At 48.6% G+C, this 70,825-nt stretch overlaps 2 protein-coding genes across 5 annotated transcripts; both read right to left on the reverse strand.

Annotated features, from left to right (window-relative positions):
* Positions 1–34,309: 34,309 nt before the first annotated feature.
* Positions 34,310–38,316, reverse strand: LOC100284052 (uncharacterized). 4 transcript variants are annotated; one of them, XM_035968070.1, is made up of 14 exons: positions 38,190–38,316; positions 37,779–37,982; positions 37,235–37,532; positions 37,019–37,130; positions 36,866–36,939; positions 36,646–36,714; positions 36,485–36,568; positions 36,328–36,397; positions 35,806–35,861; positions 35,601–35,722; positions 35,446–35,517; positions 35,276–35,357; positions 35,112–35,189; positions 34,310–34,736 (listed from the first exon to the last, which is right to left on the reverse strand). In XM_035968070.1, exons 3-14 carry the CDS (start codon positions 37,523–37,525, stop codon positions 34,566–34,568), a joined length of 1,281 nt encoding a protein of 426 aa, XP_035823963.1. In that variant the 5' UTR covers positions 37,526–37,532; positions 37,779–37,982; positions 38,190–38,316; the 3' UTR covers positions 34,310–34,565. The 4 variants fall into 4 exon arrangements, with proteins under 4 accessions (XP_035823963.1, XP_035823962.1, XP_035823961.1 ...); XM_035968069.1 differs by having other exon boundaries at positions 38,160–38,316; XM_035968068.1 differs by having other exon boundaries at positions 37,779–38,016; positions 38,160–38,291.
* A 195-nt stretch (positions 38,317–38,511) lies between these two features.
* On the reverse strand, positions 38,512–43,684 carry LOC100501691 (uncharacterized). Its single transcript, NM_001196366.2, has 13 exons — positions 42,959–43,684; positions 41,456–41,668; positions 41,139–41,343; positions 40,920–40,995; positions 40,669–40,804; positions 40,448–40,552; positions 40,267–40,344; positions 40,100–40,189; positions 39,958–40,023; positions 39,233–39,289; positions 39,057–39,134; positions 38,904–38,951; positions 38,512–38,786 (listed from the first exon to the last, which is right to left on the reverse strand). The coding sequence occupies exons 1-13, from the start codon at positions 43,634–43,636 to the stop codon at positions 38,715–38,717; spliced, it is 1,902 nt and encodes a 633-aa protein (NP_001183295.2). The 5' UTR covers positions 43,637–43,684; the 3' UTR covers positions 38,512–38,714.
* Between the last annotated feature and the right edge of the window lie 27,141 nt (positions 43,685–70,825).

Below are 70,825 nucleotides of genomic sequence, written 5' to 3' on the forward strand. Positions count from 1 at the left end.
CGCTTTTAGCCGCCTTTGCTTTCCGTGCCCTAGTTCTTGCATTTCCGCATCTGAGTCTTCTCTGCCACTCGCCTCCTACTCTGTTTCGCCAGCGAGAAGCAAGATGGCGCCCAAGAGGAAGACTGCGAACTCGTCTGCCGCAGTGATCCCCGCTATCGACCCCAACAGTCAGTTACCCTTCGCAGGTAACCATATGTCTGTAATTTCTGAAGTTGAGCTTCTCCGCCTTGTCTCCATCGGGGTTCTCCCTCCACGGGAACTCTGTTCTTGGCGGGCTTGCCACGGGACTACTGTCCCAACCGAAGATACCCACGAGTCAGTGGTTTACACTCCTTTCCTTCTTCGCGGCCTCGGCCTTCCCATATCTCCTTTTTTCCGTGGCATCCTTGATTTTTATCACATCAACCTGACTCACTTGAACCCTAACTCCATTCTCCAAATCTCTATTTTCGTTCACCTTTGTGAAGCTTATCTCGGCGTGCTGCCGCATTTTGGTTTATGGAAATATCTGTATCACTGTCGTCCTGGGATGGCCGGGGGGCAACATCAGTTGGTCGGAGGTGCAAGTTTAGAGATGCGCCGTGGGCGGAAGACCGAGTATCTTGAGATACCCCTCAAAGACAGCATTAAAGGTTGGCGTCTGGAGTGGTTTATAATGGATAATTATGGAAATTCTCTCCCTTCCCGCTCAGGAAGACAGCCAGACGTTCGTACTCCAAGTTGGACTGAGTCTCCCACGGACCAAGAAGTGGCCGAGGCAGGCGTGTTGCTTACTGGAGTTGGATTACTGAAAGAGAGAGGTCTGACTGCCGAAGCTGTGGTCACAGATTTTGTTTTCAAAAACATTCAGCCGCTGAAAGACAGGGCCTATCCGGCATATCTTTACCGAGGGCTGGCCGACTCAACCCGAGTTACCAATAGGAGAATTCCTTCTGCTGATTTGGTAAGCCGACTCGAAATGATCCTCAGGGGTAAAGTTTCAAACGTTGGTGCTCCAGTGGCATACTCGGCTTGGAACCTGCCTTCTCCCAAAGCTTTCACTCTTTTTGTGTCCAATCCGCCCGTGACAGATAGCAATTTGGGTCTTAGAGTGCGACCCTCTGCTGAAGAGGTCCGTTCCTTAGTTGCTTCGCTCGGGGAGATACCTGATGATGAACGGCAGATTTATTTTGAAGTGCCCCTGAACCCTAGTGATGCAGACATAAATGACATGCTGGATCTGCTGGCTGAGGATTCATCTGATACTGCTCCTGATGGTACATTGGCAGTGGTGCCCCTTCCAGAGGTTGATGCGACCTTGGATGTCTCGAAACCTGTCAATACTCGCCCGAGGCGTCCTAGCCGAACCAGTCAGCCCGAGCCTTCTGCTGATGAGCAGAAGAAGAAAAGAAGACGCCTCCGGCGAGTGTCCAGCTTTGACGAGGATGCCAGCACCTTAGCTCCTGCTGCCGAAGAAATGACTGCAACTGGCCTTGCTGACATTGATCCCAATGGGTGTGCTCCGCCTGCTGCTGACCCCAATGAGGATGCTGTTTGTGCTGTTGCTGTGGAAGATGAGGAGGAAGAGAATGAAACTCCATTAACTCGGAAAAACAGTCGACAGTTCGTCGCTAGCGGTGGTAGTAGTGGGGTTCCTTCTCCTGCCTTGTCTGCTCTTATTGGTCTGCAAGAACTGTCCATGGCCAATTTTGATCAAGCTCTAGAGGATATGGTCCCTGAGAACTTGTTGTTGGAGCCTGCAGACGTTGATGCAACAGAAACTTGTGCAGTCGTGCCAGATGCTGGGTTGAGGTCGTCCCGTGCCTCGTCGACCTTAGAGCACGATCTCGAGGGTCGGGATGATGACTTGGATCGTCCTGATCCTATGGAAGTAGCCGAAGGCCCGTCAACCTTAGAGGTGGTCACGGCAGAGAGCTTGGGTCCCTTGAATAGCGCTGACATATGCCCAGCCCCCGAGGGTGTCGCCGGGGAGGACTCAGCTCAGGTGAGGAGTGTAGGCCACTACCCAGCCCCCGAGGGTGTTGCCGGGGGTGACCCGGCTCGAGTGGGCAGTGCCAACCCTGACCCAGCCCCCGAGGGTGTCCGAGCGAGGTCTCCCTCCTGCACTTCCATGGATGTTCATGTGGGTTCACCTCCACACTCTGGCGGCATGATGGTGGTTCAAACTCCGGATCAGGGGGTCGCTTTGGAGGGCAGCATCCCCACTGGTCTGGCGTTAAGCTCTGCTGAATGTACTGAGCTCGTTCCTGCTGGTCTGCTGCAAGCTGCTTCAAGTGGTGGTCTGGCACCTGGTCATCAGCTGATTTCTCCTGACTTGGGGATCCCTTCGCTTTTTTCCAACCTCCAGGTGCTGTGCTGTGCTTTAGTTTGATCTTTATGTTGCATGAATTGTTGCCATTATGTTCATCCGCTCTTCTTATCAGGCTTTGGTGGATGGAATGGTCGGCCAGCTGAAGTCGCAGGGTGCTTCCATCCTGGAGGTGGCTTCATCTCTTGAGCGTTGGAATCCGGTGTTGCTTCGGGGTCGTGTATCTGAGTTGGAGGCCACCAATGCTGGTTAGTGTCCTTTCTTCTTCTTCTTTGTTCTTGCCCGTGGGTTGTTCTACCTTCTGACCTCATTTTGTTTGAATACCTCTTGATAGGGATGACTCGGCAGATCACAGTTCTTGAAGAAAAACATTCCCAAGATCAAGCTGAAATGGCTCGACGATGCGCTGACTTCGAGGAGAAGTATTCTCAAAGTCAGATCGAGTTGAGTCAGGTCTCTGCGGCTTTGGATGATGCCAACGCTCTGAGTTCTTCTCTTCATGCTCAGCTTGACTCTGAGAAGGTAGCTTACGAACCTGTGCTTCACCTTATCATGCTCTTAGATTCTGAATGAGTTGATTTTTGCTTGTAGGAAGAAAAACGCATCCTTGCTGCTTCTCGCGACAATTTGGACAGATTGTACCGAGATTCCAGCAACTCGCTGACCATCTTGGAGAGGAGCCACCGTTTTACGATGGAGGAGCTTGACAATCAGCGCCGTCAGCTGCAAGAATCCTCGGACGAAGTGGCCCGCCTTACACAGCTGCTATCGGCAAAGGATGCCACCATCAAGGGACTCCGAGCTTCTAAGAAATCTATTGCTCAGGAGTTAGAAACTGTCCAGCAGGCTGTTAAAGTTGCCGAAGAAGCTGCTGTCACTTTCAAAGCTCAGCACGATAAGGCCCTGGACAAGGCCATTCGGGCGGGACGAATCTTGATGAGAAGGCCCGGCGTGGTTGTCCCTAAAGATATAAGAGCCGATGTGAATGCTGCCCCTGATTCCTCGAATCGCCCTTCTTCGTCAGTCGTTCCTGAGAAAGACATTGGAAAATAAAGAAACAGTTCGCGTGCTCTGAGCGCGCAGTTAGCATGATCAAGTACTTGTTAGAGGTTATCGGCTTATCATTCGAATGACGTGATTACTCCCTTATTGTATCAGAATTTATTAGTTTGCAAGTTTGTGGTAACGCTGCACGATGATTATGAGGTTTGTTTGTGGGATATGGAGATCATCCCTTGAACTGCATAAGCGCGAGTATGCTATACTGGTTTAAGCCGTCAATGACTTTTAGCCGGTGACTTCCGTTAGTAGGGCATAGTGGTCACCCTAGGTAAAGTAAGCGTGAGCATGTTGCACCGCCTTAAGTCGTTGCCGACTTAAGTCGATTGCTCCGTTTGTAGGGCATAGTGGTCACCCCGAGTAAAGTAAGCGTGAGCATGTGGCACCGCCTTAAGTCGTTGCCGACTTAAGTCGATTGCTCCGTTTGTAGGGCATAGTGGCCACCCCGAGTTAAGTAAGCGTGAGCATGTTGCACCGCCTTAAGTCGTTGCCGACTTAAGTCGATTGCTCTATTTGTAGGGCATAGTGGTCACCCCGAGTTAAGTAAGCGTGAGCATGTTGCACCGCCTTAAGTCGTTGCCGACTTAAGTCGATTGCTCCGTTTGTAGGGCATAGTGGCCACCCCGAGTTAAGTAAGCGTGAGCATGTTGCACCGCCTTAAGTCGTTGCCGACTTAAGCCGATTGCTCCGTTTGTAGGGCATAGTGGTCACCCCGAGTTAAGTAAGCGTGAGCATGTTGCACCGCCTTAAGTCGTTGCCGACTTAAGTCGATTGCTCCGTTTGTAGGGCATAGTGGCCACCCCGAGTTAAGTAAGCGTGAGCATGTTGCACCGCCTTAAGTCGTTGCCGACTTAAGCCGATTGCTCCGTTTGTAGGGCATAGTGGTCACCCCGAGTTAAGTAAGAATGCAAGTCAATCATAAATGAGCCAAGTATCTTTGAAATCTCTCTTTATTGATGACGTATTTCCATTATACAGAATACATGGTCGCTCCGGCTGTTTTGAAATACAGCTAGGGGTAGAACTTTCGGAGGTGCTCTATGTTCCAGGAGTTCCCAACTTCCGTGCCATCCATTTGGGTGAGGCGATATGATCCGGGACGAGTGACTTCTGCTACTATGAAAGGTCCTTCCCATAAGGGTGATAACTTGTGCCGTCCCTCCCCCGTTAGAATTCGGCGGAGGACGAGGTCTCCCATCGAAAAGAAACGTTGCCGCACAGCTTTGTCATGGTAGCGCCTTAGAGTCTGCTGGTATCGTGCTGATTGAATCACTGCATTCAGTCGTTCTTCCTCAAGTACGTCAATATCCTCCAGCCTAGTGGCTTCGGCTTCTGCTATGCTTTCGAAGATCAATCTTGGCGCCCCGAACTTGAGATCAGCAGGTAGCACTGCCTCCGACCCATAGACCATGAAGAAAGGAGTGTTTCCATGCAGGGCCCGGCTAGGTTGGGTTCTCAAGCTCCAAACAACATAAGGCAATTCTCTTATCCATTTTCCTGCGAATTTTTCATTTTTATCAAAGACCCTTTTTCTAAGTGCCTCCAATATCATTCCGTTGGCTCGCTCAACCTGCCCGTTGGCTCTCGGATGAGCTACAGATGCATACTTGATCTGAATGCTTTTTTGCTCGCAGAAGTCAAAGAATTCTGAACTGGTGAAGTTGGATCCCAAGTCAGTGATGATACTGTTTGGTATCCCAAATCTGAATATTATGCTTTGTATGTAGGGCTGACAATGGGCTGTAAATTTTGCACTATAAGATTTAAGGATCAAGTCGGATTAGGATCGGGCTTTATTTCTAGTTATTTTTGAACTATAATTTATTTAGGGCCTTGACATTTTGTGAAGAACCATATGGATCACAATCCATTACCACCCTTATTTGTATGAATTCCACGGCTTTAGCAGAGGTTAAAGAGGCAATGGGCTGGAACTCTATCCATTTAGTGAATTTGTCAATTGCCACCAATACATGTGTGTATCCTCCTTGAGCTTTCTTGAAAGGTCCAATCATATCCAATCCCCAGCATGCGAAAGGCCAAGTTACTGGTATGGTTTGTAGCTGCTGTGCTGGCATGTGCTGTTGCTTCGACAGGTATTGGCAAGCTTCGCATCTCTGAACTAACTCGGCTGCATCATTCTTCGCCGTCGGCCAATAGAATCCTGACCTGAAAACCTTCCCGACTAATGTTCTGGATGCTGTGTGTACTCCACACTGCCCTGCATGGACTTCCTCCAGAAGTTGCTTCCCGGTGGATGGGGGAACGCACTTCATGAGGACGCCTGACGCGCCCCTCCTGTATAATACCTCCCCAATGAGTGTATAGTGAGCTGATTGTCTGGCAATGCGTTCTGCCGAGTTCTTGTCATCTGGTTCTTCTTCATTCTTTATATATTTAATAATCGGTTGCCTCCAGTCATCAGAGTCTGACTCGGGTTGATCTATGATAATGCACTCTTCTATTTGATCCGTCGAGATGCTCGGCTGGAGAATTTCTTGCACGAAGACCCCGGGCGGGACTTGAGTCCGACCGGATCCAAGCTTGGACAGTACATCAACCGCCGTGTTCCGATCTCTTTCTATATGATGAAACTCCAGACCTTCGAATTTATCTTCTAGCTTTCGGACGGCGGCGCAGTATCTTCCCATTGAATCACTTGAACAATCCCATTCCTTGTTTATCTGACTGATGACTACCAGAGAATCTCCGTACACCATCAGTCTCTTGACACCCAGTGATATAGCGATGTTTAGTCCGTGTATCAAAGCTTCATACTCGGCTGCGTTGTTAGAGGCCGGGAATAGCAATTGGAGAGCATACTTGAGGTGCTCGCCTCCAGGTGCAGTGAAGAGAATTCCTGCTCCTGCTCCCTGCAGCTTCAGCGAGCCATCAAAATACATTCGCCATACTTCTGCGGTTTCTGGATTATCCGGCACTTGCTGTTATGTCCACTCTGATACGAAATCGACCAGTGCTTGAGTTTTGATGGCAGTGCGAGGTCGGAACTCGATATCATGGGATCCCAACTCGCAAGCCCACTTGGCTATTCGGCCAATGGCTTCCTTGTTGTGAAGAATGTCCCCTATTGGAAAACCAGTAACTACTATGACTTTGTGGTCGTCAAAGTAGTGGTGCAGCTTGCGGGCAGTCAGAAGTACTGCATATAATAGCTTCTGAACTTGAGGATACTTTTTCTTCGATGGGCCTAGAACCTCACTGATGAAGTAGACAGGATGTTGTACCGGGTAGGCATGCCCTTCTTCCACTCGCTCGACTACCAACGCAGTGCTTACCACGTGAGTCGTGCAAGAGATATATAGCAGCAGATCTTCAGCCGGCTGAGTCGGTGTAGCTCGCCGGGGCGGTTTCAATACTGGCGGTGTTGTCAGGAATTTCTTCAGTGCGTCTAGAGCTTCTTGTGCCTCTGTAGTCCATTGAAACTTATCCACCTTCTTCAGCAGTTTATAGAATGGCAGACCTTTTTCTCCCAGCCTGGATATGAATCTGCTCAGGGCTGCCATACATCCAGTGAGTCGCTGAACCTTCTTTTGCGATCGAGGAGCTTCCATCTTCATGATAGCTTCAATCTTATCTGGATTAGCTTCAATTCCCCGGTGGCTGACAATAAATCCGAGTAACTTTCCTGCTGGTACCCCGAAGACGCATTTCTCAGGATTGAGCTTCCATCTATATCTTCTCAAGCTGTTGAAAACCAGTTGTAAGTCTTCGATGAAGTTTTCCGGATTCTCCGTTTTAATCACCACGTCGTCTACATAAGCCTCCACACGCTTGCCCCAGTGATCGGCTAAGCATGTTTGAATAGCTCTCTGATAAGTCGCTCCAGCGTTTTTGAGGCCGAACGGCATGGAGGTATAACAGAAAGCACCAAACGGGGTGATGAACGCCGTTTTTTTCCTCGTCTTCTTTTGCCAAACTAATCTGATGATACCCGGAATAGCAATCCAAGAAAGACAGCATCGAACATCCAGCGGTGGAATCCACCACCTGATCTATCCTCGGGAGCCCGAAGGGATCCTTCGGACAGTGTTTGTTGAGATCAGTATAGTCGACGCACATGCGCCAATCCACTTTATTCTTTTTGAGTACAAGAACAGGGTTGGCTAACCACTCGGGGTGTAATACTTCTCTAATAAATCCGGCCGCGACCAAGCGGGCTAACTCGGCACGAATGGCCTCTCTCTTGTCGGGCGTGAAACGACGCAGCTTTTGCCGGATCGGCCTCGCCTGAGGATAGACTTTCAATTTGTGCTCGGCCAACTCCCTCGGGACTCCCGGCATATCCGCAGGTTGCCATGCGAATACATCTCGGTTATCTTGCAGGAACTGGACGAGCGCGCTTTCCTATTTGTCATTTAAACTGGAGCTGATGATGGTCGCCTTGCGCTCATCAGCAAATCCCAAGTTGATCCGCTTGGTGTCCTCAGTCGGCCGCATAGAGGTCGCGGCCTGAGCTTCGTTTGCCGGCACGGCGAGGTCTTCTTCAGGCTTAGAGTTCGCCGGTGTAGAAGGAACCGCTGACGGCTTGGTGGTGAGGGCTGCTTGGATGGCCACTCGGAAACATTCTGCGGCGCCTTGGAAGTCGGCGCGTACAGTTATGATTCCTTGCGGCCCTGGCATCTTCAGTATCATGTACGTATAGTGTGGGATGGCCATGAATTTGGCCAGCCCCGGCCTCCCGATGATGGCGTTGTACCCGCAGTCGAAGTTCGCCACCTCGAACCTCAGGAACTCGGTTCTGTAGTTATCCGGAGTCCCGAAGGTGACCGGCATGTAGATGTGGCCCAGCGGGTATTCCCCTTCCGTCGGCACGATGCCGAAGAAAGGAGTGTCTGACTCGTGGAGCTCTTTGAGGTGAACTCCCAAGCCTTGGAGCGTACGGGGGAAGGTGACGTTGATGCTGCTCCCCCCGTCCACTAGCACCTTCTTCACCCGGCTCTCTCGGATCACCGGATCGACGAGGAGCGGGTATTTGCCCGGGTGGTCGAAGTTGAGCCATTGATCCTCCCGAGTGAACGTGATTGGGTGCTCCGACCACCGGTACGGGGCGGGAGGGCCGGTGGTCGCCACCAGTATCTGGCGGTCGTTGAGCTTTTGTTGTCTCTTGTTCTCCTGTGACCCATGTCCGCCGAAGATGACGTTGACCTCCCTGTCAACGCGCGGGAAAGCTCCTCCTCCCCCCTCCTCTGGCTGATGGGGCTGTCGTGGTTCATCTGGTCCTCCCCTCGGCGGAGGAGGCGGTAGAGGTTGAAAGGGTCGGCCATGCCCGACGGAGTGCTTGAAATCCCGGCAGTTGCGGAGAGTGTGTCGCATGTCCTTGTGGTACGGGCACTGGGCGTCGAGGATGTCGTCCAGCGTGCGTTCGCCTCCACGAGGTCCTCCTCGGGCGCGAGAGGCGGGTGGTCCGGCGGCGTGTACCTCTTCGCGAGGCCTCTTCTCCCAGCGCTTGTCGGGCGGCTGGTTCGCGTCGCGTCGTGGTGCTGCCGGTGCGGGCTTTGCTCCTCCGATGAGGTCCTGGGCCCGCTCGTCAGCGGTGATGTAGAGGTCGGCTTCCCGGAACAGCTCCTCGGAGGTAGTCGGCGCCTTTTGCAGTATGGCTCGGACGAAAGCCGAGTCGTTAGATCCTCTGTAGAAGTCCTCGATCACGGCCGCCTCCGTGACCTCGGGGATGCGGTTTCTCATGGTCTGGAACCTTTTAAGGTATGACCGGAGAGTCTCATCCCCCCGGCGCTTGATGGATTTGAGGTCCCATGGTTGCGCTGGCTTGTCGGAGAGAGATTGGAAGTTGGCGGTGAAACGTCGACTGAAGTCTCCCCAGTCGTCGATGCAGTGTCGGGGTAGATGCCGTAGCCACTGCAGCGCGTCTTGCCCGAGGACGATGGGCAGATACGCAGTCATGACGTCTTCGGATGCCCCGACAGCCCGAGCAGCGGTGGTGTAGACGGCTAACCAGCCCCCTGGATCCTGCTTAGGTTCATATTTGTCGACATTGGATACCTTGAAGTTGGGAGGCCATTGGATGGCCCTAAGGCGCGGAGTAAGGGCGGATACTCCGCACGTGTCCTCCTGTCGTCGAGGATGTCGTCTGTCCCGGGGAGGGGAGTGGCGGTGGTGGTTCCTCGACCGTCCCCAGGTGGTTCCACCAGTTGAAGCTGTTGCCGACTCAGTTCGAGTGGCCTGGCTTTGAGTCGGGAAGCCATGATCTCGGTCATACTCCTCTCGACGGCGAATTTCGTTCTCGTGCCGCCGTTCGCGCGAAGCATTGATAGAGCTTCGCGCGTCTCGGCGACTGTTGATGGCGTGTCGCAAATCGTTCGGCGGGTGAGCGAGCGGTAGAAGATGGTTGGCTGCCTGGGTGAACAGGCGCCGGTATCCCTCGGCGTCGGGGGTCCGAGGAAGTCCGTCAGCTATCCGGGCTAGAACGCCTCCGACTTCGCTCGGCGTGTTCATAGCTCGGGCGAAGTCGGGGTTCAAGTTGCGCCCGAAGAGCGGATTCTCGCGTCGTTGCCTTGCATCTTGCTCGGCTTGCTCCTGAGTCCGACGGCGATCACGTCGTCGGGAGTTCCTTCGTTCCCTGAAGACGCGTTCTTCCGGAGTTTCTCCTATCTCTGAGACCTCGTCTCGCGAGATAGGCTGCTCCGGATCCCGTTCTCCAGCTGCGTGATGTCGTCGAACGTTCCTGCGTCGGTTCCTTCGTCGGCGGGATTCTCGCTGAGGCGGTTCTTCTCCGGGCGCGGTCGGTTCATCGTCGGAGACGGCGGGCGACTCTGCCCTCCCGATGAAGAGGACGTCGGGGTAGAACGGTATTGCTGCCGCGGCGACTTTCTTTCCGTTCTCCTTTGAGGTCGGAGGAACGGGAAGGACGACTTGCCTCTCCCTGGTCTCCTTCTTTCTTACGACCCGTGTCCATTCTCTCGTCGGGGAAGTAGACAGCGGAGTCTTCCGGGTCAGCGAGCTTCTAGCTCCAGCCTCCCCGGAGACGATCTCTTTCCGAAGAGCCGGAGGTAGCGTCTTTCCAGCATTTTCGGAGTTTGTTGGAGGAGACTTCCGTTCCGGCAGATCCGCGAGGCGGTGTAGAATTCCCTCTTCGTCCGCCACGGATGAGATTGTCCCGAAGCAGAATATGGATCCGGGACGCACGGTAATCTTGCTGTGGAAGGTGACGGCCATTGAGCTAGCTTGGATCGTCGACACACCCCCTACCTGGCGCGCCAGCTGTCGGTGTTTTGGGTCCGACCGCACACCCGGGGTTGCCCCTCACGGTGTTTTTAGGAGTAGGACGGTGTCAACGACTGTAGCAAAATGGTTCGTGCCGATCGCACGAGGGACAATGGACAAGATTTGCAGGTTCGGGCCGCTTAGAAGTGCGTAACACCCTACGTCCTGGTGAATATATGAGCGTGGTTACAAGAGGATTCTCTGCAGAGAGTTTTTGTGGGTGGCTAAGTAGAACAGGGTCTCTCTATCTGAAGGGGTGCCCCCTAGGCCTTATATACTCGGCCGTGGAGCAGTGCATGTGATACGATAACAACAAGTAGCTAAAAGATAGTGAACCTCTTGAGTTTATCCCTACGTAACCTTCGCCGACTTATCCTCGCATGGCTCTGTTGCATGGGGGCTTCAACGCGGGAAAGTCGGGTCTCTGTTGTGATTCATTCGTTCGACGTTGTGGGCCGCCTGTGTTTGCACTAATCAGTCTCACGTCTTCTTTGTTGGTTGTCTTTCCCTAGGCCCACGAAAGAAAGTCCTTACGAATTATTGGGCCCTTGGGCCTTTCGTGAGGCCTTTTACTTCTTTAGTGGACCCAGGGGATATCTATCCCCCACAACAGCGCCTCCCATCGCCTGACACCAACTTGTGGCCTCACAATGGTGTCACCTGCATAACCACTTGTTGCTCCTTGCCCGATTGTTTCTTGTCACTAGTATTTGAACAATTTTACTTTATGATCAATTATATGCTCAACTAAACTTGATTTTGTTTGATACCTATCACATAAATGTTATAAAATTATTGTTATGTAATATATTACGGTATTATATATCATATAGTTACTTCATATGATTGATTGTTTACCTCTTAGTAATTTTGAATACCATGTTTCAAATCCTGGCCTGCCACTGAGCGGACCTGGGTTCCAGACGTAGCCAACTGTGGCGGGCGTGGGGTTGGCGGCGTCGAGCTTGCGTCGCCCGTCGCCTCCCGTGCCTAGTACCTGTACTAGGTCGTCTTCTCTGTCGCCACCTCCGTCTCTCTCGCGCGCTAGCCGGAGACTCGAGGTGGCGGAAGAGATCGTCTTGCTCCTTGGGTTAGGTTACAGGTGCAGTGTAGTTGGATCACGGTTGGGTGGGGTCGGCGTGTTCATTATACGGCCACGAAACAATTAAATCGAAGAGAGCACTAAGGCCAGTTTGAAAAATTAAATCCCTCCGCGATTTCTAGAGATTAAGAGCTAGTTTTGGAACCCTATTTTCTCCAAGGATTTCCATTTTCCCCAAAAAATAGTTCATTTACTATTGGAAAAAATAAAAACCCCTCAGAAAAATGAAGTTCTCAAACTAGCCATACGTGAGAAAATGAGCTATTTTCCCACTCAATCTTCGGGAATCCCGGAGGGAATTTATGTTTCCAAACTAGCTCTAATAGATTTTTTAGGGTAAAATCATATTAGCAACGATTTATATCTTGTGTAAGGTTTATACCGATTTTTTTGCAAATTAACATTTTCCTCGTAAAAATTTAACTTTTGGGCACTTGGACGACTTATTGTTGTTTTTGGATACTTTGCTCGGCGCCATAGGCCTATGGTGCCGCGATAATATGGCTCAGCGTCGTGACTTATGGTGTTGAGCTATCAGATGTGCTAGACTCCCATGTTGCACTGGCGCCAACATGGCCTTGCTTAGCGCCACACATCACGACGCCAAGCTAGGCAAAAATGGCATGCATGCCTTTCCTCTTCCCCACGCTATCTCCTTTCGTTGCCGCGGTGTCTCTTCGTCGCGCCACCGTTTCTCCGCCGCACCGCCATTTCTCCTAGCCACCATGCCCCTGTTCCTGGAGCTCGCCACCGCTGTCGGTGATTTGGGTCCGACCGCACACCCGGGGGTTGCCCCTCGAGGTGTTTTTAGGAGTAGGATGGTGTAGCTGACTATAGCTCGATGATTCGTGCCAGAGGCACGAGAGACGGTGGGCAATCTTGTACAGGTTCGGGCCACTTTGAGATGCATAATACCCTACGTCCTGGAGTGGATCTTATGTGTGGTGGATTACAAGAGAATTCTCTAGTACAGGAGATATTAGAGAATTGGGTGGATGGCTAATGAGTAAGATGAAGATGATCTTAAAGGGGTGCCCCCTAGGCCTTATATATTCGACTATGGGACGTTACATGTGGATATGATAACCACATGTTCCTAAGTAATAGTGAACCGACTGAGTTTATCTTCCTATAATCTCGCCGACTTATAATCCTTCGGCTCCGACGTCTGAGGGCGCTGCGCGGGAAAGTCGGATCAATGCTGCGGATAGCGTTTGAGTTCAGCGAACCGCATGGGCTCGAGTTGATCCGTCCTCGTGTTGATTCGTTCTGTTGAAAGTTCCTCCCCTGGCCCACGAAGGGATGACCTTGCGAAGTAATGGGCCTGGGGCCTTCCGCGAGGTCTTCTTGCCTTCTAGTGGACCCGGGGGATATCTGTCCCCCACAACCGCGCCCCTGTTCTTGGAGCTCGTTGTTGTCACGCCCCTGTTCACCTACCGCACGTGCCCCCAAAGCTCGTTGTTGCTCGTTCGCCGCTCCCAACTCTGATTTCTTCGCAACGCGTTAGCCGCCATTGTGCCGAGAGACATCGCGCCACCGCCGAGGTATGTAGCTTAGTTGTTAATATATAGTTTAGTTAATATATAGTTTAGTTTAGTATAGTTAGTTAGTTTAGTTTAGCAAAATTGTTAGTTACTTTGTAATTTAATTAGAAAACGTGTTAGTTAGGTTACATCTTTACTTAGAAATTTAGTTAGAAAACTTGTTAGTTAGTTTACAAACTTGTTTGTTACTTTGTAATTTTGTTATTTAGTTTAGTTATTGAAAGGGAAATTGGGTTAACCATTTCCTATAAATAGTTTTGGTGGTTGATGATCAACACAAAAATATGGACTAACTAGTTTATCTAGAATTCATCTATTACAGGTGCATAAGGTTCAATACAAACCAAGAAAGAAATCAAGTTAGGGACACAATTTTATTGGAGCAAAAGGACTTGAGTGTGCTGAGAGTTGGCGCACTGGACTGTCCGGTGTGCCACCGGACAGTGTCCGGTGCACCAGGCCGTACAATTCCAAACCAGCCACTCTCGGGAATTCCAGGGCGCGCTCCACTATAATCCGCCGGACTGTCCGGTGAGCCAACGGAGCAATAGCTCCCTACGCGCCAACGGTCGACTAACAGGATGAACAGTGCAGCACAGTGTCGTGCAGAAGTCAGAGCAGCGGAGTCAGAGGGGCACCAGACTGTCTGGTGCAGCTAGAAGACAAAAGCTCCAATGGTCGACCAGCTCAGAACCCTAACTATTGGGTGACATGGCGGCGCACCGGACAAGGAACAGTGCCTGTCCGGTGGTGCACCGGACTGTCCGGTGCGTCCATCGCCAGCAGCCTTCACCAACAGCTATGGAAGTGGTTGGGGGCTATAAATACCCCCTAACCACCTCATTCATATCAATCCAAGCATTCCAAACATCTCATTCAGTACAAGAGCAAAAGACTCTACTCCAAGACACATCAAATAGATTGAATCCTCTCTAAGTCTCCAAATCAACTCAATTCCATTAGGGACTTGAGAGAGGGTGTTTTGTGTTCTTTTGTTGCTCTTGTTGCTTGGCTTGGTCTTTTTCCTTTCTCATTTCTTTTCTCAAGTGATTTGTAATGGAAGCAAGAGACACCTAAGTGTGAGTGTATCAAAAGAAACTAAGAGATCGCTTTAGCAACTACTTTTAACGCAGCATATGAGTCTCGATGAAGAAAATTATCAAAAGACACATCTGACAAAGTCTAGCAATACAAATGCACATGAGACAGTAGAGATTATTCCTTACTGAAAGTCGCCTAGAGGGGGGTGAATAGGCGAAACCTGAAAATTAAAACTTTATCCCCCAACTAGATCCCTTGATTAGTGGTTAGAACAAGATATACAATTATCGGAGTATAAAAACTAAGTCCTTGCTTGTAAAGAGTATTGCTTTCAGATAATGTGGAATTGATAAAACAATACAACTAATAGGTCTATGAGAATAAAGCAAGGGGGCTTAGATAAGAAGAGCAATGACACAAGTTCTTTCTTGCAAGGTGTTGCTTCACTAAATGAGAATTTACTTTGAAGCAATACCAAATAATGTTAGCAAAGAATAGAGTAAGAAAAACTTAGAAAGGGAAACAACAAACAAATCACAAGCAATAAGCACACGAGACACAGGTGATTTGTTTTAACGAGGTTCGGCCCTCGAAGGCCTAGTCCCCGTTGAGGAGTCCACTAAGGACGGGTCTCTTTTAACCTTTTCTTCTTCTCAGGGATCACTTAAGACCCCGCAAGGATCACCACACTCTTTGGTGTCTCTTGCTTGCTTTACAAGCCTCCAAAACTTTGGAGGAAGTTCAATGGGAGTCAAAACTCCACGCACAAGTGAATGCAAGATGTAGCACACACTTTCTCTCAAAGAATCTCACAAGGCACTAGAGCTAAACTCACACGAGAGGCTTTCTTTGTTTGCTCTCTCTTTTGTGGCACTTGTGTTGGTTGTAGTGGTCTAAATCTTGTGTATAGGATGGATCAATGAATATGTGTGGTTGGGAGGACTTGATTATGTCAACTAGATGACTTGGAAAGTTGCTTGGGCTCCCTCTCTTTGAAGTGGCCGGTTTGGGTGGTATTTATAGCCACCAACCAATTTGTAGCCGTTGGAGAAGGCTGCTGGCGATGGGCGCACCGGACAGTCCGGTGCGCCGCCACGTCATCCTCCCGTTAGGGCTTGGAGCTGGTCGACCGTTGGAGGCTTTGTCCTCATGTGGCACCGGACAGTCCGGTGCGACACCGGACAGTCTGGTGCCCCACTGACCTTCTGCTCTGACTTCTGTCGCGTGTACTGTTCTGCACTGTTCACTGTCAAAGTCGACCGTTGCGCGCAGTTGACCGTTGCTCTGTTGGCTCACCGGACAGTCCGGTGGCACACCGGACAGTCCGGTGAATTATAGCGGAGGTGCGCCTGGGAAACCCGAAGGTGAAGAGTTTGAAGTCGATCTTCCCTGGTGCACCGGACACTGTCCGGTGGTGCACCGGATAGTCCGGTGTGCCAGACCAGAGAGCACTTCGGTTTCCTTTGCTCCTTTCTTCTTGAGCCCTTTTTAAACTTTATATTGGCTTTGAGTTGAACCTTTGGCACCTGTAGAACATATACTCTAGAGCAAACTAGTTAGTCCAATTATTTGTGTTGGGCATTTCAACCACCAAAATCATTTTAGGAAAAGACTTAAGGCCTATTTCCCTTTCAATCTCCCCCTTTTTGGTGATTGATGCCAACACAAACCAAAACAAATATATAAGTGAATAATTGAACTAGTTTGCATAAGGTAATTGCAAAGGTTGCTTAGAATTAAACCAATATTATTCTTTTACTAGATATGCATGGTTTGCTTTTCTTCTTATTTAATATTTTGGACCACGCTTGCACCACAAGTTTTGTTTTTGCAAATCCTTTGTAAAATTCTTTTCAAAACCTTTTGCAAATAGTCAAAGATACATGAATAAGATTTAAAGAAGCAATTTCAAGATTTGAAATTTTCTCCCCCTGTCTCAAATGCTTTTCCTTTGACTAAAACAAAATTCCCCCTTAATGAAATTCTCCTCTTAGTGTTCAAGAGGGTTTTACAAATTTTTGAAGATACTAGATTTTTCTCCCCCTTTTTTGAACACAATAAGATATACCAATTTGAAAACTTCATTTTTAAAATTCGTAGGTAGCGGTGCGGTCCTTTTGCTTTGGGCTAATACTTTCTCCCCCTTTGGCATGAATCGCCAAACACGGATACTTGTGAGAGAAATATAAGCCCTTTTCACTTTCTCCCCAATGGTAAACAAATAAATATGAGTGAAGATTATACCAATGTGGAGAACAATGCGGAATACCGGCAAAGAGTGGATAATACCGATGGAGTTGAGTGGAAGCGTCGTCTTTGCCAAATACTCCATTTCCCTTTCAATTCTATGACTAAGCATAGGAATACACTTGAAGACGCATTAGTCATAGATATAAAGAGATGTGATCAAGAGATATATCAATTTAAGCATAACCATAGTTCCATATAACATAGATTGCTCCCCCTAAATATATGCCTGGAGAGGAATACATACTTTGGCCGTAAATGCCAATTGCGCATAATTAGGTTAATGAGAACATAGCTATATCATACAGAATGTGAAGTGCATTGTGTCATAGAATAAGTGTGATGCTCACGACAGTTTATGCACTTATGAAAGCATGTTATAAACATCTTAAGCATTTTCCCTTAAGGATTTCAAAGAGGCTTAAGGACCATCCACCTTTGGAACAAAGGTAGCTTATCCTCGTTACAAGGTTAAGCTTTAAGCTCTTTGACAATAAAATTACTTCACCTAGTTTCAACAAAGATGCATTAATGCAGGAATGAAATTTTAAGAGGTTAAACTAGGTATGAAGCAGGGATAATGCATGGACATGCTTTCTCTTCCTTTTATACAAGATATGCAAAGAAAGTATAGAAAAGGAAGATTTAGGTACAAGTTTAAATGAAAGGAGGTAGTTTTACCCTTTTGTACCTTCACATAGAGACGCTCTCTTTATTGTGCTTTGTCCTCAGTCTTAGCTGCTTAAGACCTATACTCAAGACAATATATGGAAATGTTTTGCACAAGAGAGAGTTCTACAACTAGTGATCCATCTCCAAGTCATTGTTAGCATATATCAAATGGATCACAAATTGCATAAATGTATCATGAGTTCTCCTTTTAACTTAGTGCACATCAAGAGAGATATCGACTGATAGTATATAGGGCACTAAGAAACATGAGTGTTAATTGAAGTTATTCAATGATCAAACAAATAACAGATGTGATCAAAAGAACAACATACGCATTAGATTATCACTTAAGCTTAACATAACCATCGAGATTCAATCATCATTTGTCGCGGCATTGCCTGTCGACTATCACTTGTCGCCTGTTGCGCGCTCGGTGACTGTATGGGCTCGCGGTGCCACCTGTCGCCCACCTGTGTAGCGGCTCTGCGGCGCCTCCCATCGCCTGACACCAACCTGTGGCCTAACGATGGTGTCACCTGCATAACCACTTGTTGCTCCTTGCCTGATTGTCTCTTGTCACTAATATTTGAACAATTTTACTTTATAATCAATTATATGCTCAACTAAACTTGATTTTGTTTGATACATATCACATAAATTATAAAATTATTGTTATGTAATATAGTACAGTATTATATATCATATAGTTACTTCATATGATTGATTTTTTACCTCTTAGTAATTTTGAATACCATGTTTCAAATCCTGGCCCACCACTGAGCGGACCTGGGTTCCAGACTGAGCCAAGTGTGGCGGGCGTGGGGTTGGCGGCGTCGAGCTTGCGTCGCCCGTCGCCTCTCGTGCCTAGAACCTGTACTAGGTTGTATTCTCCGTCGCCGCCTCCGTCTCTCTCTCGCGCTAGACGGAGACCCGAGGCGGAAGAGATCGTCTTGCTCCTTGGGTCAGGTTACAGGTGCAGTGTAGTTGGGTCATGGTTGGGTGGGGTCGGTCTGTTCATTATACGGCCACGAAACAATTAAGGGGGTGTTTGGGAACAAAGTTTTTCTGCAGTTTTGGAAGAATACTGCAGTATTCTCAAATACTGCAGTATTATATACATAATGGTGTTTGGCAAGCTGGGTAAAATCTCTGTTTTCAAAACTGAAGTATTGCAAATACTATAGTTGTTTTAAGGCATTCTAAACTTAGCTCTGGACCTCAGTTTTCAAAACTGCGGTATTATAAACTACGGTATTGTCATAACTAAAGTATAGTATAGTATTTCAAAAACTGTAGTTTTCAAAAACTTTGTTCCCAAACAGGGCCTAAATTGAAGAGAGCACTAAGGTCAGTTTGAAAAATTAAATCCCTCCGTGATTTCTAGAGATTAAGAGCTAGTCTGGGAACCCTATTTTCTCCAAGGATTTTCATTTTACCAAGAAAAAATAGTTCATTTTCTTTTGGAAAAATAAAAACCCCTTAGAAAAATGGAGTTCCCAAACTAGCCATACGTGGGAAAATGAGCTATTTTCCCACTCAATCTTCGGGAATCCCGGAAGGAATTTATGTTTCCAAACTAGCTATAATAGATTTTTAGGGTAAAATCATATTAGCAATGATTTATATCTTGTGTAAGGTTTACAACCGATTTTTTTGCAAATTAACATTTCCCTCTTAAAAATTTAACTTTTGGGCACTTGGACGACTTCTTGTTGTTTTTGGATACTTTGCTCGACACCATAGGCCCATGATGCTGAGATAATAGCTCAGTGCCGTAGCTTATGGTGCTAAGCTATCAGATGTGCTAGACTCCCATGTTGCACTGGCGCCAACGTGGCCTTGCTCGGCGCCACACATCACGACGTCGAGCTAGGCAAAAATGGCTTTCCTCTTCCCCACATGCCTTTCCTCTTCCCCACGCTGTCTCCTTTCGTTGCCGCGGTGTCTCTTCGTCGTGCCATCGTTTCTCCGCCGCACCGCCATTTCTCTTATCCACCATGCCCGTGTTCCTGGAGGTCGCCATCGTGCCCCTATTCCCCTGCCGCACGTGCCCCAAAGCTCGTTGCTGCTCATTCGCCGCTCCCAACTCCGATTTCTTCGCAGCGCGTTAGCCATCGTTGTGCCGAGAGACATCGCGCCACCGCCAAGGTATGTAGCTTAGTTGTTAGTATATAGTTTAGTTTAGTTAGTATATAGTTTAGTTTAGTATAGTTAGTTAGTTTAGTTTAGCAAATTTGTTAGTTACTTTGTAATTTAATTAGAAAACGTGTTAGTTAGGTTACATCTTTAGTTAGTAATTTAGTTAGAAAACTTTTTAGTTAGTTTGCAAACTTGTTTGTTAGTTTGTAATTTTGTTATTTAGTTTAGTTAATGATGTAGCTAGCTATTTACTTATTAGTATATCTAGTTAGTTACATATCATCTTAGTTCGGTTAGTGAATGTACATGTCAGCCATCGCTTAAAACGATCACGTGTATTCCTCCCTCTCCACCAATAGTCGAAAAGGAGGTACCTAGCGTCAAAGTTACAAGGACCGTCGATCCACTGAAAAAGCACTTTCCATGATCCTACAAAAATGGAACGAAACACTAAGAAAAATCTACCAAAAATAAAAAAATGGAAGTGAAAAACTACTTATATTAAAACTATTGCATGTGTAAAAGCAGTGAACAAATATGTCTGGATGTCTTGATTGAAATAATAGGGTTGGTCTGCCACAATCACAATTAGGTATAGGAAGACCAGGGGCAACATGAGCATCCTTGCAAGATGCATCGGGATATAACTCTCAAGGACGACTGTTCTTCCGCCACAACTTCTCCGGATACATGCATGTTTTCCATCTACGAAATGATTTTATATTATCACCACTACAAGAATACCAGAAAAGATTTAAACTTATAAATAATATGGTACACATAGTTTCAAAACCTTAATGATTTTTTAAACCCATGATTCAAAACCTATCTAACAAACCTTAATAACTGTATGAACCATATATCTTAGAAACCATAACTAATAACCATATGTCCACCAATCAAACCTAATTAATGTAAACCCTAAGGAACTACACTATGGAATGTATATATATATACCCACACAATGAATACATAGAAAATGAATCAATGAGACACCAAACCTTGCTCTTCAAGATGTATGGACCAAATCAAAGCTTCCAGACTCGAAAATGTCGATTAGAGTTCGTTGGGCAGTATGGAAAACGAAGGAAGCGAGGGAGAAGAATGGCCAGGAGTAGTCCTCTGACAGGGAAGGGGTGACTTATTACATTGCCTACCTCGGCACCGTGATCAGTGGCATCGAGCTTAGCGTCAAGATTTGTGCCGCCGAGCTAGGCCATGTTGACGCTAACATAGCATGGGGAATCTAGCGCATTCGTTAGATTAGTGACATAAGTCACGTTGCTTGCCGAGTTATGTTATCTCGGCGCCATGCTTAGGGATGAACGAAATGCTTGTGGCTCGTCGGCTCGCTCGGTTCGTGGTCAGCTCAGCTTGGCTCGGATCGTCTCGTTTGAATTTTTTCACAACTCGGTCGTTAATGAGCAGCTTGGTTTATTAACGAGCCTGCTCGCGAGCTAAACGAGCTATCACATTTCAGCAAAACGAAAATTTTTGCATATCATTTATATAACAATTGATGAACATGTTATATGTATGTGTGGTGTCTACGGCCTATGAGTTAAACTAATGATTGATGAAATTTGTTTATGTGTTAAACTGGTCTATGTGAAAATAATTGTGGATTAAACTGATAAACATGTGTGTGAATTGTGAATTGATGAGTGGTGAGTTGTGTTGATTTGGTGTTACATTGACGTGGTCTGTGAAAGCATGAGTATAATTACTATTTCTATTGTTAAATTAGTTTGAAATTAGCTAGAAATTCATTATTATATACATATTGTTTTTTTGCTCTGACACGTGAGCTAAACGAGACAGCTTGAGTTCGTAAACTAGCCGAGCCGACTCTGTGGCTCGTCAGCTTAACGAGCCGAGTCGAGCCAGCTCGTTAGCTTAACGAGCCTTCTCGAACTCGAACAAGCTGAGTTGGCTCGATATCGAGCCCTAGCCATGGTCTATAGCGCCGAGCAAAGGGTCCTAAATGATAATAAGTCATCCAGTGAGCCAAAGGTTTAAATTGAAAAAATAGGGTTACCAAAGACATACAACAATCTAGTTGTTGTCATCTCTTTTTAGCATTGTGTCCAACACGTCGTTGTCTTTTCTATCGCTACATGCGTGGTGACAGATGGCAACACATGTTTTTTTATAATGGGAACACAAAGTTTTATCCTTTTATAGTCTTCTATGTACAACCTTACATATTAGGAACTAACAAACATTCACCATAAAACAAAAGAAAACATCGACGAATCAAGTGTCATCTTGAAAGGGAAATGGACTTAATCATTTTCCATAATCGATTTTGGTGGTTGAAGTCCAACACAAACCAAGTGGACTAACTAGTTTGTCTAGATGTCATTTATCTCAGGTGCATAAGGTTCAACATAAACCAAGAAAGAAATTCAGTTAGGGACTTAATCAAAAATTGGAGCAAGACTCAGAGTGTGTTGCCAAGTGGCGCATCGGACAGTGTCTTGTGCACCAGGCCAGGCAGCCAGTGAACCAGCCACTCTCGGGTTTCTTCTGGGCGCGCTCCACTATAATTCACCGGACTATCTGGTGTGACATCGGACTGCTCGGTGAGCCAGGAGAGCAACGGCTCCCTGCGCGCCAACGGTCGACTTCTCAGATGAACAGTGATGAACAGTGTCGCGCAGAAGTCAGAGGGCACTGGACTGTCCGGTGCAGCAAAAAGACAAACGTCTCCAACGGTCAACAGCTCCAAACCCTAATGGACGCGCTGACGTGGCGCGCACTGGACAGTGAACAGTGACTATCTGGTGTGCCACTGGACTGTCCGGTATGCCCATCACCAGCAGACTTTGCCAACGACTAGGAAGTGGTTGGGGCTATAAATACCCCCAACCACCTCATTCAAAGCCATCCAAGCATTCTGAATTCAACACTCAATACAAGAGCAAAAGACTACACTCCAAGACACATTCAATAGATCAAAATCCTCTCCATGTCCCAAATCAACTCCACCGCTTAGTGACTTGAGTGAGAGAGTTCTTGTGTTCATTTGTGCTCTTGTCGCTTGGATTGTCTTTCTTCCTTCCTCATTCTTTTCTAAGTGCTTGTATAGCTAAGCAAGAGACACCTAAGTGTGTGGTGGTCCTTGCGGGGTCTTAGTGACCCGTTTGATTAAGGAGAAGGCTCACTCGGTCTAAGTGACCGTTTGAGAGAGAGAAATGGTTGGAATAGATCCGGGCTTTATGTCCTCCTCAATAGGGACTAGGTTCTTTGGAGCCGAACCTCGGTAAAACAAATCACTATGTCTACTCGCTTTGATTCTCGCTTGATTTTTTGCCCTCTTTCCTCTCTCTAAACGTTTCCTTGCTAGTATTGATTTGAGTTTGCTCCCAAACGTCATTCGCATCATTTGAGCAACTCGTGGCAAGAGAAACAATCTTTCGGACTTGAATTTAATTCTAACGCTAACCCGGGCCTTTGTGTGTGTTTAAGTTTACAAATTTCAGGTTTAGCCTATTCACCCCCCCCCTCTAGGTGACTTTCAATTGGTATCAAAGCCAGTGCTTCATTAAGAGTCTAACCAACTCGAAGTGATGTCTAGAGATCACGCTAAGAGGGAGATCGTGATCGGCGACAAGCCCGTGGGCTCGGGGAGCACTCTCTAAAGGGAGTCCGGCAACAAGTACAAGGAGGAATCCTCTTCCTCCATTAAGTCACATAGGAGGGGTGACAAGAAGAAAAAGAAAATGAAGAAGGTAGTCTACTATGAGACCGACTCTTCATCTCCCTCCACGTCCGGCACTGAGTCGTCCACTACTTCTAAGCGCCATGAGCGCAAGAAGTATAGTAAGATGCCCCTACGCTATCCCCGTATTTCAAAGCGCGCTCCATTACTTTTCGTACCCCTAGGAAAACCACCATATTTTGATGGTGATGACTATTGCATGTGGAGTGATAAAATGAGGCACCATCTAACCTCACTCCATGAAAGTATTTGGGATATTGTTGAGTTTGGAGCGCAGGCACCACAGGTGGGGGACGAGGACTACGACTCGGACGAGGCTGCCCAAATTAGGCACTTTAACTCCCAAGCAACTTCTATACTCCTCGCCTCTTTATGTCGAGAGGAGTATAATAAGGTGCAAGGGTTAAAGAATGCCAAAGAAATTTGGGACGTCCTCAAAACGGCGCACGAAGGGGACGAGGTGACCAAGATCACCAAACGGGAGATGATTGAGGGAGAGCTCGGTCGATTCGTCCTCAACAAAGGAGAAGAGCCACAAGCCATGTACAACCGGCTCAAGACCATGGTGAATCAAGTGCGCAACCTCGGGAGCACCAAGTGGGATGACCATGAGATGGTCAAGGTTATTTTTAGATCACTTGTTTTTTATAATCCCACTCAAGTGCAACTAATCCATGGAGACCCTAGATATAAACAGATGTCTCCCGAGGAAGTGATTGACAAATTTGTGAGCTTTGAACTTATGATCAAAGACTGCAAACATATTGTCAACTTGGAGCAAGGCGCGACCTCTACACCCGAGGTGCAACCCGTTGCATTCAAAGCAACCAAGAAAATAAGGAGTCTACACCAAGTAGGCTTTCAATTGATGCCTCCAAGCTTGACAACGAGGAAATGGCGCTCATCATCAAGATCTTTCGCCAAATCCTTAAACAAACACTACACGACGGTTCACTTACAGCGACCTACGGTTGGTTGCTAAAACGGCCTTCAGCGACCTACGGTTGGTCGCTAAAAACTTTTAGCGACCCATAAGGATGGTCGCTGTAAGTGCCGTCGCTAAAGGCTTTAGCGACCGACATCTTTTTAGCGACCGACCGTCCGTTGCTAATATTGTATATTTAGCGACCAACCGTGAGTTGTTGTACTATAGATTTAACAACCAATCGCGGGTCGTTATACAATACATTTAGCAACCAACAGAAAGTTGCCCCTAGTTATAGTCGTTAATAATGATAATATACCATTAATTAGCATTCAACAACTGTTATATATACAAAAACATCACAAATCACCAATTTTTATACACATAATCACATAGATATACAAATTTAATTAGTATTGCACAATGATAGATCCACATTACATAAACCATCAACAAGCACCACAACAATGACAAAAACATTCATGATCGTGCTGCCAAGGTAAGCTTCAGCGATCTCACGCATCTTGATGAGAACCATAGAGGAGATCTCTTCGGCTGCAAACTGTTTCTCCTCCCCTTGTGCTGAACAACTATCATTGGCTTCTCACCGGGCCCAGGAATGACCTTGAAGGGCCACAGCTTAATATCACTACAAGAAAATGGATAGTTTTTCATCGGGGTTTTAGACGGAGAATTAAATTGGCTAGATAGTATATATACCATCACCGATAAAAAAGATGGAAATTTACTATTTTCCAATAGGGGCAACGCGATGACGAAGAGTGCCATGCAACAACCTCCGTAGACAAAACCTGGAAGATCTGGAATTATCCACAATATAATGTACTATTGAGAGACCACGTGAAGTTCGTACCTACTGGAGCCAGATAATCTTCACATACTGGTCAGCAGTGCAGGAGCAGGGCTGTGCGAACGAAGGGGAAGCGAGGGACGGCCAAGCAGCTGGAGCAGCGAGGGAGTCAGCATCGTCATCGCCCTCCTGCTGGCTGCTGCAGATAGAGACAGCAGACTTGCACCAGCCAGCAGATGAGCAGAGTCCAGTCCAAGGTCAAAAAGGCCCCCCTGAAACCGCGACGAATTCATCAGTGTCAGTGCTGGCTGGCGCCTCCGGTCGCTCCAAACGGCAAACAGCTGCTGTCACTAGGCAAGCAACTGAATCCGCACAAAGAAAAAGCACCAGAATTCCGCGCTACGCACCAGAAATGCCAAGCTCCAGCAGCGGGCGCGAGCGCGCTTGGGACGGCAGCGAGGCACGGCGGCAGGAGCAGCGCACCCGACAAGGTCGGGGAGGTTTCGGTGGAATGCGGAACGGGTGGCCGGCGTCGGTCCGCCTGGGCGAGGTGACCGCCCGCTCGGGAGGCGCTGGCGGCGTTCTTGGCGCGGGCTGGCGTCGGCTGGCAGGGGCAGGGCGCGGGTGGCCGGGTCGCCTGGCGGCGTCGACTCTTCCTGGGCGCAGGGATCCTTGGCGCGGTCACGGTAGAGAGAAGAGAGAGGGAAGAGAAGGGAGGAGAGAGAGAGGCCGGGTGGGAGAAGCAGGTGGCGGCGGCCAGAGGAAGGAGGCGCGCGCGGCTAGGTTAGGGAGGCGGCGGCTGCTTGTTGGGCCTTGGGCCGTTAGTTAGGTTAGGTTTTAGTTTTTTTCTTTTTCTTTTTTTTTCTATTTCCTTTTTCTAAATTTGAAATATATTTTTAAATAACCCTAAAATTCATAATGATGAAACCAAAATTATTTATAAATAAAAAAGTTATTTTTGGACTAGTACTTATTATATTATTTATTTGGATTTTTACTTAACAAGAAATGCTATTCGATATCCAAAATCAATTAAGAGAAATAAAAAATCATTGAGTAGTTAAATCATTTAGTAGTTAAAACTGTCACATGTCAATCAATAGCGACCAACCGTCGGATGTCCACCTGTCTCTATAGCGACCAACCTTGAGTAGTTAAATTTCTAGACTTTTAGCGACCAATGGCCCGTCGCTACAAATGCATTTAGCGACCAACTGTCGGTACATAACTTTTAGCGACCAACCGTCTGTCCCTAACAAGGGTCGCTAAAGATCAACCGTCGTATAGTGAAAGGAGGGGGAAGGACTACAAGCCCCGCTCCAAAAAGGGTGTGCTATCGATGTGGTAAGTCCGGTCACTTTATTGCTAAATGTTCATATTCTAGTGGAAGTGACAGGGACGAAGACAAGAAAGGAAAGAAGGAAAAGAAGAGATACTACAAGAAGAAGGGCGGCGATGCGCACATGGGGGGAATGGGACTCCGACGAGAGCTCCACCGACTCCTCCTCCGACGAGGACGCCACCAACATCACCGTCAACAAGGGACTTCACTTCCCCAACGTCGGCCACAAGTGTCTCATGGCTAAGGACGGCAAGAAGAAGAATGTATACTCTAAAGCCACCCCTAAATATACTACATCCGATGATGAGGGTAGCTCTAGTGATAATGAAGATGATTTAATTTCTCTCTTTGCCAACCTTAACATGGACCAAGAGAAAAAATTAAATAAATTGATAGAAACCATTAGCGAGAAGAATGATCTCTTGGAATGCCAAGAGGACTTGCTCATTAAGAAAAACAAAAAATTTGTTAAGTTGAAAAATGCTTATGCTCTAGAAGTAGAAAAATATGAAATTTTGTCTAAATAGCTTAGCATATGCAATGATTCAATTTCCTGTCTTAGAGATGAAAATGCCATGTTAAATTCTAAGATTGATGAATTGAATGTTTGCAAACCCTCTACATCTATTGTTGAGCATGTTACTATTTGTACTAGATGTAGAGATGTTAATGTTGAAGCTATTGATGATCACCTTGCCATAATTAAACAACAAAATGATCACATATCTACATTAAATGGTAAAATAGCCGAGCATGAACTTGAAAATGAAAAGTTTAAATTTGCTAGAAGCATGCTCTATAATGGGAGACGCCCTGGCATTAAGGATGGCATTGGCTTCCAAGGAAGCCAAAACAATGTCAAGCTTAATGCCCCTAAGAAATTGTCTAATTTTGTAAAGTGTAAGGCTCCCATGGTTCAGGATAGAGAGGGTTATATTTTATATCCTACAAACTATCCTGAGCATAAGATTAGGAAAAATGATGCTAGAAAACCTTACATTGTTTCTCATCATGCATTTATGTATAGAAATGAGGCTTCTAGCTCTAGGCATTCCACTCATGTTAAAATGCCTAAGAAGAAAATTCCTAATGCATCAAATGACAATTACATTTCATTTAAAACTTTTGATGCTTCCTATGTGCTTACTAACAAATCAGGCAAAGTAGTTGTCAAATATGTTGGAGGCAAACACAAGAGTCCAAAGACTTGTGTTTGGGTACCCAATTTGCTTTTTGTTTCTCAATTATGCAAAATGGGCTACAACTGTCTTTTTACTGATATAGGTGTTATTGTCTTTAGAAGAAGTGATGATTCAATAGCATTTAAGGGAGTGTTAGATGGTCAGCTATATTTAGTTGATTTTAATGATAACCAAGCTGGACTAGACACTTGCTTAATTTCTAAGACTAATATGGGCTGGCTCTGGCATCGCCGACTTGCCCATGTTGGAATAAAGAATCTTCACAAGGTTCTAAAGGGAGAGCACATTTTAGGACTAACCAATGTTCATTTTGAGAAAGACAGGATTTATAGCGCATGTCAAGCAGGGAAGCAAGTTGGAGTCCATCATCCACACAAGAACATCATGATGACTGACAGGCCGCTCGAGCTACTCCACATGGATCTATCGGTCCGATAGCTTACATAAGCATCGGCGGGAGTAAGTACTGTCTAGTTATTGTGGATGATTATTCTCGCTTCACTTGGGTATTCTTTTTGTAGGAAAAATCACAAACCCAGGAGACTTTAAAGAGATTCTTGAGACGAGCTCAAAATGAGTTCGGATTGAGAATCAAGAAAATTAGAAGCGACAATGGGATGGAGTTCAAGAACTCACAAATCGAAGGGTTTCTTGAGGAGGAGGGCATCAAGCATGAGTTCTCTTCTCCCTACACACGCCAACAAAATGGTGTAGTGGAAAGGAAGAATAGAACTCTACTGAACATGGCAAGAACCATGCTTGATGAATACAAGACACCGGACCGGTTTTAGGTGGAGGCGATTAACACCGCCTGCTGCTCCATCAACCGTTTATATCTTCATCGAATCCTCAAGAAAACATCGTATGAACTCCTCACTGGTAAAAATCCTAATGTTTCATATTTTAGAGTTTTTGGGAGCAAATGCTTTATTCTTATTAAGAGAGGTAGAAGTTCTAAATTTGCTCCTAAAGCAATAGAAGGCTTTTTACTAGGTTATGACTCAAACACAAGGGCATATAGAGTCTTCAATAAGTCCACTGGATTAGTTGAAGGTTCTTGTGACATTGTGTTTGATGAGACTAATGGCTCCCAAGTGGAGCAAGTTGATCTTGATGAACTAGATGATGACGAGGCTCCATGCGTCGCACTAAGGAACATGTCCATTGGGGATGTGTGTCCTAAGGAATTCGAAGAGCCTCCATAAGCACAAGATCAACCATCATCTTCCATGCAAGCATCTCCACCAACTCAAGATGAAGATCAGGCTCAAGATAATGAAGATGAAGATCAAGAGGATGAGCCACCTCAAGAGGAGGACATTGATCAAGGGGGAGATGAAGACAATGAAGATGACCAAGAAATTAGGGATCAAAGACCGCCACACCCAAGAGTCCACCAAACAATTCAAAGAGATCACCACGTCAACTCCATACTTGGTGACATTCACAAGGGGGTAACCACTAGATCTCGAGTTGCACATTTATGTGAACATTACTCTTTTATGCCTTCTACTGAGCCATATAGGATAGAAGATGAACTAAGAGATCCGGATTGGGTGGTGGCAATCCAAGAGGAGCTCAACAACTTCACAAGGAATGAGGTATGACATTTAGTTCAACGTCCTAACCAAAATGTTGTAGGTACCAAGTGGGTATTCCGCAACAAACAAGATGAGCATTGTGTGGTGACAAGGAATAAAGCCCGACTTGTGGCCAAAGGTTATTCACAAGTTGAAGGTTTGGATTTCGATGAAACTTATGCACCCGTAGCTAGACTTGAGTCAATTCATATATTACTTGCCTATGCTACTTACCATGGCTTTAAGCTCTACCAAATGGACGTGAAAAGTGCCTTCCTCAATGGCCCTATCAAGAAAGAAGTCTATGTTGAGCAACCTCCCGGCTTTGAAGATAGTGAGTACCCTAACCATGTGTATAAGCTCTCAAAGGCGCTTTATGGGCTCAAGCAAGCCCCAAGAACATGGTATGAATGCCTGTGAGACTTTCTTATCACTAATGGCTTCAAAGTCGGAAAAGTTGATCCTACTCTCTTCACTAAAACTATTGCAAAAGACTTGTTTATATGCCAAATTTATGTCGATGATATTATATTTGGGTCTACTAACAAGTCAACTTGTGAAGAATTTAGTAGGATTATGATACAGAAATTCGAGATGTCTATGATGGGGGAGTTGAAGTATTTCCTTGGATTTCAAATCAGGCAACTTCAAGAGGGCACCTTCATCAGCCAAACTAAGTATATTCAAGATATACTCAAGAAGTTTGGAATGAAGAATGGCAAACCCATCAAGACACCCATGGGAACCAATGGGCATCTCGACCTCGACATGGGAGGTAAATCTGTAGATCAAAAGGTATACCGGTCGATGATAGGATCTTTACTCTACTTATGTGTATCTCGACCGGACATTATGCTTTCTGTATGCATGTGTGCAAGGTTCTAGGCAAATCCTAAGGAAGTTCACCTTAGGGTCGTGAAAAAATCATGAGATATTTAGTTTACACTCCTAAGTTTGGGCTTTGGTACCCCAAGGGATCTACCTTTGATTTAATAGGATATTCCGGTGCCGATTATGCAGGGTGTAAAATTGATAGAAAGAGCACATCAGGGACTTGTCAGTTTCTGGGAAGATCCCTGGTGTCTTGGGCTTCAAAGAAACAAAACTTCGTAGCTCTTTCCACCGTCGAAGCTGAGTACATTGCCGCAGGTCATTGTTGTTCGCAATTACTTTGGATGAGGCAAACCCTTAGGTACTATGGCTACAAATTAAGCAAAGTCCCTCTCCTATGTGATAATGAGAGTGTAATCTGCATGGCAGATAATCCCGTTGAACATAGTCGCACTAAGCACATAGACAACCGGTATCACTTTCTAAGAGTTCACCAACAAAAGGGGATATCGAAATAGCTTATGTGAGCACCCACAATCAATTAGCCGATATCTTTACCAAGCCACTAGATGAGAAAACCTTTAGCAAACTTAGGAATGAGCTAAATATACTTGATTCTCGGAATTTTGATTGAAACATTGCACACATAGCTATTTCATATATCTTTGATCATGTCTCTTTCATTTGGTGCAAATGCATACTTCTTATTCTTCTTGTGCCAAGGCTAAGACTAATGTGCTTTCAAGTGTATGTCTATCCTTAATCTTAGATTGAAAGGAAAATGGAGTATTCGGCAAACATAAGGCTTCCACTCCAACTCTGATGGTATCATTTCCCTTTGTCGTTACTCATGTATCTCTCATTGGTATGTTCCTTCACTCATACTTATTTTACCATTTGGGAGAAAGCATTAGGCCCCAAAGGGGGATAAAATGTAAAAAGGGCTCTCAAGTTCTTCGTTTTTTGCGATTAATGCCAAAGGGGGAGAAAGTATTAAGCCCAAAGCAAAAGGACCGCACCACCATTTCAAAATTTTCAAAAAAAATGTTTATTTCAATTGGTATTTGAGTTAGCCTCAAAATAAATTTTCAATTGGTATCTAATTTTCAAGTGGAATCCTTGAGTCATTTTTCAATTGGTATCTTACTCAGTTTCAAAGTATCAAGTTAGTATTAAAAATTTCAATTGATATAATATCACCTGGTATCTATTTCAAAAATCCTCTTGAAAGCTAAGGGTAGAATTCATTCAGGGGGAGATTTTATTTAGTCAAAGAAAAAGCATTAGAAACAGGGGGAGGAATTTCAAATCTTAAAAATGCTTCTTGCAATCATATTGCTATACCTTTGACTATTTGCAAAAGATTTTGAAAGGATTTTTCCAAAAGATTTGCAAAAACTAGTTACATTTCGACTGCAAACTAGTTACATTTCTACATTTCATATTTGCTTTGGTTGGTGTTGGCATCAATCACCAAAAAGGGGGAGATTGAAAGGGAAATGTACTTAATCATTTCCCATAATCGATTTAGGTGGTTGAAGTCCAACACAAACCAAGTGGACAAACTAGTTTGTCTAGATGTCATTTATCTCAGGTGCACAAGGTTCAACACAAACCAAGAAAGAAATTCAGTTAGGGACTCAATCAAAAATTGGAGCAAGACTGAGAGTGTGCTGCCAAGTGGCGCACCGGACACTGTCCGATGCACCAGGCTAGGCATCCAGTGAACCACCCACTCTCGGGTTTCTTCTGGGCGCGCTCCACTATAATTCACCGGACTGTCTGGTGAGCCAGCGGAGCAACGGCTCCCTGCGCGCCAACGGTCGACTGCTCAGATGAACAGTGATGAACAGTGCCGCGCAGAAGTCAGAGGGCACCGGACTGTCCGGTGCAGCAAAAAGACAAACGCCTCAAACGGTCAACAGCTCCAAACCCTAATGGACACGTACCGGACAACGAACGGTGCCTGTCCGGTGCGCCACCGGACTGTACGATGTGTCCATCACCAGCAGACTTTGCCAACGGCTAGGAAGTGGTTGGGGGCTATAAATACCCCCAACCACCTCATTCAAAGCCATCCAAGTATTCTGAATTAAGCACTCAATACAAGAGCAAAAGACTACACTCCAAGACACATTCAATAGATCAAAATCCTCTCCAAGTCCCAAAATCAACTCCACCGCTTAGTGACTTGAGTGAGAGAGTTCTTGTGTTCATTTGTGCTCTTGTCACTTGGGTCTTTCTAACTGCTTGTAAAGCTAAGCAAGAGAGACCTAAGTGTGTGGTGGTCCTTGCGGGGTCTTAGTGACCCGTTTGATTAAGGAGAAGACTCACTCGGTCTAAGTGACCGTTTGAGAGAGGGAAAGGGTTCGAATAGACCCGGCCTTTGTGGCCTCCTCAACGAGGACTAGGTTCTTTGGAACCGAACCTCGGTAAAACAAATCACCGTGTCTACTCGCTTTGATTCTCGCTTGATTTTTTTGCCCTCTTTTCTCTTTCTAAACGTTTTCTTGCTAGTATTGATTTGAGTTTGCTCCCAAACGTCATCCGCATCGTTTGAGCAACTCGTGGCAAGAGAAACAATCTTTTGGACTTGAATTTAATTCTAACGCTAACCCCGACCTTGGTGTGTGTTTAAGTTTATAAATTTCAGGTTTCGCCTATTCACCCCCCTCTAGGCGACTTTCACATCTAATCTAGTGTAACAACTAAAAATCCTATTTTGGATTTAGTAATAATTCTCCAAAAAGACCAGGAATTAAAATATCCTTAAATAAGGATTTCCTTCCCTTTTAAAGTAATTTTTTCTTCCTAAAATAAATAAATGTTAATATTAAAAGTTGGTATTTCAAGATTTAGATTTAAATTTTAAAACTGAAATTTAATTTGAAACTGTAAAGGAAATGAAATAGGAATATCCTCCATTATTTAATTAATGGGACTGTTCTTCTATCAATTAGGTGTTTAGAAGAAATTTAATTCCTAAGTAAGAGTACCTCTTAATGGAGATGATACATTAGAAAGTATTTCTCCTAGAATAAATAAGTTTTTAAACGAACTTTTAAATTGACTACCCATTCAAATCAATATTTTATTAAAAATAGTATGTGTGTGCATTAAATGTTTGAAGCTTTGTCAAAATGGATAAAATAACTAATATGTATGTGCAATAAATATATGACTTGCATCTCATGCCGGAATTTCTGCTTGTAAATTCAATCCAAAACTCAAATTTGAAGTCAATTTGAAAACTAAAATAGAAAATAAAACAGAAAGTAAAGAAAAAAAATAAAAGAAGTAACCTGCTCTTGGGCTAGGTTACCTCGTGTGGCCCACCACTACACCAAAAACAGGAATTTCCTACGGCCAAATAACTTTCTACGAGTATCGAGAAAACCATATGAAGTAACTAAGTTTCAACGAACAATCAAACCTCTCGGAAAATAACTCAACTTTCGATGGTATTTACTTGAGCTCTCGAAAAATAACTCAACTTCCAACGAGGAACTGTAGAAGCTCTCGAAAGTTAGCCCGACACGCTGACTATGTTTGACCGGGGTCCACAACTTCCGATGGGGTATAGTTGAGGCTCTCGAAATTTGATTACTTCCAATGGGGAACTGTAGCGACTCTCGAAAGTTGGTTACTTCCAACGATTATGGCGGCGACATCTCGGAATTTAGGCCCTTTAGCCTAACGATGTGTCCACGCTGTCTGCTGCCTCGTGCGCCCACAACCAACACCATTGTCGGTCACCCTACGCGCAAGCCTGCCAGCCAACACCGTCCGCTAGCGCGCACGCCCTACGCAACGCCCGCCCTCGCCGCTCGCCCTACGCAAGCCCGCTAGTGTGCACGCCCTCGCGACGCCCGCCCGCACCAACCTCTCGCCACAGCTCGGCCACGTCGTCCTAGCTATGGAGTTATGATGATGACGAGTCCGAACGAGATTTCAGTGACATAACCTTGTTGTTCTCTATTGCACCATTTATGGGCGTGCAAATAGAGACCAATAGGGTTACGCTGCTGAAATTTTGTTACTCGTTGCTCGTCATAATTCCTTGCCCTATTGGTTACTAATGGGTGGATTTAGGACATATCTTTTCCTACAGATGTAGTGACACCATCGATATGTATTTAGTACTAGGAAAAAATTTAGAAACTAAAATGAAATAAAATAGAGGGACTAAAAAATAAACACCCCTAAATATGGGTTTAATTAGAAAATTAATTACATAGTTAAAGACTAAACGGTAAGACGAAACTATAAACCCTAATTAGTCCATTTACTAGTTATAGATTAATTAAGCTTAATAAATTTATCTCGTCGCAGGCTTTTAATTAAGCATAATTAATTTTGTACCTTGACCTAGTTCATTTGCATAGATGGATAGATAGTCCTGAGCCATGACCACGAGCAGCTAGTAGTGTACTGTCCAATCGAGGTTGTTCCAGGGTCCACCGTGAAATCACGTGGGAGTGGGAGGTGGGAGTGCGACGCCTTCAAGAATGATACGCACGCTTCCCCTGAAATCCTTCGTTCGTTGAGGTACTAATCCAGCTGTCTAAAATCGCTTCAAAATCCAAACCTTTTTCAGTACTAGCAACACGCAGAAGATTAGTACCGGGAAATGCGATAACTCCAAAACTTATTATCTCCCGGCGCAGATTATTGGAAGAGATCCAAGGCCTCGGACAATCCTCTGCCAGTGCCAGGCCCCCAAAACATACGATAAGCCAACTCATCGCTCAACTCCACAATGACAGTGCAGGGCAGGAATGGCGGGCGGGCCTCGCCTCCTACTTGGGCCCCATGCCGCACAGCACCGCGGCGGCGTGACGGGCGAAGTAGGTCAGGATGACATCGGCGCCGGCTCGCCGCAGGCACATGAGCGACTCCATCATCACCTTCTGCTCGTCCACCATGCCCAGGGCCCCGCCGGCTTTGATCATCGAGTACTCGCCCGAGACCTGCACGAGCAACGATGCATTTCCACACATCGATTAGAACACAGCCACACAGGACAGGAAAAAAATGAAATCCATGGGAGGGATATAGACAGAGCATCAAAACAAGGACAGGCAAAGGCTTCATATGACTTGCTGGTTCTGCTTGTAGTTGTAGCAGCAGAAAGAACCTTGCTCACGTTTGCTGGAGAGACAGATGCATAGCAGAGCTAGGTGTCCAACAATTGGAAAGACAGAATTTTGATATGCAGCAGTGCCGATGCTAGATGATAGACGATTGGATACACCAATAACATTGGCAGTGTTGGCACCATACTTCCGCTTCAAACAAGGAACATGGACATTTTGACCCACCAAGGGGAAGATTTCAGAACTGACCTGGTAAGCAGCAATCGGTAGGGCTGAATGATCCCGAAGCAGTCGGATAATGTCCAAGTACGGCAATCCCGGTTTCACCTGTCAAATGAGGGCCGTGGTTGTAGTTAGACGTACACGTCAAAACTATGTCTTCATAACAAGCCGCCATACAGCAGGAGCATTACTAGCAGAATGTCGGCTCCTTCTGCCTCGTCCGCTGCGGTTTCTATGAGGGCTTCTCTGTAGTTAGCTGGGTTCATCTGGTACCTTCAGATTCAAGAGAAATACAACATTTAATACCGAGCAATTAAATTGTTTACTAGATGGAAGTAGTATCTTGGTGCAAGTTCCATACGTCTTCTTATCTCCAAATCTTGGATTTGAATCTAAAGCTTCTCGGAAAGGGCCATAAAATGAACTGGCATACCTGCAAAAAACACACATTACAGATGTGTCATTTGGGTTCAAACCAAAGAAACATAACAGGATGGCAGATGTGGGGGGCATTACTTTGCGGTGTAGGACATAATGGAGACATCATGGAAGCCCTCGGCGTCCAGAGCAGAGCGAAGTGCTCCAATCCGGCCATCCATCATGTCACTAGGGCTGACAACATCAGCACCGGCACGAGCCTATTCATATGGAGATTTTTTTTGGTGAGAAAAAAACTAGCACGTTTATGTCACCAAACACAAAATGAAGGGATGAGATGAACCTGTGAAACAGCCTGTTTGCACAACTGATAAACTGTTTCATCATTCATAATTACACCTGATGCAGGACACAAACAAGGCAAGGATTAGCTGGAGAAATAAAGTCCCTTTTGGAGTTTTCTTATGACTTCACTAATATCTGATGCAGGAGAAAAAAAAAACATAAAGTGACAAAAATTCAAACTCAAGCATCATTATGCAACATAATACAGAAAACCAAACTGACATCTTGGCTAGTGGTTTCTTGACAGTTACTCCATGAAAGGGAAATACTGAAAAATAAGAGCAGCGAGAAGTGGTTTTAACAAGGCAAACAAAAAGCACAAAACATGTTTGTACAAAGTACTAACTAACTTCTAGTGGCCAATATCAGGCATTAAGTTTCAAGCATCTAAGTTTTCAGTCTAAACCTGTGAAATTTCCTTGGACCTAAAATATTTTTTGAGGTAGCAAGATCAATATGCAGCAAATGGATGACAATGGTCACAGAACGTATGTGAGAACAAAGGGGCCATCTTTCTTACCATCTTCCCTCACAATACCATCATGACCATCAGATGAATAAGGGTCTAACGCGACGTCTGTGTAGATAACCTAACCAGTCATAAGATTTTAAAGAAATATATTAGGAACTAGACTGATGCAAGCCACAGGCAACGAATGAGGGGCGCATAAACTTACAATATCAGGGAACTTGTCCTTGAGCAAGCGGATTGTACGTGGAACCAGACCATTATCGTTGTACGCTTCATCTCCTGTTGGAGACTGGAGGAAAACAAGAGCGTAAGCTACTCTGCCTAAGACACAGACAAGCAAGAAATTTGTTGTATTTGTTTATAGACCTTCAATGCATCGGGAACTTTAGGAAAGAGAACAAAACTATTAACACCAACATCGCGGGCCTTGTAAACCTGCACATACCATCAGTTTGAAGAGTTACTTAATACTATTGATCCAAGCAATAAACACGTGAATTTGTCTCCAGTAAATTCATCGAAAAGAACATTGCAAACAAACATTCAGGATACGAGATAACCCTCAAGGCCCCAACACTTTCAGTACCTCGTCAAGCAGCCCGTGCCTCCACCCAAGCCTATAGCACCCTGGCATAGCTCCGATAGGAGCATCTTCTTCTCCTACAGATCACCGAGCAAATCCAGCATATCAGATGTGAATTGTGTTCAACTCTCTATGTCAGTGAATTCCACTACCAACCTTCATGGATAAACAATGGAAGCACAAAGTTAGCAGGCGAGATGCTCGTCTCCTGGAATGCAGCCCTAAGAGCAGGTGATTTGCGGTTGCGACGGGGGCGCTTTGCCATGTCCTAAATAACACGTGGGGAGAAGAATATGTATATGCACAAGTCAGGATTTTGCGGTTACAGTAAGAGCACGCAAAATTCACAGACGAAACCCATCGAGTGCATACAAGGGGCCTGATCTCCGGCGTTCCTTCAGGGGCCTTCGGCCTAACCAGCGGCGGGGGAGCAGGGAACTTCCCAGCGACGGCGTCGGCCTCGCACTCCTCGATGGTCCTCCCGGACGGCGCCCTGACGGCCGCCGCCGCCTCCTGCTCGCTGCTGACCCGGACGGCCGTGGAACGCAGCCTTGGCCCGGCTCTTGGCACGGCGGAACAGCTTCCAAAGGTGGCGTGGCCGTGGCCACTCCTAGCCTGGAGCATCTGAACGTTGGCGGGGGAGAAGGAGACGGTGAACGCCATGGCCGAGCTGCAACGGAGGTCAACGCCAATACGATGGATTCCACAGACATGGTCAGCAATTGAGAACGACTCCGACGCCTGAGCATATCTTATCTTCTTATCTTCTAATAATGCCGAATAGTTCGACCGAAAATCGGAAGTGGTGTTCTCGGAGGGAGAGAAATCAGGGGGATTGGAGATTGCTGTGTGCAGTCAAAAACTTCCAAATCTTGGAGAAGAAGATGAGGAGCACTTGGCGGCAGGGGGGTGTTACCTGGACACTGGAGAGGACGATGAGGAGGAGACGCAGCAGCACGGAGAAGCTGCTAATCCTGTGGCCTCCGTTTGCCCTCGATGGCGATGCCCCCGTCTTTAGTAGACCACAGGCTTGCGTTTCTTTGTCTCCATCTTCCCCACGTTTGTCAGTCACTCAGTCGCCACCTGCTCCCTATACAGCTCTGATTTGTGATTTCAGACTCTGTAGTCGCAAACACACACCCCCAAAAAAAAAACTAGAGGCATCTCTCAAACTTTTCTTTAAAAAAGAATTGGCAAAGAAGAAGATTAAGTTGGCTCGAAATTTAAGTAAAGCCGATTTCAGGTTAGAGTGAAGCTTTCAAAAAAAGAAGAAAAGAAAAGAAGAGAGAACATCTACTCGTTAGAGATCTGCCGGAGAAAGACAAACCAAGAAGAATCAGAGCACTGAATCTTTGGTTGTCCACCATAGGCGTGAGCTGCCGTATGCTGCTTGAGCAGCAGAACAGGCCGAAACCAACTTTCCCAACAGAGAAAGAGAGAGTACTCCAGAGTCCGGACCACTCTTGCAGCCTCAGGCTTTGCATTCTCTTTCAAGATTGTGAGCAAACCAGCCATCATTTCATCAGGTGCACGTGCACTGCTTCCTTTGCTTCAAAGATTGGTCTCTTCTTTTCCACTGTACTGTTCTTCTTGGTGAAATTATGCAAACTTTTACAGTTTTAGATGAAAAGGAGTGGGGACAGGAGAACTTATCATACAATGCAATATTGCAAAAATAAAATTTTGTTTCCTGGAGTCGGTCTGTGCAATGATCTTTACAGAAGGGCCAAACGGCATACCATGTGAATGACACAAGGCTTGTATAGGAAAAACGTATGGCTTTACAGGAGGAGAAAATATACACGTCGTATGACTCGTATATTACATGTCCGAGTCTGATGGTGCGCATCAATCAGGTGTTCTTCTCTAGAACAGACAGTGCTGGTGCGAGATAGTTGTTAGCCTTGTCTGGCAGATGAGCCACCTGAAAACGTCCATGCCATATATTATTATCAAACGCGAAACTAAACAGAAACAACAATTCATGGCCTTGACAAGAACGTGAGGATCCATCAGTTTTGGATTTCAACCATTAACTTACAAGTTCATAAAGCTCGTTCCCTTGGTCACTGACGTACTCGTAGCATACCTAATCGAGTGCGTAGCAACAAGTTCAGTTATTGCACGACAGCATACTATTGTCAGTAGGAGTAAGCGTTGCCGTACATGAAAGGGAGCAAGAGAACAATCTTACATCGAAACTTTTGTTTCTCGCAGTGGAATCATGCAGTGCCTTGACACAGATATCAGCCACATCAGCACAGCTGATACCCTACATATATAGGAAAGTTGTAGATATAGTGTTCTGTATAGCATATCATCCGCAAAATTTGGCATCAGACAAGCAACAAATTGTTCATGGTGTTTCACCTGGGAGATTCTGTTCCCTTGATCGAAGATCAGCGCGCGCTGGCCACCAGGTTCTTCCTGAAACAATTTTAAAATGACTGCCATGGTCATCGTGCAACCAGGTTCAATGGAACACAGATAACAATATGAAAATAATTGCTCATAATACTGCTTCAGAAGGTATGATCTAGTACACTGTTTATTTCTTGTTTTCTGAACATAAGGAAATACACTGTTTCTAGCTCCAGGTCAACCATATGTTTAGCACATTGCTTATATCAAGAGACTAAAGTGAATTCCTAGAACTTCACTTCACTAATGTCAGTAAGTGTAAATTGTAGAGGATATCACTTTTGCTGATTGGTGGAGAAGAGTCTGTAATCGAGTGCATAAAAACAAGAAAGGTCTTAATAGTGCCATTATCCTAGGTGCATGGTGCTTATGGCTGCAGCGTAACGGGGTGATTTTTTAGGGTGATTCTCGGAAAGGTGCAGAGTAGTTTTTAAGATGAGTTGGCGTGCTGGGTGCCAAAAATCTCGGAAGCTTAGGCTTAGCTGAGGCCCTTAGTGTGGTCGGTGAAAGTTATGTTACAAACATGTAATATCTCGGGGTGTGTGTGTTTCTGGGGATTCCTGCATAGCAGGTTTTGTCTGCCATCTTGTAAGACCTTCTGTCTTTCTTTCTCTCTAATATATAAAGATGTGCAACTCTCCTGCGCGTTCGAGATTTTTTTTTTAGTATGGTACCTGCAGAGGACCCGGGCGCACGATTGTATATCCAAGGCCTGACCTCCGCAGTGCATCTTCTCCAGCCTAGAAGAGCATCGAGATACTTAAACATCTGAACTAGATAAACATACAGGTGTCAAGTGGTTACACAAAGTAGAACCTTCTTGGCTTTGAGAACTTGTTCTCTTCTGTTAGATTCAATCCCAGAACCTGAACATGACACCAATATGAAGTCTGTTTCTTGACCAGTCTACAAAAAAAAAGTATACTTATAAGTACATGAGACAAAATGATAATATTTGCAGGCACAATGTAGGGACAACTTACAGGTAAAGCCTTGATGTATTCCAGTTTTAGCTCAAAGTTTCGAGGATCACTAGAATTTTGAGATGCCTCACCAGGTCTCTGCAGAAAGTGTCAATTGCTAAGTCACCATTTTATGTCACAGCCAAAGCAACACTTGCTGATTGTGGTGATGATGGAAGTTAATACAACATAGTGCACTGACCTGCCTTTTTGGTTCAAACCTAATGGTTAGTGTATGCACAAGAAAAGGGTCTAGGGGAGGATCTTGTGGGTTTACTGGCCGAAAAGATGAAAACGGCACTCTTACCTGCAGAAAACAAATACAAAATACTCAGTACTTATTCAGTTGTATAGCTAAGATAGCAAACACTACTTAAGCAGTTGTATAGCTAAGATAGCAAACACTACTTACTCAGTACTTACCCTACAAAAACCTACTTTTGTAGTCATCCGAGCAAAATACTTCTTGCTCTGGGTCGTGTCCGCCAATGGACCAGTTTCAAGAATAACAACGTATGATCTTCCATTTCCTCCCACTGAAAAGAGTAAACCATCGTACCTATGCACAGAGAAATAGAAATGAAATGTCACGCTCACGTAATACGTTCGGTCGCATAATTTCATACAGATTCATCAACATCAGAGAATAAGCAAAAGATAAGAGCTCCTAATACCTGTCTAGGGTAGAACCTAGAGGAAGAGAAAGCCTTTTTGATATCTCAACATATCCACCTCTTGTGAATACAAATCCTGAAAATAAGGAAGTTCCATAAGAAATCTATGACATTCAAATAAAAGCAAAACAGAGGTACATGAAGTATATAGTTTTTTTAGCTTTATTTTATTTAAAAACGGGAATCATGTCATAAAAGCTACAAAACTGAAGGTGCTACCTGAGAAAACAGCCTGCTGATCTTCTGAAAAATCCAGTGATGCATCGATACCTTCATCAAATCTAGAAACAAAAGTATTTGGGAAGTAAGAACCCTGCCGCACCTCCCAACCCTTCAAGGACTTTGCAGACTTGAATTTTGCTATCAGGAGTTTGCTCTTGCTGCTTTTACCAGCCCTGAGCTGGGCCAATTCGTTGTAGTAATCCTACAGTACAAAAAGCCAAGTTTGGTGATATACTTTCCATCAAGGAGTGGTGGTTCTTAAAACCATAAATACAAATAGAGGTTGACATAAGAAAATTAACCCAGAAGGAAACCTGGAAAGCCTTGCTAGCATTCCTTACTCCTTGGTTATCAACCCTATTTAGGTCTCCTGTAATAGTTGAGCGTGCAGTTGCACAATAGATTATCTTGCTGCAGCCTGATACAGCTGCTTTGACAGTTGCAGGATCACCAACATCACCAACAACAACATCCACCGACCTTGGGAGCATATCTATCACTTCAGGGTCGTTTCTTCTTACTAAAGCCTGTTATGATAGGGAAAGTTAGCCCCGATTTCTCCTAGTTTATACAAAACACAAAAAGATAAGAACACTCGAAGCACAGATCTTGGCATTTCATAAAAAATGTGCATTGTTCATTTCTGTATGGTAGATCGATCCAAATGAATTAGTCTTTCTATAGAGGTCCTTTGCCTATTAGGCAAGAGGATAGCAAGTTCGAAATTCTGTCTGGGTAGGACATGGATTTCTATTACTATGAAATTCATAAATTAGTTAATGGGGGGCTACCATTATCCTTTTTCTTGTATGTGTTCCTAAGAGAAGGAATTTGTCCATTTCATGTTTCGAGGTCTCAAAAAAAGGGCATGGAAGCAGATAGAAACTCTTGAATGAAAATTGAAAAGAAATGTAGCCCCAATTCATATGACATGACGGATAGATGCATCACTCCATTCATTTTAGATCCCAAACTCTATAATTTTATTGTGTAACATGGACGGTATGATTGAACGAGCCAAAGGCTAAGACTCTCTCCAGCAATATCCGGTATACGCTCTTGTACCCTAAATATAGCGCATGATGAGCTTCTGGACGCCTCCAGCAACGGCTGGTATCAAGTCCGATAAAAATTGCCGGTCGTCCTTGCTCCTTCAAATGTAGCGGACGAGGAGGCTTTTCTACATACCGCTCCACTCTCTCTCGTGCTGCTGGTTGTGACAGTTGTCCTCTCCCTTCCCGTCTTTTCATGAATATTTATTTATTTGCTAAGTGGTAACGACGAGTAGGTCCTATAGTAAATAGGAAAAAAAATTTGGTAAATGGAATATGTTAGCACTGTGGCTATAGAAGACAAATTTTAGAGAATATTGCTGGAGATAGAGAAAATATAGAGGTCGAAATCTTTTAGAGAGTGCTGTAAAAGACAGAATATTACTTTAGAGGATGAAATATATGGGGCGCAGTTGGAGACAGCCTAAAGCCAGCTAAATTAGGCCGGCAATGAGTAACACAGGCAAATTGAGCAAGCAACAGCATCAGAACTCAGAAATTGCAGACACTGAGGAGTATCTAGAATCTAGATAGACAATGATATTAATAGAATGAAGCATAAAAACAACACAAATGACAGGCTATGAAAATTGAAATACTAAATCGTAACCATCATGTTTGCCTCCCTCCCTAGGCAAGAGATTATGCAGCAAAGTAAGGCCCTATATAAAGTCATCTGCTCCAGCGCTGTGGATTCTAATTCAAAAATGAAAACAGCTGCCACTTCAGTCAAATCAATGACCATTTGAATCAGGACATGCTGACCTTGACATTGTATCCGCGGAGCATGAGCTTGCGCACGACGATGCGGCCGATGCGGCTGGTGGCACCGACGACGAGGACGGTGGTGTCCTGCGCCCCTGGCACAGTGAACTCGCACATAGGTCCTCCACGGATAAGCACGGCCTGCTCCTCCTCCGCCAGCGCGGTGGACGAGGCGCTCGAAATCTGGCCCAGCCGCGAGAACTTGCGCCACACCTCGTCGAACACCTGCCGCGACCGCCGACCCAGACCCACGGGGTTGACGATCACGTCGTCGAGGCCGGCCACCAATGCCCGGGCGCTGTCCTCGGCGCCGGCCGCCTCCTTCTTCCTTTTCGCCTCGTCCTCTGCCGCCGCCACCGGCTTGTCGTCCGTCCCATCCTCCTCCTTGGCGGCGGTGGCGGACTTCTTCGCCTTCCGAGACCGGCGTTTCCGGCGTGGCTTGGCGGCCTCCTGCGTGGCCGTGGCGAGGTCCTGGTCGACGAGCTCGGCAGCGGCCGGCGCGGTGGGCTTGGTGGCGAAGCAGCACGCGGGGGCGTGGTGGTACCGCCTGGCGCCGCCGATGGAGGAGGAGGCGAGCGGGAGCGCGCGGGAAGGGGACGCGTGGCTGTGGAACGCGGCGATGGTGCTGACGGCCGCTCTGCCGGGGGCCGACGCCCGCGCCGCCACGATGGCCGCCATGCTCTCGCCGCCGCCGCTGACGGACGGTGGTGGGTAGCTGATTTTGTGGCGGGGACCGGCGCGGTCGCTGCAAATACTTCCCCCGGTGAATCTCGCTGCCGCAGCTGATAAAGCCGGCCATCTGAGTGGCTGCCGTGCGGGGGCTCCATCTGTGGCTGCGGTTGCTGCGCGGGCTGGCGCACGGGCCAGCCAGCTCGGTGGGGCCCCCGGCGCAGCGAGACGACCGCGGGCGGGTGGGCACGCACGCCACGGCACGCGGGAGCGTCGCCGTCACGAACTCGTGGCGATTCCCGAAGTGGATAAAGGGAGCGCGGCGCGGGGCAGGCAGGACAGGAGGAGGGGAGGGCGGAGGCGTGGCCGCGCGGTGGCGGGTGGCTCGGCGCAGCGACGTGGTCGTGCCGGGTCCAGGTGTCCAGTTCGTGGATCATCCCACGTGGACGGGACGTTCTGCGGTAAGCACATCTCAGCCGTCCGCTGTAATCCATCGGCAACTCCACTAGTCACATTTTTTTTAGGATCTCTAATTCTCCAGTCTCCACCAAAGTCACCTGGCAGGCCAATTTGAGCGGCCCAAAGGTTCTAGCCTTTTTAAAGGTTCTAACCTTTTCGTTGTAGTGATCGCTCGCTACTGTGCACCCCTCAAAAAAAAGATTGCTCTGTGCAACAAATTGTTCAGATTGCAATTGTGTAACAAATTGTGATCCTTTTTTGCTGTCAGATATCCATTCTTTTCACTCGTCGGATATTCATTCTTTTCACTTGTTGAGAACGACGCTGAGCGGAAGCGAAATATTCCTCCATTCGTAGGTGATTTTCATAGAAAATGATTCTTACATAAACATGCTAAGAAGCGAAGCATTTGATGGCTACAAGCCTATTCTCACGGCCGGAAGCCGATACTCCCTCCGTCTATAAAAGAACTAAAAAAATTAGGTATCAAACATTTTAAAATCTAACTAAATTTATATAACAACATTCATGTTAATCTCACAAAATAAGTAGATTCGTTATAGAATATAATTTCGTAACACATTTATTCCGAGACATAAACGCTAATAGTTACATTTGTGCGACATGGATCCACATTTGTATTATTTCTCGTTTTAAAAAATAGTTACATTCTTTTATATATGGGACTTAAAGCAGGATGATTGAAGTAACATTAAAATATCAGTGTGGTTACTCGTATGACACACACGTAAAACTATGGTTAGCCTGAAAATAGAATATCATACGAGTAACCACACTGATATTGATTATAGTCTATTATCAGAATTTCATGGTACACAAACGTTCGTAGGGCTTCGCCAGAAACCGTTTGAATCTCAGGTCTAAAATATTTGACAGAATCAAGGTGCGACAAATAAATACGACGTTGGTTTGGGAATGCACATTCTGCTCCATATTCTTGCACATTTTTGCCAAATATAGCCATACTTCCACACCATCTATTCTTTGAAATAAAAGAATAGCCTGAAGGAAAAAAATGGAAAAACAGATGCCGAGCTTTTGTTAACAAAAGTTTGTCTTCCTAAAAAGGTGGTCGAATAAATATTAGTCACATGTGATTTTTTTGCTTCACATGACCATATAACTCTTTTACCTTGGACTTGTAAGGAAACTCTTCTGGGTAATTCTCTTTTTCAAAAAGCTCCAAATTTTTTGGTTTAACTTCCAAAGTCTTGTCCACTGATGAAACAACTCTGACCACAAACAAAATGAGGGGAAAATCAGGACAAACAAAATGACTACTTCTAGATTTTATGGAGACTGAGAATCACGTGAATGCAGATTCCTGGAAGCTTTTTAAGCAGCAATATTAACTGTGTACTTTCAAACAAAAGAACCGATTATCCTCTACAGGAAATGCCGTGGTGCAAAGTACTGAATGATGTGAAAAATACATCTATGAAACGTCATGCTGGTTATTTTATCCTGCCACCTAAAGCAAGCAATTCTCAAATTGTGCACCTGTGGTAAATAAAATGTTCACCTGAAGAAAATAAGGGGCGAGAAGAAGAAACAATACTCAGATAACCTTGCACTTTCACAAGAGCAGTTACCAAGATGTGACTGTATTGTGAAACTTAAAGAAAATATAAGTTTGTGGGCTCAGTGGATTTGTAAAGTATAGCTTCGGGAAGACAAAGCAGGGAGAAATTAGGTTAGTGATTTCCAGAATCAGTTTTATTACCAACCTCATTGAAACTTTTCCCGTATTTGTTGGCCCTGTTCTGTCTCTCCTCTTTGAGGCGTTGAAAAAGATGCTCTTCTATCTCTACTTGTCGGTGTTTCGAAACCCGGGGTCCCTGGACCGACGAGTGAATTGTCGCCGCGTGCCCCAGCCCAGATGGGTCGACGCGAGGCGGAACGCGAAGGGGAGAAAGGAAGCAACCGGAGGGAGGCAGGCGTGAGAGAGTGGATCCCGCGGCCTTCGTGTTAGCCCCGCGCCTGAGTCGGGTGCGCTTGCAGTAGGGGGATACAAGCGTCCACGCGGGAGTGGGAGCGAGCGGCCTTGCGCGAGCGCCGTCCCGTCCTCCTCCGCGCGGGCCAACCCTCTGTAAGAGGGCCCTGGTCCTCCCTTTTATAGGCGTAAGGAGAGGATCCAGGTGTACAATGGGGAATGTAGCAATGTGCTAACGTGTCTAGCGGTGGAGAGCTAGCGCCCTAAGTACATGCCATCGTGGCAGCCAGAGAGGTCTTGGCACCCAGTTCGCGTGGTGTCGTGGCCGTCGGAGGAGCGCTGGAGCCTGGCAGAAGGACAGCTGTTGGGGCTGTCGAGTCCTTGCTGACGTCCTCTTGCTTCCGTAAGGGGGCTGAGAGCCGCCGTCGTCACAGGGCATGCGGGGCGCCATCATTACTCGCATGGTGGAGCGAGCCAGATGGGACGCCGGCCTGGTTCCCCGTAGCCTGAGTCAGCTCGGGGTAGGGTAATGATGGCGCTTCCTGTTGACGTGGTCGGTCCATGCCCTAGGCTGGGCGAGGTGGAGGCTCCTCCGAGGTCGAGGTCGAGGTCGAGGTCGAGCCCTCGGGTCGGGCGAGGCGGAGTTCGTCGTCTTCCGGGGCTGAGCCCATGTCCGAGCCCTGAGTCGGGCGGAGCGGAGTTCGCCGTCTTCCGGGGCTGAGCCCATGTCCGAGCCCTGAGTCGGGCGGAGCGGAGTTCGCCGTCTTTCGGGGCTGAGCCCGAGTCCGAGCCCTGGGTCGGGCGGAGCGGAGTTCGCCGTCTCCTGGGGCTGAGCCCGAGTCCGAGCCCTGGGTCGGGCGGTGCGGAGTTCGCCGTCTTCCAGGGCTGAGCCCGAGTCCGAGCCCTGGGTCGGGCGGTGCGGAGTTCGCCGTCTTCCGGGGCTGAGCCCGAGTCCGAGCCCTGGGGTCGGGCGAGGCGGAGTTTCCTATGACGCCCGAGGCCGGCCTTGACTGCTGTCAGCCTCACTCTGTCGGGTGGCTCAGCAGTCGAAGCGGCGCAGGCGACGCTGTCCTTTTGTCAGACCGGTCAGTAGAGCGGCGAAGTGACTGCGGTCACTTCGGCTCTGTCGACTGGAGGACGTGCGTCAGGATAAAGGTGTCAGGCCACCTTTGCATTAAATGCCCCTGCGATTTGGTCGGTCGGCGTGGCGATGTGGCCAAGGTTGCTTCTCGGTGAAGACTGGGCCTCGGGCGAGCCGATGGTGTGCCCGTTGCTGGAGGGGGGCCCTCGGGCGAGACGTCGGTTCTCCGGGGTCGGCTTCCCTTGCCCGAGGCTAGGCTTGGGCGAGGCACGATCGTGTCCCTTGAATGGACCGATCCTTGACTTAATCGCACCCATCAGGCCTTTGCAGCTTTGTGCTGATGGGGGTTACCAGCTGAGATTTAGGGGTCTTGAGGGTACCCCTAATTATGGTCCCCGACAGTAGCCCCCGAGCCTCCAAGGGAGTACTAATACTCTCTTGGAGGCTTTTGCCGCACTTTTTAGCAAGGGGACCAGCCCTTTTCGGTTGCATTCTGTTCCGGTGGATGCGCGCGAGCGCACCCGCCGGGTGTAGCCCCCGAGGCCTCGGAGGAGTAGTTTTACTCCTTCGAGGTCTGAGTGCGTTTCGCAACACTTTGGCGGGTCTGGGTGTTCCCTCATGCGAGCTGGCCATAGCCCGGGTGCACGGTCGGGTCCCAAGTTTTCGGGCTGGTATGTTGACGCTGTCAACGGGTTGGCCGGAGCCGGGTTCGCGAGAGCAGCCCCCGAGCCTCTGCACAGGGCGTGATGACGGTCAGGGACAGACTCGACTTTTTTACATACGCCCCTGCGTCGCCTTTCCGCAAGGAGGAGGGGGGAAAGCGCCATGTTGCCCTCGGAGGGCGCCGAACATGGTGTTTCCGGTGAGCTGCTGGCGGGTAATCCGAGCGGACGCCCGTGCCCCATTTGCTAGGGGTCAGCTAGAGGCCCGGAGGCGCGCTCCAAAAGTACCTGCGGGTGATTTGTCGGACCCGGTCCCCTTTGACGGGGTCCGAGGGCTCGATGCCTCCCTCTGATGGGATTCCGTTACAAGATCGCTCCCGCTGGTCTCGGAAATGTCCTAGGGTACCTCGGGAGCGTAGCCCGAGCCTTGGTAATGTATCGAACGTACCCAGGGTCATCCCTCGCTCTGTGTCTGAGGCGACTGTGAACCCTTCGAGGGCCAGCCTACGAACCCCTGATCAGTAATGGGCGCGGAGCCCGAGTGGCCTGAGGCGGCCGTTGAACCCTTCGAGGGGCCAGCCATCGAACCTCTGACCAGTAGTGGGCGCAGAACCCAATCGATCTGAGGCGGCCGTTGAACCCCTCCGAGGGGCCAGCCTTCGAACCTCTGATCAGTAGGGAGGCTCGGAGCCTGTTTCCTTCACGGAGAAGGGTCCTTTTCGGGGTATCCCCCTTTCCCGGTCCCTGTTGTAAGAGAGAGAAAGAGGAAAAGGAAAAGGATGTGAAGTCAAATGATGTGGCGTACCTCTTTCGACGCAGTCATTATGACGAGGGCGAAGCGTCGCTTGCTTCTCCCGCCTGAGGCGCCGCCTGTCCTGCCGCGGAGTTAATGCGACGGGGCGAGCGGTTCGCGAGGCGGTCGTTGCGCGTGTGCGAGCCGTTCGAGGAACGGATCACGGGCACACCGTCTTCACGCCGTGGGAGAGGGCTCCCTCGCTGCCCCTGGATGGGACGTAAGCTTGGCCGACGACGTGACCGCTGCTCCTGCCTGCCTGTTACCGCCATTACTGCCGGCCCATTTTTGACCGCATTGGACCATCGCGCTTGGCTGGCACTGCAGGGTTGCCTCGAGTCGCGGTATTGACTCCATAGTCGAGGAGGCGCAGTAGTGGCGCGAGTGGCGGTGCGGTTTCTCGCACGTAGTAGCCGGCATGCTGGTTGCATGACGCGTGGGCCTGGACCTCCGTGCTGGGCGTGTTGGAGTCGGAGGGGCGCGCCCACTTGGCATGGTTGCATGCCGCCTGCATGGCTGTCCGCCCTTTCACCCGCTGGTCTGGGCGAAAGTGGAGGAGTCCCTGTAACCGCCGGGTGGTTGCATGCACCACGCGCGCGGCGGTTTGGCTTCTTCTCCCCCTGACCGGCTTGCATGACGTGTGGGACCCAGCCCCCGCGCCGTGGGGGGGGAGAATCTTGGAGCGTGTTGAAGAAGACTCAACCCGCAACGGTTGAGGACGCAAGCGGGGAGAGTCGCCTTTAAAAGGGGGGCGACCCCCTTGCAGGGCAACCATGTCTTCGTGCTCCCCTCATGCATTGTGTCTTTCCACCTTCCGAGCCCCCGGGCGGGGGACGCCCGCAATCCTTCTGTCTTGTCGTCGGAGGAACGCAACTTCGTGGAAGTTGGTACCTTTCAGCCATCGTTCGGCTTCAAGGATTTTCATCATGCAGTCCGGCTGCATTCCCTCGCCGGTGGTCACCCAAGACGGTGACCTCCAGCTTGATGGCGGGGAGAAGCGAACCGGGCTGCGGCCTCTGCCCCACCCTCAGCTTCGAGGATCTTCATCATCCTTGCTGGGGTGGACGACGAGGCGAGTCGGGGGACTGCCTCCGCGTGGGTCGGTAACCCTTTTCTTCCCCTGGCGTCTGGGGGAGAAAGGCATCTCCCAGCTCCACGGAGGCTTCCCTCAGCCACGCCGGGGTGGGCGGACCGCCGCTGCTCAGCTAGGATGCAGCATTACGTCCTTCGTCCGGACGATGGTCGCGCCGCGGACGGGGCGGCCACGTCCAGGCCTTCCTTGCGCCGGCGGCCGCATCAGCCAGAACCACCCAGAACATGAGCGCCGCGACACCCGGCGGGTGTAGCCCCCGGGTGCCTTCTGCAAGGGGCCAACGAGGTCCAGACCCCACCCAGCAAACGACCAGGTGATGGGTATGGTCTGCAGAGCCTGAGCGGGCAGGTGGGTCTGCCTCGCGTAGAACTGACACCCTTCGCAGGTGCGGACAATTCTAGTAGCGTCGGCCACCGCCGTCGGCCAGTAGAATCCTTGTCGGAAGGCGTTTCCAACGAGGGTTCGAGGTGCTGCGTGATGGCCGCAAACCCCCGAGTGTATCTCTTGCAAGAGCTCCTGGCCTTCGGTGATGGAAATGCATCGCTGGAGGATGCCTGAGGGGCTGCGGTGATAGAGCTCCTTCCCATCCCCCAGCAAGACGAAAGACTTGGCGCGTCGTGCCAACCGCCGAGCTTCGGCTTGGTCGAGGGGCAGCTCTCCTCGGTGGAGATATTGTAGGTACGGGGTCTGCCAGCTTTGATTAGGCGTGACCTCGCTCTGCTCCCCCTCGACGCGCAGTGCCTCACCCTCGGGGGCCGAGGGTACCTCGGGCTGAGCCGAGGGTGCCTTGGACCGTGCCGAGGGTACCTCGGACTGGGCCGAGGGTACCTCGGACTGAGCCGAGGATACCTCGGACTCAGCCGAAGGTGCCTCGGGCGGAGCCGAAGGTGCCTCGGGCTCGGGCGTGTCCTCGGTCTTCACGGAGGGTTGATGCAGGTCTCGAGAGAATACGTCCGGGGGAACTGTTGTTCGTCCCGAGGCTATTTTAGCCAGCTCGTCCACAGTCTCGTTGTAGCGTCGGGCGATGTGGTTGAGCTCGAGCCCGTAGAACTTGTCTTCCAGGCGCCAAACCTCATCGCAGTAGGCTTCCATCTTCGGGTCGCGGCAGTGGGAGTTCTTCATGACTTGGTCGATGACGAGCTGCGAGTCACCGCGAGCGTCGAGGCATCGGACCCCTAGCTCGATGGCGATTCGCAACCCATTTACCAGAGCCTCATACTCTGCCACATTGTTGGACGCCGGGAAGTGGAGGCGTAGCACGTAGCGTAGGTGCTTCCCGAGGGCCGAGACGAAGAGGAGGCCTGCGCCGGCCCCCGTCTTCATCAGCGACCTATCGAAAAACATGGTCCAGAGCTCCGGTTGGATCGGAGCCGTCGGGAGCTGGGTGTCGGCCCATTTAGCCACGAAGTCCGCCAAGACCTAGGACTTGATGGCCTTCCAAGAGGCGAACGAGATTGTCTCGCCCATGATCTCTACCGCCCACTTCGCGATTCTACCCGAGGCCTCTCGGGACTGGATGATCTCTCTCAGGGGAAGGATGACACCACAGTCACCGGATGAGACTCGAAGTAGTGTCGCAACTTCCGCCGTGTCAGGATCACCGCGTACAGCAGCTTCTGGATTTGTGGGTAGCGGATCTTGGTCTCGGACAGTACCTCACTGATGAAGTAGACTGGCCTCTGGACGGGCAATGCATGCCCCTCTTCTCGTCTCTCAACCACGATCGCGGCGCTAACCACCTGGGTGGTTGCGGCGACGTAGATCAAGAGGGCTTCTCCGGTAGAGGGGGGCACCAAGATGGGCGCGTTCGTGAGGAGCGCCTTCAGGTTCCTGAGGGCTTCCTCGGCCTCGGGAGTCCAAGCGAAGCACTCGGCCTTCCTTAAGAGGCGGTACAGAGGCAGACCTCTTTCGCTGAGGCGCGAGATGAAGCGGCTCAGAGCCGCGAGACATCCCATGACCCTCTGTACGCCTTTCAAGTCCTTGATTGGCCCCATGCTGGTGATGGCTGCAATCTTCTCTGGGTTGGCTTCGATGCCCCGCTCAGAGACGATGAACCCCAAGAGCATGCCTCGGGGGACCCCGAAGACACACTTTTCGGGATTAAGCTTCACGCCTTTCGCCTTGAGACATCGGAATGTCGCTTCAAGGTCGGAAAGGAGGTCGGAGGCCTTCCTCGTCTTGACTACGATGTCATCGACGTAGGCCTCGACCGTTCGGCCGATGTGTTTGCCAAACACATGGTTCATGCATCGCTGGTACGTTGCCCCCGCATTCCTCAAACCAAACGGCATTGTAACATAGCAGTACATGCCGAAGGGTGTGATGAACGAAGTCGCGAGCTGGTCGGACTCTTTCATCCTGATCTGGTGATACCCTGAGTAGGCATCAAGGAAAGACAGGGTTTCGCACCCAGCAGTGGAATCCACGATCTGATCGATGCGAGGCAGAGGGTAGGGAACTTTCGGACATGCTTTGTTTAGACCAGTGTAGTCTACACACATCCGCCATTTCCCCCCTTTCTTTCTCACAAGAACAGGGTTGGCAAGCCATTCGGGATGGAATACCTCTTTGATGAACCCTGCCGCCAGTAGCTTGTGGATCTCCTCGCCTATGGCCCTGCGCTTTTCTTCGTCGAATCGGCGCAGAGGTTGCTTCACGGGTCGGGCCCCAGCTCGAATATCCAGAGAGTGCTCGGCGACTTCCCTCGGTATGCTGGGCATGTCCGAGGGACTCCACGCGAAAACGTCGGCGTTTGCGCGGAGAAAGTCGACGAGCACTGCTTCCTATTTGGGGTCGAGCTCGGAACCGATCCGGATCTGCTTGGAGGCGTCGTTGCAGGGGTCGAGAGGGACGGACTTGACCGTCTCCGCTGGTTCGAAGTTGCCGGCGTGGCGCTTCACGTCGGGCGCCTCCCTAGAGAGGCTCTCCAGGTCGGCGATGAGGGCCTCGGATTCGGCGAGGGCCTCGGCGCACTCCACGTACTCCACATCGCATTCGTACGCGTGTCGGTACGTGGGCCCGACGGTGATGACCCCGTTGGGGCCCTGCATCTTGAGCTTGAGGTAGGTGTAGTTGGGGACGGCCATGAACTTGGTGTAGCATGGCCTCCCCAGCACTGCGTGGTAGGTTCCTCGAAACCCGACCACTTCGAACGTGAGGGTCTTCTTTCGAAAGTTGGAGGGCGTCCTGAAGCAGACGGGTAGGTCGAGTTGTCCGAGGGGTTGAACGCGCTTCCCGGGGACGATCCCGTGGAAAGGCGCAGCGCCCGTCCGGACTGAGGACAGATCGATCCGCAGGAGCCCGAGGGTCTCGGTGTAGATGATGTTGAGGCCGCTGCCTCCGTCCATGAGGACCTTGGTGAGCCTGACGTTGCCGATGATGGGGTCGACAACGAGTGGATATCTCCCCGGGCTCGGCACGTAGTCTGGATGGTCGGCCTGGTCGAAGGTGATGGGCTTGTCGGACCAGTCTAGGTAGACTGGCGCCGCCACCTTTACCGAGCAGACCTCCCGACGCTCTTGCTTGCGGTGCCGAGGCGTTCGCCACTTGCCCGTCATAGATCATGAAGCAGTCGCGGACCTCGGGGAACTCTCCTGCCTTGTGATCTTCCTTCTTTGCGTCGTCGAGAGCCTTGCCACCCTCCGCGGGTGGCCCGGCCTTGTGGAAGTGTCGTCGAAGCATGGCACACTCCTCAAGGGTGTGCTTGACGGGCCCCTGATGATAGGGGCACGACTCCTTGAGCATCTTGTCGAAGAGGTTGGCGCCTCCGGGAGGTTTCCGAGGGTTCTTGTACTCGGCGGCGGCGACAAGGTCCGCGTCGGCGGCGTCGCGTTTCGCTTGCGACTTCTTCTTGCCCTTCTTCTTGGCGCCGCGCTGAGTTGACGCCTCGGGAGCATCTTCCGGTGGGCGGCCCTGGGGCTGCTTGTCCTTCCGGAAAATGGCCTCAACCGCCTCCTGGCCAGAGGCGAACTTGGTGGCGATGTCCATCAGCTCGCTCGCCCTGGTGGGGGTCTTGCGACCCAGCTTGCTCACCAGGTCGCGGCAGGTGGTGCCGGCGAGGAACGCGCCGATGACATCTGAATCGGTGACGTTGGGCAGCTCTGTGCGCTGCTTCGAGAATCGCCGGATGTAGTCCCGGAGAGACTCTCCCGGCTGCTGTCGGCAGCTTCAGAGATCCCAGGAGTTCCTAGGGAGCACGTACGTGCCTTGGAAATTGCCGGCGAAGGCTTGGACCAGGTCGTCCCAGTTGGAGATCTGCCCCGGGGGCAGGTGCTCCAGCAAGGCTCGAGCGGTGTCGGAGAGGAACAGGGGGAGGTTGCGGATGATGAGGTTATCATCGTCCGTTCCACCTAGTTGGCAGGCCAGCCGATAGTCCGCGAGCCACAGTTCCGGTCTCGTCTCCCCCGAGTACTTTGTGATAGTAGTCGGGGTTCAGAACCGGGTCGGGAACGGTGCCCGTCGTATGGCGCGGCTGAAAGCCTGCGGACCGGGTGGTTCGGGTGAAGGGCTCCGATCCTCCCCGCTGTCGTAGCGTCCCCCACGCCTGGGGTGGTAGCCTCGCCGCGCCCTGTCGTCGAGGTGGGCCCGACGGCTGTGATGATGGCGCTCGTTGCCGAGGCGACCCGGGGCCGCAGGCGCTGTGTTGCGCGTGCGCCCGGAGTGGACCGAGGCTTCCCGCATGAATCGGGAAGTCGCGGCGCGATGTTCCGAGGGGAACCCCTGCCTTTGGGAGGCAGAGCTTTCGGCCTGTCGGACCGCGGCATCCTCCAGGAGATTCTTGAGCTCTCCCTGGATACGTCGCCCCTCGGTGGTTGATGGCTCCGGCATCGCGCGGAGGAGTATTGCCGCTGCAGCCAGGTTCTGGCCGACTCTGCTGGAATCCGGCGGTGGCCTCACCCTGACGTCGTTGGCGATGCGGTGCTGGATGTCCTGGGGGAGATGACGCGCTCCTCCGGCCGAGGGTTGGACCGCCCATTCCTGCCCAATGTCCCGGCGGATCGGCACAAGCGTTCCTGCTCCCTTGTCGAGCCTGGCCTGCCTCTCGCGGATTTGCTCGAGCTGTGGGTCAGGACCCCCCGCCGGGATGGGACCACGGCTAGCTCCCGAAGGATGTCAACGCGAGGCACGGGCATAGGGGGATCGCCGTTTTCCGGCATACCAAGATGGTTGCCTTCGCCGGGACCCCCTAGATCGACGTGGAAGCATTCACGACTTGGGTCGCGGTCCTCGTTGTCGAGGCCGCGGCTGCCGTCGGAACAGTCGGAAAGGCAGTAGTCACATGCGGTCATGAAGTCCCGCACGGCACTGGGGTTACCAAGTCCGGAGAAATCCCAACAGAGGTCGGGCTCGCCATCTTCCTCGGACCCCGAGGGCTCGTAGGCCAAGTCGGTCGTCAGCCGGTCCTAGGGTGACCGCACACGATACCCCAGAGGGTTTGGACTCGCCTCTATGAGAGTACTCACCGAAGCGGAGTCGCTTGGTGGGCCGAGGCCGAATCCAAAAGACGCGAGATGGGAATCGGTCGGTACCTTTCGGTCGACGGGCGGTCACGAGGTCGCGTCTGGGACTGACTGCACCGTTGTCTCAGGCACGAGGGTGACGCCCAGCAAATCCTTCGCGAGCGTGCTGGCGTCGTGCGTTTGCTTGAGATTGGCGTGTTGCGGGGAGGCGGCGCTCGTCTTCGTCTCAGACGCGAGATCGATGCCCGACGCGCCCTCCGTTGGGGCGCCGGCGCCGTCGACTCGCTCGACAGCCAACGAGGTGCCGCTTCCCGCTTGGCCTTGGTTGCCCCGCCTCCTCCTTCGTCGGGGGAGGGGACGGGACAAGCCCGAATGTCGTCCTTCCACCACGTGGGGAAGGCGTCGTCGATTTCCTCGCCGGCGAGCGGGTTGTCGTCTGCCATTGTCGCTGTCGCGCGGCGGGGGAAGGAGTATCATGTCGTAGCTGCTGTCGAGGGACATGAACTCAAGATTCCCGAAACGGAGCACCGTCCCGGGCCGGAAAGGTTGCTGGAGACTGCCCATCTGGAGCTTGACGGGAAGCTGTTCGTCAACACGCAGCAGGCCCCTACTTGGCGCGCCAACTATCGGTGTTTCGAAACCCGGGGGGTCCCTGGACCGACGAGTGAATTGTCGCCGCGTGCCCCAGCCCAGATGGGTCGACGCGAGGCGGAACGCGAAGGGGGGAAAGTGAGAGCACCTAGAGGGGGGGTGAATAGGTGATCCTGTATACTTCAAAACTTAAGCCACAAAACTTTGATTAAGCGTTAGCACAGTTAATGCCAAGTGGCTAAAGAGAAGATCTTGCACAATATGATAACCACAAGGAGTTCAACACAGAGAAGACACAGTGATTTATCCCGTGGTTCGGCCAAGTACAAAACTTGCCTACTCCACGTTGTGGCGTCCCAACGGACGAGAGTTGCACTCAACTCCTCTCAAGTGATCCAGTGATCAACTTGAATACCACAGTGTTATGCTTTTCCTTTCAATTTCCCGTTTGCGAGGAATCTCCACAACTTGGAGTCTCTCGCCCTTACACTTGAGATTCACAAAGAAATACGGAGTAAGGGAGGGAAGCAACACACACAAATCCACAGCAAAATGCGCACACACACGGCCAAGAATCGAGCTCAAAAGACTATCTCAAAGTTCTCACTAGAACGGAGCTCGAATCACTTAGAATGACAAACGAATGCGCAAAGAATGAGTGTGGATGATCAAGAATGCTCTTAGGTTGCTTGGTGTACTCCTCCATGCGCCTAGGGGTCCCTTTTATAGCCCCAAGGCAGCTAGGAGCCGTTGAGAGCAAATCTGGAAGGCTGATCTTGCCTTCTGTCGTCGGGCGCACCGGACAGTCCGGTGCACACCGGACACTGTCCGGTGCACACCGGACACTGTCCGGTGCCCGATTTCCTTCCTTAAACAGCGCAGTCGACCGTTGCTGATCTGGGAGCCGTTGGCACACCGGACATGTCCGGTGCACACCGGACAGTCCGGTGCCCCCTTCCGACCGTTGGCTTGGCCACGTGTCGCGCGCAGAATCCGCGGCCGACCGTTGGCCCTAGCCGACCGATGGCTCACCGGACAGTCCGGTGAATTTTAGCCGTACGCCGTCGGCGAATTCCCGAGAGTGGCTACTTCGGCCGAGGCAGCCTGGCGCACCGGACACTGTCCGGTGCACCACCGGACAGTCCGGTGCCCTAGACCGAAACAGCCCCTTGGTTGTACACAGCCACCTCTTTCCTTTTCTTTTTCTTCCTGTTTCCAATACTTAGACAAGTATATTAGTACACAAAACCAATGTACTAAGACTTAGAAACATACCTTTGCTCTTGATTTGCACTTTATTCATCCATTGCATAAATTCACATTTAAGCACTTGAGTTGGCACTCAATCACCAAAATACTTAGAAATGGCCCAAGGGCACATTTCCCTTTCAATCTCCCCCTTTTTGGTGATTTATGCCAACACAACATAAAGCAACTAGAACAAGTGCAAAATCACTTCAAATAACACTTAAATTTATTTTGATTCAGTTTTGGCATATATGGATCATCCTTTGCCACCACTTGGTTTGTTTTTGCAAATAAAACTCAAATTTCTATCTCTAAGTCAAACACACATGTTGAAGCATATAGAGAGTTATTCCAAAAGAGATTGATCAAAGATTTCAAAAACTCCCCCTATTTCCCATAATCACCACTTCTCCCCACAAGAAGCCAACTTTTGACAAGAGACACAAGAAAAGAGTTTTGCCAAAACAGAAAGCTCTATTCTACTATTTTCAAAATCTCTCAAGTGGTAGCTGATCCATTTATCACTTTGGCCTTTATTTTCTCCCCCTTTGGCATCAAGCACCAAAACGGGATCAATCTTGGTCCTTTAACCCCATTGCCTCACCAAAATCTTCAATTAAGAGTACAAAGGCAATAAGATCATAGAGATGAACTTGGAATAAGTTACCCTCTCATCGGAGTGCAGTGGAAGTCTTGCATGGTCCAAGTTCACCTTTCCCTTTCAATCCACCTTCGAGACTAAATCAAGCAAACTCAAGCAAATGGTTAGTCTCAAAGGGTCAAGTTGTAACACATCTCCCCCTAAACATGTGCATCACTTTGCAACGGACTTGTGAGGTCCAGGAAGTGTTTGTACAACTTGAGCACCACAATAAGCAACAAAATGCAGAATGAACATGATCAAAGGCATAAACACATGTATGCTACAATTCAATCCAAGTTCCGCGAATCTAAGACATTTAGCTCACTACGCAGCCTGCAAAAGGTCTTCTCATCTAGAGGCTTAGTGAAGATATCGGCTAGCTGGTTCTCGGTGCTAACATGAAACACTTCGATATCTCCCTTTTGCTGGTGGTCTCTCAAAAAGTGATGCCGGATGTCTATGTGCTTTGTGCGGCTGTGCTCAACAGGATTCTCCGCCATGCGGATAGCACTCTCATTATCACATAGGAGTGGGACTTTGCTCAGATTGTAGCCAAAGTCCCGGAGGGTTTGCCTCATCCAAAGCAGTTGCGCGCAACACTGTCCTGCGGCAACGTACTCGGCCTCAGCGGTGGATAGGGCAACGGAGGTTTGTTTCTTAGAGTTCCATGACACCAGGGACCTTCCTAAGAATTGGCACGTCCCTGATGTACTCTTCCTATCGACCTTACATCCAGCATAGTCGGAGTCTGAGTATCCAACTAAGTCGAAGGTAGACCCCTTTGGATACCAGAGCCCGAAGCAAGGCGTAGCAACTAAGTATCTAAGAATTCGCTTCACCGCCACTAAGTGACACTCCTTAGGATCGGATTGAAATCTAGCACACATGCATACGCTAAGCATAATATCCGGTCTACTAGCACATAAATAAAGTAAAGACCCTATCATTGACCGGTATGCCTTTTGATCAACAGACTTACCTCCTTTGTTGAGGTCTGTGTGTCCGTCGGTTCCCATCGGCGTCTTTGCGGGCTTGGCGTCCTTCATCCCAAACCGCTTTAGCAGATCTTGCGTGTACTTTGTTTGGGAGATGAAGGTGCCGTCCTTGAGTTGCTTCACTTGGAACCCAAGGAAGTAGTTCAACTCGCCCATCATCGACATCTCGAATTTCTGCGTCATCACCCTGCTAAACTCTTCACAAGACTTTTGGTTAGTAGAACCAAATATTATGTCATCGACATAAATTTGGCACACAAACAAATCACCATCACATGTCTTAGTGAACAGAGTTGGATCGGCTTTCCCAACCTTGAAAGCATTAGCAAGTAAAAAGTCTCTAAGGCATTCATACCATGCTCTTGGGGCTTGCTTAAGTCCATAGAGCGCCTTAGAGAGCTTACACACGTGGTCGGGGTACCGTTCATCCTCGAAGCCAGGGGGTTGCTCTACGTACACCTCCTCCTTGATTGGCCCGTTGAGGAAAGCGCTCTTCACATCCATTTGGTACAACCTGAAGGAGTGGTGAGCGGCATATGCTAGCAAGATACGAATAGACTCTAGCCTAGCCACAGGAGCAAATGTCTCCTCAAAGTCCAAACCTGCGACTTGGGCATAACCTTTTGCCACAAGTCAAGCCTTGTTTCTCGTCACCACCCCGTGCTCGTCCTGTTTGTTGCGGAACACCCACTTGGTTCCCACAACATTTTGCTTCGGACGAGGCACCAGCGTCCAAACTTCATTTCTCTTGAAGTTGTTGAGCTCCTCCTGCATGGCCAATACCCAGTCCGGATCTAGCAAGGCCTCCTCTACCCTGAAAGGCTCAATAGAAGAAACAAAGGAGTAATGCTCACAAAAATTAACTAATCGAGATCGAGTAGTTACTCCCTTGCTAATGTCACCCAGAATTTGGTCGACGGGATGATCCCTTTGAATCATCGCTCGAACTTGGGTTGGAGGTGCCGGTTGCGCTTCTTCCTCCATCACTTGATCATCTTGTGCTCCCCCTTTATCAAGCGCCTCTACTTGAGGTACCTGTTCATCATCTTCGGTTGGGGGATGCACCATAGTTGAGGAAGAAGGTTGATCTCGTTCATCTTGTTCCTGTGGCCGTACTTCTCCAATCGCCATGGTTTGTATAGCGGCCGTCGGAACATCTTCTTCATCTACATCATCACAATCAACAACTTGCTCTCTTGGAGAGCCATTAGTCTCATCAAATACAACGTCGCTAGAGACTTCAACCAACCCCGATGATTTGTTGAAGACTCTATACGCCTTTATATTTGAGTCATAACCTAACAAAAACCCTTCTACAGCTTTGGGAGCAAACTTAGAATTTCTACCCTTCTTCACTAGAATGTAGCACTTGCTCCCAAATACACGAAAGTAAGATACATTGGGTTTGTTACCGGTTAGTAGCTCATACGAAGTCTTCTTGAGGAGGCGATGAAGGTAGACCCTGTTGATGGCGTGGCAAGCCGTGTTCACGGCTTCCGACCAGAAACACTCGGGGGTCTTAAATTCTCCAATCATTGTCCTCGCCATATCGATTAGCGTCCTGTTCTTCCTCTCTACCACACCATTTTGCTGGGGTGTGTAGGGAGCGGAGAACTCGTGCTTGATCCCTTCCTCCTCAAGAAACTCCTCCACTTGAAGGTTCTTGAACTCGGACCCATTGTTGCTCCTTATCTTCTTCACCTTGAGCTCAAACTCATTTTGAGCTCTCCTGAGGAAGCGCTTGAGGGTCCCTTGGGTTTCAGACTTATCCTGCAAAAAGAACACCCAAGTGAAGCGGGAAAAGTCATCAACAATAACTAGACCATACTTACTCCCTCCTATGCTCAGATAGGCGACGGGTCCGAAGAGGTACATATGCAGCAGCTCCAGGGGTCTTGAAGTGGTCATCACATTCTTGCTGTGATGCGCTCCTCCCACTTGTTTACCTGCTTGACAAGCTGCACAAGGTCTATCTTTTTCAAAATGCACGTTAGTCAAACCTATCACGTGTTCTCCCTTTAGAAGCTTGTGAAGGTTCTTCATCCCCACATGTGCTAAGCGGCGATGCCACAGCCAGCCCATGCTAGTCTTAGCTATTAAGCATGCATCTAGACCGGCCTCTTCTTTTGCAAAATCAACTAAATAAAGTTTGCCGTCTAATACACCCTTAAAAGCTAATGAACCATCGCTTCTTCTAAAGACAGACACATCTACATTTGTAAATAGACAGTTATATCCCATATGACATAGTTGACTAACAGATAGCAAATTATATCCAAGACTCTCTACTAAAAATACATTAGAGATAGAATGCTCATTAGAAATTGCAATTTTACCTAACCCTTTTACCTTGCCTTGATTCCCATCACCGAATATAATTGAATCTTGGGAATCCTTATTCTTGACGTAGGAAGTGAACATCTTCTTCTCCCCCGTCATATGGTTTGTGCATCCGCTGTCGATAATCCAGCTTGAACCCCCGGATGCATAAACCTGCAAGGCAAATTTAGGCTTGGGACTTAGGTACCCAACTCTTGTTGGGTCCTACAAGGTTAGTCACAATTGTCTTAGGGACCCAAATGCAAGTTTTATCACCCTTGCATTTTGCCCCTAATTTCCTAGCAATCACCTTTCTATCCTTTCTACAAATTGCAAAGGAAGCATTCAAAGCATGATATATTGTAGAAGGTTCATTTAATTTCCTATGAGCATTAGCAACATTTCTCCTAGGCATATTGTGAATAACATTTCTTCTACCAACCTTTCTATCATGCACAACATGAGAACTAGAAGCAGTCATAGCATAAGAATCATAAGCATGTAAATCAAAGGCATCATAACTTCTAAAAGCATTTCTAGAATTTTTCCTATCATGATACAAAAAGGCATGGTTCTTTTTAGCACTAGTAGCCATAGGGGCCTTCCCTTTCTCCTTAGCGGAAATGGGAGCCTTATGGCTTGTTAAGTTCTTGGCTTCCCTTTTGTAGCCAAGTCCATCCTTAATTGAGGGATGTCTACCAATCGTATAGGCATCCCTTGCAAATTTCAATTTATCAAATTCGCTTTTGCTAGTCTTAAGTTGGGCATTAAGACTAGACACTTCATCATTCAATTTAGAAATTGAAGCTAGATGTTCACTACACGCATCAATGTCAAAATCTTTACACCTAGTGCAAATCACAACATGTTCTACACAAGATGTTGATTTACTAGATTTTTCTAGCTTAGCATTTAAATCATCATTAACACTCTTTAAAGTAGCAATGTTTTCATGACAAGAAGATAATTCACTAGAAAGTACTTCATTTCTTTTAACCTCTAAAGCATAGGATTTTTGTGCCTCTACAAATTTATCATGCTCATCATACAACAAATCCTCTTGCTTTTCTAAAAGCCTATCCTTTTCATTCAAGGCATCAATCAATTCATTGATTTTATCAATTTTATTTCTATCCAATCCCTTGAACAAACTAGAATAATCTATTTCATCATCACTAGACTCATCGTCACTAGAAGAATCATAAGTGACATCATTACGAGTGATTACCTTCTTCTCTCTTGCCATGAGGCAAGTGTGACGCTCGTTGGGGAAGAGGGATGACTTGTTGAAGGCGGTGGCGGCGAGTCCTTCATTGTCGGAGTTAGAAGAGGAGCAGTCCGAATCCCACTCCTTGCCTAGATGTGCCTCGCCCTTTGCCTTCTTATAGTTCTTCTTCTTTTCCCTCTTGTTCCCTTGATCCTGATCACTATCATTGTCAGGACAGTTAGCAATAAAATGACCAAGCTTACCGCATTTGAAGCATGATCGCTTTCCCTTGGTCTTAGCCTTGCTTGGTTGTCCCTTTCGACCTTTTAGCGCCGTCTTGAATCTTTTAATGATGAGGGCCATCTCTTCATCATTAAGACCGGCAGCCTCAATTTGTGCCACCTTGCTGGGTAGCGTCTCCTTGCTCCTTGTTGCCTTGAGAGCAATCTGTTGAGGCTCGTTGATCGGACCATTCAAGGCGTCGTCGACGTATCTTGCCTCCTTGATCATCATCCGCCCGCTTACGAATTTTCCGAGTACCTCCTCGGGCGTCATCTTCGTGTACCTGGGATTCTCACGAATATTGTTCACGAGATGAGGATCAAGAACGGTAAATGACCTTAGCATTAGGCGGACGACGTCGTGATCCGTCCATCGCGTGCTTCCGTAGCTCCTTATTTTGTTGATAAGGATCTTGAGTCGGTTGTATGTTTGCGTCGGCTCCTCGCCCCTTATCATCGCGAATCGTCCGAGCTCGCCCTCCACCAACTCCATCTTGGTGAGTAAGGTGACGTCATTCCCCTCATGAGAGATCTTGAGGGTGTCCCAAATCTGCTTGGCATTGTCCAAGCCGCTCACCTTGTGATACTCGTCCCTGCACAAAGAGGCTAGCAACACAGTAGTAGCTTGTGCATTTTTATGGATCTGTTCATTAATAAATGAAGGACTATCCGAGCTATCAAATTTCATTCCACTTTCCACAATCTCCCAAATGCTTGGATAGAGAGAAAATAGGTGTGTACGCATTTTGTGACTCCAAAATCCGTAGTCCTCTCCATCAAAGTGAGGAGGCTTGCCAAGTGGAATGGGGAGCAAATGAGCATTTGAGCTGTGCGGAATGCGCGAATAATCAAAAGAAAAGTTTGAGTTAACCGTCTTTTGTTTGTCGTAGTCGTCGTCCTTGTGGGAAGAAGTAGACTCGTCGCTGTCGTAGTAGACGATCTCCTTGATTCGTCTTGTCTTTTTCTTCTTCCCATCTTTACGTTTGTGGCCCGAGCCAGAGTCGTTGGATTTGTCATCTTTTGGCTCGTTGACGAAGAACTCCTTTTCCTTATCGTTGATCACGATTCCCTTCCCCTTAGGATCCATCTCTTCGGGCGGTTAGTCCCTTTCTTGAAGAGAACGGCTTTGATACCAATTGAGAGCACCTAGAGGGGGGGTGAATAGGTGATCCTGTATACTTCAAAACTTAAGCCACAAAACTTTGATTAAGCGTTAGCACAGTTAATGCCAAGTGGCTAAAGAGAAGATCTTGCACAATATGATAACCACAAGGAGTTCAACACAGAGAAGACACAGTGATTTATCCCGTGGTTCGGCCAAGTACAAAACTTGCCTACTCCACGTTGTGGCGTCCCAACGGACGAGAGTTGCACTCAACTCCTCTCAAGTGATCCAGTGATCAACTTGAATACCACAGTGTTATACTTTTCCTTTCAATTTCCCGTTTGCGAGGAATCTCCACAACTTGGAGTCTCTCGCCCTTACACTTGAGATTCACAAAGAAATACGGAGTAAGGGAGGGAAGCAACACACACAAATCCACAGCAAAATGCGCACACACACGGCCAAGAATCGAGCTCAAAAGACTATCTCAAAGTTCTCACTAGAACGGAGCTCGAATCACTTAGAATGACAAACGAATGCGCAAAGAATGAGTGTGGATGATCAAGAATGCTCTTAGGTTGCTTGGTGTACTCCTCCATGCGCCTAGGGGTCCCTTTTATAGCCCCAAGGCAGCTAGGAGCCGTTGAGAGCAAATCTGGAAGGCTGATCTTGCCTTCTGTCGTCGGGCGCACCGGACAGTCCGGTGCACACCGGACACTGTCCGGTGCCCGATTTCCTTCCTTAAACAGCGCAGTCGACCGTTGCTGATCTGGGAGCCGTTGGCACACCGGACATGTCCGGTGCACACCGGACAGTCCGGTGCCCCCTTCCGACCGTTGGCTTGGCCACGTGTCGCGCGCAGAATCCGCGGCCGACCGTTGGCCCTAGCCGACCGATGGCTCACCGGACAGTCCGGTGCACACCGGACAGTCCGGTGAATTTTAGCCGTACGCCGTCGGCGAATTCCCGAGAGTGGCTACTTCGGCCGAGGCAGCCTAGCGCACCGGACACTGTCCGGTGCACCACCGGACAGTCCGGTGCCCCAGACCGAAACAGCCCCTTGGCTGTACACAGCCACCTCTTTCCTTTTCTTTTTCTTCCTGTTTCCAATACTTAGACAAGTATATTAGTACACAAAACCAATATACTAAGACTTAGAAACATACCTTTGCTCTTGATTTGCACTTTATTCATCCATTGCATAAATTCACATTTAAGCACTTGAGTTGGCACTCAATCACCAAAATACTTAGAAATGGCCCAAGGGCACATTTCCCTTTCAGAAAGGAAGCAGCCGGAGGGAGGCAGGCGTGAGAGAGTGGATCCCGCGGCCTTCGTGTTAGTCCCGCGCCTGAGTCGGGTGCGCTTGCAGTAGGGGGATACAAGCGTCCACGCGGGAGTGGGAGTGAGCGGCCTTGCGCGAGCGCCGTCCCATCCTCCTCCTCGCGGGCCAACCCTCTGTAAGAGGGCTCTGGTCCTCCCTTTTATAGGCGTAAGGAGAGGATCCAGGTGTACGATGGGGAATGTAGCAATGTGCTAACATGTCTAGCGGTGGAGAGCTAGCGCCCTAAGTACATGCCATCGTGGCAGCCGGAGAGGTCTTGGCACCCAGTTCGCATGGTGTCGTGGCCATCGGAGGAGCGCTGGAGCCTGGCAGAAGGACAGCTGTTGGGGCTGTCGAGTCCTTGCTGACGTCCTCTTGCTTCCGTAAGGGGGCTGAGAGCCGTCGTCGTCACAGGGCATGCGGGGCGCCATCATTACTCGCATGGTGGAGCGAGCCAGATGGGACGCCGGCCTGGTTCCCCGTAGCCTGAGTCAGCTTAGGTTAGGGTAATGATGGCGCTTCCTGTTGACGTGGTTGGTCCGTGCCCTAGGCTGGGTGAGGTGGAGGCTCCTCCGAGGTCGAGGTCGAGGTCGAGCCCTCGGGTCGGGCGAGGCGGAGTTCGTCGTCTTCTAGGGCTGAGCCCATGTCCGAGCCCTGAGTCGGGCGGAGCGGAGTTCGCCGTCTTCCGGGGCTGAGCCCATGTCCGAGCCCTGAGTCGGGCGGAGCGGAGTTCGCCGTCTTCCGGGGCTGAGCCCGAGTCCGAGCCCTGGGTCGGGCGGAGCGGAGTTCGCCGTCTTCTGGGGCTGAGCCCGAGTCCGAGCCCTGGGTCGGGCGGTGCGGAGTTCGCCATCTTCTGGGGCTGAGCCCGAGTCCGAGCCCTGGGTCGGGCGGTGTGGAGTTCGCCGTCTTCCGGGGCTGAGCCCGAGTCCGAGCCCTGGGGTCGGGTGAGGTAGAGTTTCCTATGACGCCCGAGGCCGGCCTTGGCTGCTGTCAGCCTCACTCTGTCGGGTGGCTCAGCAGTCGGAGCGGCGCAGGCGGCGCTGTCCTCTTGTCAGACTGGTCAGTAGAGCGGCGAAGTGACTGTGGTCACTTCGGCTCTGTCGACTGGAGGGTGTGCGTCAGGATAAAGGTGTCAGGCCACCTTTGCATTAAATGCCCCTGCGATTTGGTCGGTCGGCGTGGCGATGTGGCCAAGGTTGCTTCTCGGTGAAGACTGGGCCTCGGGCGAGCCGATAGTGTGCCCGTTGCTGGAGGGGGGGTCCTCGGGCGAGACGTCGGTTCTCTGGGGTCGGCTTCCCTTGCCCGAGGCTAGGCTCGGGCGAGGCACGATCGTGTCCCTTGAATGGACCGATCCTTGACTTAATCGCACCCATCAGGCCTTTTCAGCTTTGTGCTAATGGGGGTTACCAGCTGAGATTTAGGGGTCTTGAGGGTACCCCTAATTATGGTCCCCGACACTACTACTACTTAAGACGTTAGTGTAGGCGTCCACATTTTTGGTGCACGGTTGTGTCATCTGCCGTCGCCCGCTCTCCTCTCTCGAACACCCACTCTTTGTTGTCCGTCGCCAGACCCGCAATCTGCGCGCTGTCTCGCCAACAGACCCGCCCCCGCTGTCCTCTCTCGCCCTCCTCCCTTCCTCACCGCGCAATCACCGCCCTTCCCCACGCGCCTCGGTCGCCATCCGCGGCATCACCTTCCTTCCCCATGCGCCAAGGCCGCCATCCGCGCCATCACCTTCCTTCCCCACGCGCGCGCCCCCTCCTCCGTGCATGCCCCGCCCCTGTCCTTCGCTCACTCGATGCCCCGCCACCTCCGCCGCGATAGCCTCCCTCACGAAGTGCCGCCGTGATGTTCGCCCCGCTGCGAACCCCTCCCCCTAGATGGAATAAGCAGAGGTCCAATGCGGATCCTCGGCCCCCGACCCTCCACCTTGGTGTGCCGGTCGTGGCTCCGTGGAGACAACTTGCTCCCTCGCTCCCACCTCCCACGCCGCCACCGCTGCCGCCTTCAACATGCCGCCCAGCCCACGCCCGCTCGCCTCCAAATGTGGATCTGCCGCCCCGGTCTTCCACCTTGGTGTGCCGGTCGCGCCTCCGTGTAGGTGGATTGCTCGATGAGGCGCTAGACTCCAACGACATTGGGTGGGATGAGGCAAACCCAAGCGAGTATTATCCCAGGTGCTTTAAAAACTACTTTTGTCTTTTCACAGCCTTATCTGATTCTGCTTCCATTTTTCTGCTATGTTTTGATGGAGGCAGAAGTAAAGACGATAGTACCCGATGACGTCCTGGGCAAGGCCGAGGCAAGGTGTTCCATTACTCCCTAGTGTTTTATTTCATTTGTACTACTGCCGTCTCCTATGGTTTAATTTCAGCAGTACAAACGGAGCTCATCCTGTCTCTTTGGTTGAAGCTTTCCCAAATATGTGATTTTTAAAGGTCGTTATGATATCAAATTATTAATAATGGATCTCCCAGGCTTCGTAAATTAGTGGTTCTAAGGTATTAACACTACTATTTTTGGTGCATCTCGATCGTCTTTTGTGCATTGTCCATCCAGATAGGTGAGTTTGTCTATGTCAATAGAATCATTTGCTGAAATGAGGACACACTATTTATCTATCAAGACACTTTGTAATAAAGGAGATGATTGACAGTGGTTATAAAAAGTGCAAGATAAACCTTATATATATGTAAAACCCACTAAAGTTTTATTTTATTTCTTTGAGATTCTATTAATTAGTTGGTTATTTCTCATCTAAGCTCAACAAGCACAAACATGGTTTCAGTACGTGCATGGTATATCAGTACATTTTTGCATGTCAGTGTGATATAGTCATGAAAACAAGCTAATATATTATTTGCTTAATAAAAGAAAACCGAGTGTGCGTATTGAGGCCCTGAACATGCTGATTTTCTACACATCTTTTGTCACACCCGGATTTAAGGGACAAAGCCGGGTGCATCTCATACATGCGCCAAGAAGACAACATATATAATAACAGAGTGTATAGAGATAAATGTCACGATACATCAGAGTATTTATTACATAGCGGAAGACTTATTACAAAATAAAAGAATAAACATAAAACGAACTAAGGATCGTTGGCGCCAATGTCAACTGAGAAACGTCACCTAGATCAGATCAAACTCCTCGCCTTGTGGCTCCTCCTAAACCACCTGTTCTTCTCCTGTGGGGGGGGTGTGAGACAGCAAGGGTGAGCTCACATACGTTCATAGCTCAACAAGTCATGGGGAATAATGTGGCATGAACTCACCAAAGGTGGGAGTTCATGAAGTGTAAGGCTAATCAATGAAATAAAGGCTGAGGCTGAGCATTGCTTTTATAAGTTGGTCAAAATTTTATTAGCAATTACTAGGTGTAAGTAAATACCAAAGCTTAATAATAATAAAGAAAAGTAATAGTAAAATAATCCCAAATGCGATGCAGATGTCAAATTAAATTTTAAGTTCCATAATTAATCATGTGAGGGTACGAGCCGCTCATGACCGTGAGCACGGCTAGTATACTAGTTTTACACTCTGCAGAGGTTGCGCATCTTTACCCACAAGTCATGTTACCCATCTGCCAAGAGACAGCCAATCCCATACACCTCTACCGAGGAGGCGAGGCAGGGTAACACTACGAGGCCTTTACAAAGTTCCACTAGCTTCAGAAATCCCGCTACAGTTTATAGGAAGCTCCAGTGCAGGAATCCCTCGCCTGACCGCCATCGCAGCAAAATCAACCCAAGGACCTCCCTACACTGACCACTCCCCTACTGCCCTTGCCCCTTTCGGGTAAGGAAGACCTCCACTAGCTTTCCTAGTTAATCAGCCAAGGGCGTCCCATTAAACCCTTGTGGTAGCACTGTTTTCCCGGGTGGTCGCTCCATGTCCCCATTAAATTTAATGATCTTAACATGAACAGTAATAATAAAAATATAATAAAAAAGAGTAATCATGAATAATGTATCTCCATACCCAATCCACATAAAGCAATAGCAGGTACTACCCAAAAATATTTCAGTGGTGAACAAGGTATAAAGATAATCAAAACTGGGGTAACCTAAAGGATCACATCAAAATTAACCTATGCAGATCATTATAATTAATAAGACCATGGCTGGGAAAAAGTAAGTGATCAAGGGCACAACTTGCCTTCAATGAGCTCCTGCTCAGCTACTTCTACTTGCTGAACCTCAGAATCTACAGTGGCTTGCTCGTCTACTCGCATCAACACAATACATACATAGTACAGCAAAAATTAACATTGCGCTAAACATGTAAATAAAATACACAGTAATAAACTAGACCTTAAAATAAGATCACATGAACTGGAATCATTAAATTTGGAGTTATAGATTTCAAGTTATGAATTTCCTAAGGTTTAATGTGATTAAAATAGGATTAAATGAGAAATAAATTTTCTTACTGTTTTCATGTTAAAACAGAGACACTAAACGATAGAGAATCTTATTACAAAATTTTAGAAATCGGAATGGCTCAATTTTGAGCTAGAATGAATTTTCTATGGAATAAACAAGTTTTAGGAATTATTTTTATATTAAAAACCAATTTCTGTATTTATTTACCTATTTTACATGTTCTCTGGACTGGGCCTCGAATTCCAGAAAAACTCAGGGGTGCCTAGGTAAAAACCCCGAGACACAGAAAACAGTACAGGGTGGACTGCGGGTTGAATTGCTAATAACCTAGGGTCTCTTTAGACATTATGCCAAGCGAAGGGGTATCCTGTGTTTTTAACCACACGATCCTGCGCGGATGGCTCAGATTGGATCTGCAACCCAGCGAACCAGTACACTCTCGTGGCCTTCGGATCCAAGACCAACGGTCACGATCTGACGAGGTATGCATTAAATCAAGACCGTCTGATCCAAAAACAAGCGCCAGGATCTAACCTATCCAAGCGTTATTCCTTATCTAATCTACGCCGCCCAATTCCCATCTGACGACACAAGAGTATTCCCCCCCAACACCGCACAGCCGACCGGTGGTGCGACAGAACTCGCCATCACGGCGGAGCTCGCCGGCGAGCTCCCCAATCTCTGCACAAACGTGGCCCTATGCATCGCGGAATGGGTGCTATCCCAAATCAAGGGTTTGGCGGAGACAGGGAGAGGTCGTTACCGTGAGCGGTGTCGCGACGGTTGCTAACCACGAGCGACGGTGGAACACGATGGTACAGTGAGCAATTGGCGGTGATCTTGGTGGTTCGCTCCTCTCGTGAAGGCTTCGGGCACCCTTCCTACAACGCGACAAAGCTTACTGGCTCGCCAGCAAGACCTCAACGGCGGCAATGGCGAGCTTCAGCGGTAGTGGCACCCTCTCTCTCCTCTCGGTTCTCTCCCTTGACGCCGGTGGGAGTGGCCAAGAAGTCCTCGTGATTAGGGGGCTAAGAGTCAGGGAGCTGTGCAGGGATTTATACCCCGGGTGGAACCCGGTTATCCAGCCACAATCGGGTTAGGCGCCCGCGGATTCCGCGCGCGCGTAGAAGAAATCGCGTTTTCGGTTGAGGAAGAAGGGCGAGCTGCTCAAGCGGGCCCACGCGCCAGAGATAGCACACGGCGAGCACGCGCACTGGTAAGAACACAGGCGGGACCCACATGTAAGCCGCGCGGGGAAAGGAGGCAACGGGCGCTGAGAGAAGGCTGCGGCTGACCAAGGCGGGCCCGCATGACAGGCGTAGAGTGGCCAGTACGCGTGGTGTCCCCGTGGTTGGGCCATGCGGTAGGTTCTGTTACTGGGCCGAATTGGGTGGAGCGAGGCCCATTTTAGTTGGGTCTGGTTTTATTCTTTTATTTTCCATTCCTTTTTCTCCATTTTCAAATCCAATTTGAATTCAAGTTTAAATTCAAACTTTATGGCTCATCATTTACACTATGTTTGTACAGTTAAAAGTATAAGTTTAAGGATATTTATATTTTTATATTTTTATATCATTCCTCTTCTTCTTATTTT

This window comes from Zea mays, chromosome 5 (assembly GCF_902167145.1).
Source record: "Zea mays cultivar B73 chromosome 5, Zm-B73-REFERENCE-NAM-5.0, whole genome shotgun sequence".
Taxonomy (NCBI): Eukaryota; Viridiplantae; Streptophyta; class Magnoliopsida; order Poales; family Poaceae; genus Zea; species Zea mays.

What these genes read in the sequence shown, in the direction of transcription:
- LOC100501691 (NM_001196366.2), bottom strand. Translation starts at nt 43,636, where the DNA reads ATGGCGGCCATCGTGGCGGCGCGGGCGTCGGCCCCCGGCAGAGCGGCC. An exon ending in AAGTTCTCAAAGCCAAGAAG is followed by an intron (nt 40,024 to 40,099) that starts GTTCTACTTTGT and finishes ATGCTCTTCTAG; the next exon opens with GCTGGAGAAGATGCACTGCG. An exon ending in CGAGAAACAAAAGTTTCGAT is followed by an intron (nt 38,952 to 39,056) that starts GTAAGATTGTTC and finishes GCACTCGATTAG; the next exon opens with GTATGCTACGAGTACGTCAG.
- LOC100284052 (XM_035968070.1), bottom strand. Translation starts at nt 37,525, where the DNA reads ATGGCGTTCACCGTCTCCTTCTCCCCCGCCAACGTTCAGATGCTCCAG. An exon ending in AAGTTCCCGATGCATTGAAG is followed by an intron (nt 36,569 to 36,645) that starts GTCTATAAACAA and finishes GTTTTCCTCCAG; the next exon opens with TCTCCAACAGGAGATGAAGC. An exon ending in GCAAACAGGCTGTTTCACAG is followed by an intron (nt 35,723 to 35,805) that starts GTTCATCTCATC and finishes CCATATGAATAG; the next exon opens with GCTCGTGCCGGTGCTGATGT.